Source organism: Cucumis melo, chromosome 6, assembly GCF_025177605.1.
Source record: "Cucumis melo cultivar AY chromosome 6, USDA_Cmelo_AY_1.0, whole genome shotgun sequence".
Classification (NCBI taxonomy): domain Eukaryota; kingdom Viridiplantae; phylum Streptophyta; class Magnoliopsida; order Cucurbitales; family Cucurbitaceae; genus Cucumis; species Cucumis melo.
Window position 1 is genome coordinate 32276158 of NC_066862.1, and position 72089 is coordinate 32348246.

Consider the following 72089-nt stretch of genomic DNA (forward strand, 5'->3'; position numbering starts at 1 on the left):
TTCAATAGGTGCTAATATGATGTCTACTTCTGATGTTAGGGTTGTACAACTATTTCAACCAATCCTCTGTGGGTAGTCAAGACCAGACTTCAGGTAAGGATTTTAAGGTTATTTTCTTAACTTTTCTTTTCTTTTGAGGAAAAACTCTTGGTTTTCTCTTCGAAATTCTGTGATGCTGGGATTTCTTGTGGACATGACTGAATTGTGTGAAGAAGTTGAGGTTTATAGAGTTTGAGGCCATTTTGGAATTGTGTTGGGGGATGGAAAAACAGTTTCATATAGTGGTTTGAAATGGTTAAACTCTTTGATATTAGTTTAAATGACTTCAAAGTTTTATTTTTGGGGGATGATATATTGAGATATATTATGAACTAATAATTAGGTGAAGTAGATACAATTTATCTCTCCTTTTAATTAGAGGTAGAATTGGTACCTTGTGTTGATATTACAAAAGGGTAAAACCCTTTCTTATATTCTTATATTGATGTATAGAATCATACTCTAAAATTTCATTTTGTTTTCTTACTAGGTTTTGCAAGAATCCATTGGAGCAGTGAAGCCATATTGGAGCAATTGATTAATTTATAGGCCTTTTTTGTAGGTTTGGTAGCAAAATTTTGGATGAAATGTACTTATTTAAATAGCTTTTTGGTACCAAAACATGTATGTTCATTCTATCATTGTACAACCCCTTTACCAACAATTGTATAAATATTACAAAGTGTATGTTAATGTATATATATTAAAGCGTTGATAGTTTGTTTCCATATGGGAGTGTTGTATAGTACTTTGTGCTTGAATTGATTTGTATAATGGTAGGGCAACAAAAAAAAAAAAAAAAAAACAGGGACTGAAAAAAATAGGGCAAGAAACAAATGTAACAATGGAGGAGTATATGACATTTGAATTTAAAAAAAAAAAACTGTCATGGAAAAGGTATGCTTGACAACCAATTAAAGTCATGCTAGGTGAAATGATGACAGTTAGTCATTGTCATAAAATATAAATAATGACATTTATTATCTGCTAATAATACTAAATATATGACATTTATTTTCTGTCATAAAATATAAATAATGACAGTTATTATCTGTCATCAATAAGAAATACGTGACATTTATTTTTTGTCGTGAAAAACACCTATTGTGATAGTTTTTTCAAACTGTCATAATATACTTTCCATGACTACTGGGACAATGACTGAAAATAACTGTCACGAATTTTAACTACGACAACGTTTAACTGTCATATATATGTTTTCAACAATTGGTATTAGAGCGAGTTTCGTACATATGGATATGATTAAAGAAGGAGGATTGAGTACTACTTGACCACCAGCTCTTGTTGGAACAAATTGTGCATATTGGAAGGCTTGTATGATAACCTTTCTTAAATCAATTGACAGTAAAACTTGGAAAGTTGTTATCTCCAGTTAGGAACCACCTACTGTTACTATAGATAGAAAATCTACACCTAAACAAGAATCTGATTGGATTGATGTTGAAGAACTAGCTTCTCTTGGCAACTACCATGCCCTCAATGTTATTTATAATAGAGTTGATCAAAATAATGTATCTAAATTAATAAATTCTTGTACGTCTGCAAAAGAAGCTTGAACAATTCTTGAAGTTGCTTATGAAGGAACTTCAAAAGTAAAGACATTACGATTGCAATTATTGAGCCTTAAATTTGAATCCTTAAGAATGATGGAAGATGAATCAATTGTAGATTTCAATGTTAGAGTGTTATATATAGCCAATGAATCTTTTGCCCTAGGAGAATGGATTTCTGAATCTAAACTTGTGAGAAAAGTTCTAAGATCTTTGCTTAGAATATTTGATATGAATGCAATAGCAATTGAAGAGGCTCATTATATAGGATCCTTGAAATTAGACGAATTATTTGATTCTTTACATACCTTTGAAATATCTATCTCAAACAGAAAAGATAAGAAAGGGAAAGTCCTTTCCCTTTCATAGCTTTCCAATCGGTCAATGAAGAAGATTTCCTTAAGAAAGATAAACCTTTAGATGATAATATTAATGATTCCATAGCCATGCTTATAGAGCAATTTCCAAAAACTATTAAAAGTTTTTAAAAATCAAACGACTATGGAAATAACTAAAGAGAGAGCAGAATATATTTTTCAAAAGAAGAAAGGACAGTGATAAATTTGCAATTAAAATTGATAGATCTTTTAAATGCAGAGAATGTGAAGGATATGGTCACTATCAAGCTGAATTCCAAACTATTTAAAAGACAAAAAGAAGCCTTACAGCAACACTATCAGATGATGATTCATACTTCAACAGTAGTGAAGGTGATACTAATTGAGCCTTCATCAATATCCACACTAACATTGAACCGGAATTAAAATTTGAAGAATCATCTGTTGACACCTCAAATAATAACGTCTTATGAAAAACTTCTTCAACAATAGCAGCAAGACTTATCAGTTCTTAAGCTTCAGAAAGAAAGAATCCAAGATTTGCTAGAAGATAATCATCGCTTGTTAACCATTATTTCATCTCTAAAACAAGAACTGAAAAATATAAAAGTTGAATGACAACATCACCAAGTTTGTCAAAATACTCCATTCTAGTACATAAAATCTAAATCAAATTCTTGAGACAGGACAAAGTAGCTCGAATAAAGAAGGAAATGGATATAATTAAAAGGAAGAAGTTATGAAGATTCAGAAAACTATTTTTGTTTAAGCCAAAAGCACAACCGAAAAACCAAAAGGCTAATTATGACATAAACAATTTCACGCAGAAGAAATCCAAAAATTGGGTTTGACATTATTGTGGGAAGTGTGGTTATATAAGACCTTTTTGCTATAAACTTCTTAAAAAGAAGGTCTATCGTTCCACTCAAATTCTGAAATATTCTGAAAAATCCAACTCTTCTATATACAGACCTATACAACAAAAAATGAAATGGAGATTAAAATCCAATGTTGCCTTAGTATGTCATTTGAAAGCTCTGATAAGTCCTACCCTCAACGTCTGATTCTACTAGTGGTGGTGGTGAAAATTGAGTTTTTTGTTTTATTGGCAAAGGGGAGAAAGTTCTTGTTGTTGCTGTTTTGAGCTACTGAAAGTTGGTGACTATTTTTGAAGATTTGTTTATTTATTTCTTAGTGTTATTCAAGTTTATTTATTTGACATCCTGACATTTGGTGGTTTAAAGTTTCAAGAAGAAAAGTTTTATTTAAAAGGTTCAAGAATCTTAAGATTATCATTTGTTGCACATAAAAAGAAAAACTAATCATACTTTGTCAAAAAGGAGGAGTTCGTTACATTTTTGACACATCTATATTTAGTTTTTTTTTATTTAAAGAAATAGAAAAAGATCTTCCTTCTTTTAGGAATTTTATTAATATATTTTATTTTTTAAAAAAGATAGTTTTGAAGTTAGATTCTTTGCTTCTTTAAAAAGATATTTGATTTTATGAAAGATTTTTCTTTTTAAAAAAATTATCTTCAACATTAACCGTCGATAATACCTTCCTTAAACATCCAGAAGAGGCCTAATCGGGTTCCCTTTCCTCGTCCACTTTTATCTTTCTCCTCTTTATAAAAGAAGAAGGTTTTTGCCATTCAATGTATTTTTTAAAGACGTCCCTTAAGCTCCAAAGTTCGTGAAGAGTCTTTATGAAGGTGAGAGATTACTTTTTTAGATATTACAAGAAGATTGTTTGATATATATATTCATAGATTGATTCAAGTGTATTGGTGATAAGAGATTTAAAGAAGACTAAGTAATTAGATTTAGGGTCAATACATTACTTTAGTGGGAGTCTAATTATCTTCATTAATAGATCCAAATATAATTCAGGGAGCTTGATTATTTTTAGTTTTTGTAAATAACTAGAAAAAGTTCTAGATCTAGGGAGAGTGTTTTCTAAATTGTTAAAGTGTTATACTCGTTCAAACCTTGATAAAATCTATTTATTCGAGTTATAAAAGCTCTCCAAACGTAGGTGGGTTTTACCGGATTAATAAAGTTATTGTGTTCTTGTGTTATTTATTTTTCTGCTCCTTTAATTATTCATCTAGTTGTTAACCAAAGTAACAGCTCCAAGAAAATCATACTATTTTCAACAAAATATATATATCAAAGTTCAATGCTTATAGAAAAAAAAAAAAAAGATAGATAACAAGCTAATAGTAAACACGATATGGCGAATATCTCAAACCCAGGCCTAGAAAAATAAGCACATTAAGGCAAAATCTCATACTTGAAGAAAATGACCAAAATACACCATAATAGCTTAAATATCCCTATGACCCAATTCCCAAACATGAAGAAATATGAGTTTTGAAATACATTTTTCATATGTATCCTCTTGTTTAGAAGCCCATCGGTTCATGATGTAAAATCATGCTTCATATTCACTGGGGGTATATCCTTGTTTAGAAGCCAATATAGTAATAAAATTTGTTATTTTGATCAAACCAGTATCAATTTATATTAATTTTGGCAACTTTAAACAGTATAAAATCGACATATTAGATAGGTATTTTGAAAACATTGATCGATTACCTTCTAATTCACTGGGGAGAACGTGACATATTATAGATAGCAATATTGAACAAATAATTTGCCAAATTAATCTCGCCCATGCCACTATTTGGTACTTTATGTGTCATAAAATTCAAAACTTTTTAGTTTGTTGATCATTAAACCCAAATGCATTTTTACCAAAACGAAGAAGAAATAGTGGATATTTGAGAGGGTTTATGAAATGATTTTTGTGTATTAGTTCAATTTCACAATATCTCAAATATATACAACACAATTGTTGAACCTACACAAATTCGTGTTCAAAGCAAGGGAGCTACGGGGTTTGTTTAATTTATTGACTAAAGAAGAAAATGTTTTTTAAAAAAATCATTTTTATTTCAATTTTTTGATTAAATAAAAATTGTTTATGAAACTAACTCTGAAAGGTATTATAAAAATTATCTTGATTGACGGCCAAAACAATCAATTTAATAATGTTTTGATTCCGATGAGAATCGTGTAAAAGGACTTTTAGAACCAAAATATTGGATGCACATCTCCACACCATTAGAGGCATAGTGCTTTTGATGTAATAAGAGGAATGAAAATATAATTAAGCATAAGAATAGGTTGGTTTGTAAAAATATTTGAAAAAAAAAAGAACAAGTAAGATTCAAAATTATTTGTAAAATTAGGACAATTTTTTTTTTTATTGGTTTCAATCTATACAAAATTAAAGATCGAAACTTCGTACCACGTTGACGGTTCTCAATCCACTAAATGTATTTTTACAGATTTGAATATTCTTCTAACACTCATTTCAAATATATAGTTTTTTAAATTTGATCCCCACCTTAAATAAATAACTAAGAATATAAATTACATTTCTTGACGCAACTTTTGGACCACTGATTTTTTCATTTAGATTAAAACTACGTTTTTAGCATTTTAACACTTCTATGTATTTACAAGATAATTTCATAAACAATATTATTCTAAAAAATGTTATATATATATATATATATATATATATATATATATATATATATATATATATATATATTTTATCATTATTGCTAAAAAATTGTCAAAAAACTGAAATAGGCAGTTCCTCTAAAGAAAAAACAGAAGTAAATTTATAAAAGAAAATAAATATTTGAAGTTATGTGAAGATTTTGCCTAAAAGAAAATATGAGATTATTTTTTTAAATATAAGATAATCAAAAGATAAAAAGATTCTCTTTTATTTTAGGAATCTTGCAAGATATCTTTGTGAAAATAGGAAATATATATATATACACAAAGGGTGTTATAGAAAAAGTGATGGTTGACAAAACATAAAAAGGATACATTGTAGAAGGTCAACTAAATAACGATTGCCTGATTGCCAGAGCTGTAGGTACAAATCAATTGTAGAAGCTGCAGGTACCAAAAGGTAGTGCGATCTTATGACTAACGGTTCTGGATGTTGATCTAAGTTGATTTATATGATGAGTAATAAAAAGAACAAAGTAGTGGTTAGAGTGATCATAACAGAAGCTTTAGTAGAGTATGAAGATATTGTCTGGGAGATTTACTCATGCACTCAGGGGGAGCCTGAAGTCAGACACCATCGAGAAGGATTATTCATGCATTCAGGAGGAGCCTGAAGCCTGAAGCTATTTAGCATGTTAAATAGTCATATAGTAGAACAAAGTTCATATGTTGTTTCTATATATTGTGACTGAAATTGAATCTTAATAAAATTACTCATCAAGGCTATGCGCAGCTCCCCAGACGTAGGCATAATTTGCCGAACTGGGTTACCAAAGTTTCTTGTGTTATCCTCTTCTGCTGTCCCTCTAACTATTACGATAGTTATTAACATGTGGATTAACTGAAGGTTATTTGGTTATCTCACATTGTTTTTTCAATTGGTATCAGAGAGGGTTGCAAGATCATGGGGATAATCAGAGAGGGACCTTCAACTTCTCATCCTCCGGTAATGGATGGTAAAAATGACTCATATTAGAAGTCTCGTATGATATTTTTTTATTAAAACATTAGATGGGAGAGCTTGGAGAGCTCTTGTGGCTGGTTATGAACCTCTGATGATTACTGTGGATGGTGTATCAATTTTGAAACCTGAGGTTGATTGGACTGATGCTGAAGAAGAAGCATCAGTTGGGAATGCTAGAGCTCTAAATGCAATATTCAATGGTGTGGATCTAAATGTGTTCAAACTTATAAACTCCTGTAGTACAACCAAAGAAGCATGGAGAATTCTGGAAGTTTCTTATGAAGGGACTTCTAAAGTTAAGATATCCAGACTACAACTGATAACATCGAAATTTGAAGCATTGAAAATGTCTGAAGATGAATCGGTTTCAGAGTACAATGAGAGAGTTCTGGAGATTGCTAATGAATCACTGCTGCTTGGTGAAAAAGTTCTTGATTCTAAGATTATGCGGAAGGTATTACGATTTTACCTAGGAAATTTGACATGAAGGTCACTGCCATAGAGGAAGCACATGATATAACTACATTAAAACTTAATGAGTTATTTGGGTCTCTGCTTACGTTTGAAATGACTATATTTGATAGAGAGAACAATAAAGGCAAAAGGATCGCTTTTAAATCCATATATGAAGAAGAGACAACAGTAAATCAATCTGATAACGAAGCCAACATGGATGAGTCAATAACTCTACTGACGAAGCAATTCTCTAAAGTGGTTAGAAAGTTCAAAAATATGAATACTATAGTATCAAATGCTCAAAATCCAAATCAATATCGAAGAAAAGATGGTGAGAACACTACAAGAAGATATAATGAAGTCTTAAACAGGAGAAGCGGTGACTATGGAAAGAAAAAATAGGGAGAAGGAAGGTTTTTCAGATGTAGAGAATGTGAAGGAGTTGGTCATCGAGTGTCCCACAATTTTAAGAAGACAAAAGAAAAACTTTCGTGCTACCTTGTCAGATGAGGACATGAATGATAGTGAAGATGATAGTGGCATGAATGCTTTCATAGCATGTATTACAGAAATCGATTTTGGAGACAAAAGTGAATGTTTTGAAGAAAATTGTGTCGAAGAACTAATTTTTGAGGAACTCAAAGTGCTGTAGAAAGAAGACTCTAAAGCCAGAGCAATACAAAAAGAAAGAACTCAAGACCTTATGGAAAAAAATGAACGATTAGTGTCTGTCATATCATCTCTAAAGCTGAAATTGAAAGAAGTTCAGAATGACTACGATCAGACAATAAAATCTATGAAGATGTTAAATTCAGGAACGAAAAATTTAGACTCAATACTAAATTCAGGATAAAACAGTTCAAGTAAATGCGGTCTTGGTTTTGATGCTTCAGTAAGAAGTTTTAAACCTACAACTGAAGTACAGTTTGTTCCTGCTTCAGCAAAAGACGAAACTGAAACAACTCCTATAACATCAATTGTTAGCCCTCTTGCTAAAACTACCCGATGGATTTGGTATTACTGTGCTAAAAAAGAGCATATTAGACCTTAAAAAGACAAATGGTGTCAGTAGGAGGTAGAGTATGGCAGTTAAAAGCATAAATCAAAATTTTCAAATTGGAACAGAAGAAAAAAAAAGTCGTATCGCCTGGAGAGTTAAAAAGTCTGAACATTGCAATAGTGCTTTTGCAACGATTCAAGCCACAAATGATGCCTGGTACTTTGATAGTGGATGTTCTAGACATATGTCCAGAAACAGATCTTTATTCTCTAAGTTGAAGGAGTGTGCCTCGGGTCATGTTACATTTGAAGATGGTGCAAGAGGCAGAATTATAGCCAAAGGAAACATTGAAAGAAATAATGTACCTTGTCTAAATGATGTTAGATATGTGGATGGATTAAAAACCAATCTGATCAGTGTGAGCCAGTTATGCGATCAAGGTTACAGTGTGAATTTTAGCAAAGCCAGTTGTGTTGTTGTTGACGAAGATAATCGAGTTCTTATGAGTGGTAGTCGACAGACAGATAATTGTTACCATTGGATCTCTAATAACTCAGACATGTGTCACTCAACTAAAGAAGATCAAACATGGTTGTGGCATAAGAAGTTAGGACACATTAGCTTAAGAAGCATAAAGCAATAAAAAATAAGGTTGTTGAAGGTATTCCAAATATGGACATCAAAAGTAAATTCTTTTGTGGAGATTGTCTAATTGGAAAGCAAACTAAAGCGCCTCACAAAAGTCTAAAGAAATGTTCCACAAATAGAGTTCTTGAACTACTACATCTCGATCTTATGGGTCTGATGCAAACTGAAAGTCTTGGAGGAAAGAAGTATGTTTTTGTTGCTGCGGATGATTTTTCTAGATTTACTTAGGTGCGATTCTTGAAGGGTAAATCTGATACTGCTAAAATTTGCATCAGCCTATGTTTGAATTTGCAACGTGAAAAAGGAAAAAAGATTATTAGAATCAGAAGCGATTATGGTAAGGAATTTGAAAATGAAGATCTTAATACCTTCTGTGAGTCGGAAGGAATACATCATGAATATTCTGTTCCTATAACTCCTCAACAAAACGGAGTAGTTGAGAGAAAAAATAGAACTCTACAAGAAATGACTCGAGTCATGATACATGCCAAAGATTTGCCTTTAAGTTTTTGGGTAGAAGCTGTTAACACAACATGTCACATTCACAATAGAATTATTACTCGATCTAGAACTACTGTAACTTTATATGAACAATGGAAGGGAAGAAAGCCTAATGTGAAGTATTTTCATGTCTTCGGAAGTACTCGTTATATTCTTGCTAATAAAGAATATCATCGAAAGTGGAATGTAAAATCAGAACAAGGAATCTTTCTTGGATATTCTTAGAATAGCCAAGCTTATAGAGTATTTAATAATAGATTTGGAACAATTATGGAAACAATCAATGTTGTGGTAAATGATTTTGAACCTACTGTTAAACGAACTGGTGATGGAGATGATGAAGCATCAAATGTGACTGTTGTTTCTTCTACTGTTCCTACTGAAGCACCTAAAGCTGATATTCAGGCTGATAGTGCTGACATAAACTCAAAGTCAATATCTAAGGATGTTACAACTAATGTCACTGAACTTATTACTTCAGCGCATATGAGAAAGAATCATCCATGAAGTTCAATAATTGGTAATCCTTCAGCTGGTATTACCACCAAAAAGAAAGAGAAAGTAGATTATTTGAAAATGATCCCTGATTTATGTTATACGTCTGCCATTGAACCCTCAACTGTTGATGTTGCTCTTAAGGATGAATATTGAATAAATGCAATGCAAGAAGAACTACTTCAATTTAGGTGTAACAATGTATAGACATTAGTTCCTAAACCTGAAAGAGCAAATATAATAGGTACAAAATGGATTTTAAAAAATAAGACTGATGAAGCAGGGTATGTAACAAAGAATAAAGCTCGATTAGTAGCTCATGGTTATGCTCAGGTCGAGGGAGTTGACTTTGATGAAACATTTGCTCTAGTTGCAGAATTGAAGCTACTTGCTTGTTGCTCGAAATATCTTGTATCTGCAGATTTAAATTATATCAAATGATGTCAAGAGTGCCTTCCTGAATGACTACTTAAACAAAGAAGTCTATGTTGTAGAACCTAAAGGATTTATTGATTCTGAATTTCCTCAGCATGTGTATAAGTTTAATAAAGCCTTATATGGGCTTAAGCAAGCTCCCAGAGCCTGGTACGAACGACTGACAATTTATTTGAGTTGTAAAGGATATTCTAGAGGCTGAGTTAACAAGATATTACTTATTCAAAGAACGAATGATAAACTAATTGTAGCACAAATTTATGTCGATGATATCATATTTGGGGGGTTTTCCTTAAGATCTTGTTAATAACTTTATTGATATCATGAAATTAGAATTTGAGATGAGTATGGTGGGAGAATTATCTTGTTTTCTGGGCCTACAAATCAAACAGAGAAGTGAGGACATATTCATATCTCAAGAAAAGTATGCCAAGAACATAGTTAAAAATTTTGGGTTAGAACAATCTCGACACAAAAGGACTCCAGCTGGGACACATGTTAAAATTACCAAAGATACTAATGGTACAATAGTAGATTACAAGCTCTACAAAAGCATGATCGGAAGTCTGTTATACCTAACTGCCAGTCGACTTGATATTGCTTATGCTTTTGGGATATGTGCTCGTTTTCAGTCTGATCCTCATACGTCACATTTAGAAGCTGTTAAAAGGATCCTCAAGTATGTCCACAGAACAAGTGATTTTAGAATTATGTATTCCTATGATATGACTTCTATCTTGGTTGGATATTGTGATGCTGATTGGGCAGGTTCTTCTGACGACAGGTAAAACACCTCTGAAGGATGTTTCTTTCTTGGAAATAATCTTATATCATGGCTCAGTAAGAAACAAAATTGTGTTTCCCTGTCTATTGTAGAAGCTGAGTATATTGCTGTAGAGAGTGCTTGTACTCAGTTAATTTGGATGAAAAATATGTTGCATGAGTATGATTCATACAGAATATTATGACCTTATAATGTGATAATATGAGTGCTATTGATATATCAAAAAATCCGGTTCAGCATCGTCGAACCAAACATATTGATATAAGACATCATTTTATTAGAGAGCTTATTGGAAACAATATTATTACACTGGAACATATTCACTCAAATTTGTAATTGGCAGATATTTTCACTTAGCCGCTTGATGCGAACACATTTGAGCACTTACGTGCTGACTTAGGAGTGTGTCAAATTTAACTCTGTGAGCAGCTAAAAAGATGGAGCACATTTGCACGATCAGAAATTTAGGTGGTGTCAGCGCCGTATTAGAAATTAATGGCTATCTTTACGGCATTTGAAAAAGATTTTCTTGATATGTGAAATTTAATTAAGGACAATTACAGGTTATTTAAACTGATCATTTCGTCTTCGGAATTCCTCATATTGTACTTGAAATTCTGCTCTGTGTTTTGGAGTTGGGTGCAATATTTCATGAGCCCGTGCCAAAAAATGTTGATTCTCGTGATTCTGCGACATTTGTTGAACATGCACCAAGTGCTCCTAAGACTCATATGTCCGATATGGATTTTGATGACCTAGATGATGTACCTTTGGCCTGTTTGATAAAGAAGAGCTCTGTTTCTGATATTGCGGCTGAAAGGCCTATTGATCCTCATGTATCTGTTCATTCTCAGGAAAGCTCGTCAACTGAAGGTGTGTTTGTTCCTACCCCTAGTCTTCAGCATACTTCTAATGTCAAACTAGGTCCATCACTTTACTCCTTTTCAGTTATGTCTCCCGTTCTAAACACTATTTCCTCTGGTCCGAATAATGACTCTGCATCTGCTCTTGCTGATGAATCCACTACAAGTGAGAAAAGGACTGATGTTCATAATTATGAAGATGAGCTTGAGTCTGCCAACCTTGACGATCATACTGGTGAGATCCCTGTTGATGCTGATAATAACCCGACTGCTCCAACTGAGACTCATGCATTTCCTGAGGAATCCCGGCCAGCAAATAAGAAGTTGCAACAGAATCGACGAAATATTACTACCAAAACTGGATGAAAGAAGATCCCTCCTACCGTTCCAACTGTTCCAATTGATGGAATATCTTTTCACCCGAGGAAAATGTTCAGCGTTGGAAGTTTGTTGTACAGTGGAGATTAGTTGATGAGTTAAATATCTCGAATAAACATCATTCCTGCTTGAGTATCATGAGTCTTATTTGTCGCCATGTACCCGAGACGACGGGGAGCGACCGACGTCCTTAAGAAGGGTTTAATTTTAAAAACGAAAAAAGATGAGTTGCCCACCAATCTTTTTTACGGTGTGATTGGATACCGAAATAAAGTAAATTATTTTATACAAAATAAAAATTGGTCTATGAAAAAAATAAAGTTGAGTTCGGGAGTCATTTGTGTACGGGGAATGTGTTAGCACCCCGTAACACCCGTTTTAGAAAACGGTGGCCAAATTTAATGTCTTGAATAAAATTCATTTTTTTAAAAGAACTATGTCTTATTTCATTGCTCACTATTCCAATATTTGGAGCAATGATCTCATAAAATAAGTGGGATACACCCATTAATTAGACTATATTGAGGAAAAATTTCTCACATTAAGAGAATAAGAAATTATTACAATTTCTCAAATTCTATCATAGGCTAGTCTTCGATTAAAGTTTTTTTTTAAAAAACATTGATTAAATATATTTTCTCCTGGGATCAAATCTCGGACTCCCAAAGGTATTGATCCCTCACCTCAAGAATTTAGAAATAACGGACTCCCAGAAATTTCTAGATTCTATCGTAGGATTTTTTTAGCGAAATCGATGTGGGTTATTAACAAAAAGGTTGATTAGGAAACCTTATGAAATATCTATTTAATTTTGAGTTTTAAAATAAATAATTTTAAAGCAAAAAAAAAAAAAAAGATTCTAAATGGTTTAAAGAGAAAATTTTAAAAAAAGATTTCAAAATTAAATAAAATTATGGTTAAAAGTATTTTAAAATTTTCAAGAAATTTTTAATAAAAGTTAAATAGAAATAACAAATATACCAAACAATAAATTAGGCAAATAATTTAGGATATCAATGTATAAATATAGCGATAGTAATAACAAATAAGTTAAAAGGAAAGGAAAAGAAAAGATACATAATAACGATAAATAAAATAAGAGAAAAAATGGAAAAAGAACTAAATGAAATAATAAACAAATAAACATGTAAAAAAAGAAATTAAATATATAAGTTAAGAAAAGAGGACATAGTAAGTTAAAAAGTAAAAATACTTATGAAATGATATAATAATAATGATAATAATAATAAAAATAATAAAAAGTTAAAAAAAATCATAAATATTAAAAAAACTAAATAAGAAAATAAAGAAAAGTTATATATATATATATATAAAATTTTAAAAAACAAACAGAGTGGCAGAAAGGAATATATATATATATATATATATAAAATAATAATAATAATAATAATTAAAATATGATTATAAATAGGTAAAGGAATAAATTAAAATAAAAAGAAAAAAAAAACATAGGGGTGGCGGCGGCAACCTTGCTTATAACAATAATAATATATATATAATATATATATAATAAATATGGTGATGATAATAATAATAATATAAGATTTTTTTGCTTATAACTTTTTCTTTTTCTCTATTTTTTAGAGGGAAGAAAAATGTTAAAAGACTTTTTTTTAAGCATAATGATAAAAAGGTAGCAAAAAGAAAAAAGAAATTTTCCTTATACATTTTTTTCTTTCTCTCTATGCTTAAAAAGAGGTGAACAAAAATAAGGATTCCATCATGAATAAAATTACTTGTTGTATGAGGTGCGGATCATTGGGAATAAATTCTATCTAATGAAACCTCCAACTAAGTATTTGCTTCCTTATGGGATTATAATTAAGGTAAAAAAAAAGACAATATGAAGATAAAAATAAAAACAATAAAGCGAAAAAACTAATGAGCCACCTTTTTGCAGAGGAATACGTTTCTTCAAATTCTCTCTAAACACTTTTTTTTGTAGAGGTTCTCTAAATTTTTTTTGAGAGATTCTCTCTAAAATATTTTTTTTCGTAGAGATTCACTCTAAAACAATTTTTTTTCCGTAGAGATTCTCTCTAAAGCCCTTTTTTCTCCTCAAGAATTTCTCTAAAACAATTCCCCCCTTCCAAATGACAAAGGACCCTATTTATTGACCCGGGGTGTGCCACAAATTAGGAAAATTTAATAAGTATAAAATCAAATTAGATATTATGTAATTTTATTAATTTTCTTTTTTCTAAAATAGTAAAAATATGATATTGAAAGATTTTGTCCAGAATAAATTTTTTTGCTTTTTTTTCCTAAAGTGATAAAGATAAATAAAATATTGTATTAAAAGAATTTTGTATAAAATAAATTACTTTGCTTTTCCTAATATGATAAATCAAAAGAGATTTTGTATAAATGAATTAATTTGCTTTTTTCCTAAAGTGATAAGTCAAAAATGATTTGAATTTTTTTTTAAATAATAGATATTCTCATTAGTGACTTTATTTTCCATTTTAATAAAAAGATTAAAAAAACATAAGATTTCATATTATTACAAAAATATTTTACCTTTTTTTTTTACAAAATAAATGAATAAAATATCTTAACCATTGCTAAAGTTAATATTTTAAAAAATATTAAAAAAAATGTAGGATAAAATTAGGTGGCTACATTATTGAAAGGGCAGGTTTATCAAAAATATTTCGAATGTAGGACCATTTTATCCTCAGTTAATTAGGGAATTTATAGTTAACTTGCCAATTGATTTTAATGATCCTAGTAGTCCGGATTTTCAGACTGTTCACATTAGATGGTTCAAGTTCAAAATTTCTCCAGCTGTTATAAATGGTTTTCTGGGAAATAATATTGCTCCTGACTGCTCCCCAACTGTTCCATCGAATGAAGTTTTGGCATCTGTCTTATCTGGTGGGACCTTATCTTCTTGGTCGGTTAATGGAATTCCAGTAGTTGTTCTGAGTGTTAAATATGTTATCCTGCATAAGATTGACATTGTAAATTAGTTTCCTTCTTCTCATGCTTCCGGTGTGTCTATTGCCTTGGGGACTTTCGTACATCAGATTTGTAAAGACAACGTTGTGGACATGTGATTATTCATTTATAATCAACTACTGCGGCATGTGGGATCATTGGGAGTTAAAATTCCTATTACTTTGTCATGGTTCTTCTCTGGTCTTCTTCTTCATTTGAATGCTGCAGTTTTGAGAGAGTCTGATGCTCCTAGACCGGACCCCAAGACTTTATCCCTCAGTTACAGGCTGTTTCAAGGAAGTCATGTGCCTGATATAGTTCATGACATGCATCCCTTTCGAGGTCCTTGCATTTTCGACATAAATGATTGGGAGGAGGATGCTACTGGGTTCTAATTTGTTGACCGGGAGCTAGCTTCCAAAATTGTTAATTCTCTCACCGCTAAGTCTCGAGCTCTTTCTGCTTCTATAAATATCTTGTCTGAACGACGGTTAGAAGTAGACTCTCTAATTTGTCACTTGGAGACATTTTCTCCTTCTACAAGTAGGGGAGAGCGTGATCCTGAATGATATTTCTTTTTGATCCAAAAGGGGAGAAGTGACAAGGTTAAATGTTGATTGTTGAATAATGGGTGGTTGACTGTTTTTGTATAAGAATGCTGAATCTTTGTCTTCTTTTTACTTCAAAAGCTTCTCATTTAGTTTTGTTTAATCTTTTTGAAAGGATGTATGTTGTTTCTAGAACTTCTTTTCGGTTGCTTAAAAGCCAACTATTTTTGAAATGATGATCTGTTTGGTTGTTGTTGAAAGCTTGTGGTGTTAGATATAATGTTTTGGGAAGATTGGTATGACATGCTGATGTATCTACACTAGCTAATTGATCCATAAGATGACTCTTAAAAAGCGTGGCATTGAACCATGAAAGAAATCTCTTCTTTTAGACAAAAGGTAGAGTTTGTTGAAGATTTTGTCTAAAATAAAATATGAGATTATTTTTCTAAATATAAGATAATCAAAAGATAAAAAGATTCTCCTTTATTATAGGAATCTTGCAAGATATATTTGTGAAAATAGGAAATATATATATAGGTCATATATATATACAAAGGGTGTTATCAAAAAAGTGATAGTTGACAAAACGTAAGAAGGATACATTGTTGAAGGTCGACTAAATAACGATTGCTTGATTGTCGGAGCTGTAGGTACAAATCAATCGTAGAAACTGCAGGTACCAAAAGGTAGTGCAATCTTATGACTAACGGTTTTGGATGTTGATCTAAGTTGATTTATATGATGAGTAATAAAAAGGACAAAGTAGTGGTTTGAGTGATCACAATAGAAACTGCAGTAGAGTATGAAGATATCATCCAGGAGATTCACTCATGCACTCAAGGGCAGCCTGAAGTCAGACACCATCGAGAAGGATTACTCATGCATTGAGGGGGAGTCTGAAGTTTGAAGCTATTGAGCATTTTAAATAGTCATATAGTAGAAGAAAGTTCATATGATGTTTCTATGTATTGTGATTGAAAGTGAATCTTAATAAAATTTCTCATCAGGGTTGTGTGCAGCTCCCTAGACGAAGGCATAATTGGTCGAATTGGGTTACCAAAGTTTCTTATGTTATTCTCTTCTGCTGTCCCTCTAGCTATTACGATAGTTATTAACATGTGTATTAACGGAAGGTTATTTGATTATCTCACATTGTTTTTTCAGAAGTAACCATTTTTTATTCATTATTAATATTAGATTTAGAATCATTCATCCATGAGTTCTTACGTTAGTAGACCTTTTAAATTTAAATATCATATTAACTATTTGAACGATTAGATTTGATAAATTTTGAGACTCATATGTGTAGCAAATTAAAATTGCAGAGTTTATTAATCGACACAATTTTAAGACTCACACTAAGAGAAATCGGGGCATTTCCAATACCGATAAGGATATCGGTGAAGACAACTTTGGGAATGTCCTACCGTTTTCGACGCTGCTAGGCAAGCATTGACGGAGAAAGCCACTCCCGACGTCTTCGTTTAGACGTCGAAATGGTCCACCAATCCCCGACGTCAATGTTCACGGCATCGGGGAAAGAGATATTATTATTATTTTATTTAAAATTTTTCCTGACTCCATGCAAATAGATGTAGGAATTAGTTGACACCAATCCCGACGTCTATAGTGGTCGTGTCATGGAAAATTAAACAACTAAATAATTATTTACCATTTTTCGATGCCATGCACGTCACATCGAGGATGGTGTCAACCATTCCCGACACCATAAGTAAAACGTAAAGAATGGGTAGATCTATTCTCGATGATCCACTTTATGGCATGGGAATAGAGGGATCTCCCCACATTTTTGAAGTACATCGGGAGATCCTTTATTTATTTGAGTTTTGTGTTCACAAAACACAAAACACAAAACTCACAAGAAAAATAAAAGAGGAAGTGGCCAAGAGAGAGAGAGACCGTCCGCCGTTCGCCATCCGTTGTCTAGATTCTCTGTCGCTTACCGTCTCCCCTTCCCTCGTCATCCTATTTGGCTACTTTACATGTACGTAGGTTGTGTTTTTCGTTTCGTTTTGTTTTTTTTAAAGTAAAATAAATGTATGTTTTAATTGTTAAATGCATTGAATTGTTTGTTGGAATGAATGTATATTCAAATTATTTGCATGGATAGAGTTAAAATTGATAAAATGCATGTTTAAACTTGTTATAAGTTTAGAGTTGAAATTATTTGAAGTTTAAGGTTGAAATTCTAGGTATAAAATGTATATTGAAATTTGTTATAGGTTTAGGGTTGAAATTGTTGAAATACATATTTAAATGTATTGAAACTATTTGAAGGTTAGGAATTATAAAATGTATATTGAAATTATTGTAGGTTTATGTTTTAAATTGTTGAAATTTATGTTGGGTTGAGATTTTTAGAGTTTTAGGGTTGAATTGTTGAATTGTTGTGGTTATCTTGCAATTATGGTCGCCTCTAGTTTTTAATCTTTTACTATGCTTTGTTTGGTGGAATTAAGTGTTAGTTAGATTGTAAAGATTGAAGCATGCATTTTGATTGATTCGTTCTAGCTATCTTGTAGTTATGGTACCCTTTAGTAGTTTATGATTTGTTAAAAGTGTTATGTAGCTTGTATGGTTTGTTGAAAGTGTTGGGTAGCTTGGAAAGATTGAAGTAATATGTAGTTAGATTTTTCTGGCTATTCTGCAGTTATGGTAGTATTTTTAGTTTAAACTTAGTTGTGGTGAAATTTAGGATATTGGGTACTTGTGAGGTGTAGCATATTCATGGAGTAACTTTGAGCATTTGAGAGGAGGAATATAAGACTAATCAAACATATTTATGTTTTAGGTCTTTAACGATGGACAATGGTTGGATGAAACTTAGGAATAAGTTCTCGGTTGAGTATAAAGAGGGAGTATCCCAATTTTTAGAGCTTGTAAGGTATCACTTCGATGAGTATGGACGAACAAGGTGTCCATGCAAGAGATGTATGAACTCAAATTGGGACTCATTATAAGGTGTGGAGTGACATTTATTAACAATTGGAATATCCCCCCTCTTATACAGATCAAGTGTATCATGAAGAGCTAGTGAACATGTATAGAGGTATAGAAAGATTAGATGAATGAACTAGTTGTGACACTTTTCATGAAGGAACTAGCATTAACCCTTTTCCTAAAGAAAATGAAATGTTGGGTATGCTTCATGATTTACAAGCTCCGATTATGCACGAAAAAGAAACAGAGGAAGGTTTGGAGAATGACATGTCGTTTAATAGTGGGGTAGAACAAGTGACAATGAACATACTTCAGGGTTATTAAATGAAGCACGTAATGAGCTATACCCTGTTTGTTCAGAATTTTCATCCTTGAACTTCTTGGTTAAGTTGAGGCATGTCAAGGTTCTTAATGGTTTGAGTAATAAATCCTTCGACGTGTTATTAAAACTGTTAAAAGCAGCGTTTCTAATGTGTAGTACTACTATCCCTAGGTCATTCTACGGAGCTAAATGAAAACTGCGTGACTTGGACATGAAATACGAGACTATTCATGCGCGTAAGTACGATTGTATATTATATTGGAAGGAGTTTGGGGATTTGCAACATTGTCCAACTTGCGGTGAGTCTTGGTACAAGGTTAGTCCTAACAAAGGAAAACAAAATTATGCACAAGGTATTGCGTCATTTTTCGTTGATACCGAGATTACAACGATTGTTTGTATCGCAAGAGGGCTTGTTTGACATGAGATGACATAAGGATAGACTAGTCGAAACTGAGGGTGTGTTGAGACATCCAGCTGATGCAGAGGGATGGAAACATTTTAATTTTGAATTTCCTGAGTTCGCTTCAGATTCACGGAACGTTCGTTTGAGGTTAGCTTCAAATGAGTTTAATTTGTTTGGTCATATGAGTACCTCGTACAATATGTGGTATGTGATGTTAATTCCTTACAATTTTTCACCTTGAAAATGTATGAAAGAGTCCAACTTCTTCATGTCATTGCTCATACCTAGTCCAAGATCTCATGGCAGAGAAATTGATTTTTACCTCAAATCTTTAATTGAGGAATTGAAAGAGTTAGGGACCTTTGGTGTGCATACATATGATTCTCTTACCAATCAGTTCTTTCAGTTGTATGCTGCTTTGTTGTGGACGATTAATGACTTCCTGTCATATGTGACCTATTCGGGTGGAGTACGAAGGGGTATCAGACATGTCCTATATGCATGAGAGATAGATCGTCATTTGGGATAAGAGGGAAAATATCTTTCATTGGACGTTAGCGTTATCTTTTAGATAACAACGTTTGGCATAGAAGTAAGCTACACAATGGAAAGATAGAGCGTAGGCCTCCTCTGGTGGTAATGAATGAGCATGAAATCTTTGAAGAACTAGATTTTTTGGAGTTTCCAGTTATGAGTAAACATCCCTCATTGAAGGATAAGAAAAGAACGTGAGTTCTTAATTGGACTAAGAGAAGTATCTTTTTCGAACTTCCTTACTGGTCCAAACTAATATTACGGTATAAACTTGATGTAATGTATATTGAGAAAAATGTTTATGACAACTTAGTTGATACGTTGTTGAATATTGAAGACAAAACAAAAGATACCACGAATGCTTGATTGGACCTATAAGATTTGAAAAATAAGAAAGAATTTACATCTGATAGAAGTCGATAACATATTGATGAAGCCATATGCAAGTTACACGTTGACTAGTAGCAAACGAGTAGCATTTTGCAAGTATTTGAAATCAGTTAAGTTTTTCGATTGATTCATTTCTAATATCTCACTATGTGTGAACGAAAGAGACGGGAAAATATTAGATCTTAAAACAAACGACTGTCATGTTTTCCTTCACGAACTTCTCCTTATTGGTGTCCGAGCATATGTACCGAAAAATGTGTCTTCTGTTGTTACTGAATTGTGTGGTTTTTTTGTGACTTGTGCGCAAGAACGATAAGAATAAATGATTTGGACCGACTGCAATCAGAAATCATAATCATCATTTGTAAGTTGGAAAGAATATTCCCACATACCTTCTTCGACGTAATGATACATCTTGCCGTTCAACCAACCATATGAAATCAAAGTTGCTGGTCCGGTTTTTTTTTATAGTTGGATGTATCCCATTGAAAGAAGTCTATGCTCGTTAAAACATATTTTCTAAACAAACACGTTCGAGAGGTTGATTGCAGAAGCATATATGATGAATGAATCAGGGATCTTTTCTTTGAGATATCTAAATGGAATTGAGACCTGATTCAATGGAGATTAACGAAATAATGATAGCATTCCCGATTGTCGCCACGTACCCGAGACGACGCGGAGCGACCGACGTCCTTAAGAAGGTTTAATTTTTTTTTTAAAAAAGAGGAGTCGCCACCAATCTTTTTTACGGTGTGATTGGACACCGAAATAAAGTGAATCATTTTAAATAAAATAAAAACTGGTCTACGAAAAAATTAGAGTTGAGTTCGGTAGTCATTTGTGTACGGGGAAGGTGTTAGCACCCCATAACACCCGTTTTAGAAAACGATGGCCAAATTTAATGTCTTGAATAAAATTTATTTTTTTAAAAAAGAACTATGTCTTATTTCATTGCTCACCACTCCAATATTTGGAGCAATGATCCCATAAAATAAGTGGGATACACCCATTAATTAGACTATATTAGGGAAAAATTCCTCACCTTAAGAGAATGAGAAATTGTTACAATTTCTCAAATTCTATCATAGGCTAGTCTTCGAATAAAGTTTTTTTTTAAAACATTGTTTAAACATATTTTCTCTTGGTATCAAATCTTGGACTCCCTAAGATATTGATCCTTTACCTCAAGAATATAGAAATAACGGACTCCCAGAAATTTCTAGATTCCATCGTAGGATTTTTTTTAATCGAAATCGGCGTGGTTATTATAAAAAAATATAGATTAGGAAACACTAGAAGAAATCTAGTCTTTAATGTCGAGTGAAAAAAGTGAAAAATGGGCTTTAATGTCGTTTTTCAAAAGGCGGATGTTTAATGTCGGTTTTAAACCGACATTAAAGATAGAGCTTTAATGTCGGTTTAAAACCGACATTAAACACCCTGCTTTTTTTGAACTGACATTAAAGCCCATTTTTATTTTATTTTTATTTTTTAATTTTGTAAAAATTCAACTTTCTCTCTCTTACTTTACTCTTTTCTCAAACCCTCCTACACACTATTTTTCATCTTTCTCAAATTTCTTTCACCCTTCTCAATCTCATCACTTTCTTCCCTCTCTTCTTCGACAGTTGCCGCCACCACCACCAGCATACATCAGATTCTTCCATCCCTGTCGTCGTCGTCAGTTTCTTCCATCCCTTTTTGAATATGTAATGTGTTTGTTTGTGTTTCTTTTGCTTTGGATCTATTTATCGTCCGCATCCCTAACCTCTTTTTAATGGGAAAACTGAAGTTGAGCAACTACATAAGGTAATATGTGGTACTGTGGTTTTTTCTATTGTTGATATTTTATTAATAATATGAACTCTTGTATTATAATATCGAGCTGCTTCTTTTTCTTCTTCTTGTTGTTGGTATGACTTGACAAATTTTTAGAACCCTAGGCACTCCAAATGAGACTACTTGGCCTGGATACTCCAAGCTACCTGGTGTTAGAGTCAACTTTGTCAAGCATCAGTAAGTTTTAAGTGCTTATCTTCTTTCTCAAGCTACCTAGTCTTGTAATGGTTTTGTCTTTTTAAGTAAAAGAGTTGAATTCATTCTAAAAAAAACTTTTGAAGAACTCATTTTTAATTTTCAATAACTGGGTTTTGTTTTCAAAAACCTTGGTAAAAAGTAGATAATAGGCTTAAATTTCAAAAACCAAACACCAAAAACCAATAGTTACCTACTGATGCCTATATTATTTTGTTATTCTGTGTTCAATGACTCTTCTATATAATTCTTGAATATGAAAACAAATGTGGTATGTGATTGTTCACTTTAGTTGTAACATTCTTAGTACCAATTAATAGAAGTTTTTGAGGGAGATGGAGCAGAAGCACATGAAGGAGACATGGTGGAGTTCAATTATGTCTGCAGGCGTTCAAATGGATATTTTGTTCATAGGTAAATGTATTTCTCTTGTATACAACAGCCGACTGAGCAAATTTGTTGGTGGCTTTATGGCCAATTTTATCATTATATTTTCAGTCTTTCCCAATGCTTCTGTTGTCATATTCGCAGCACCGTTGATCAATTCAGTGGAGAAAGCACACCAGTAATCCTGCCTTTGAAAGAAAAACAGGTAGTCTCTTATTTTATATCAGTTTGCAGAAAATTATTAGGGCAGAGTTCTTTCTAGAGTTTTAAATGGCTATTATGCATAATGGCCATATAGTTGTGCTTGCTGTTCATTTTATTTGTTTGAAAATTCATGACGTTGAATCAATGTCAACTACTTGCCTTGCAATATTATTGATAATCATTGACTGGAGGTCTAGTTATGGGCTTAAGAAGTAGCCTAAGATTGGAAGTTTGGATATATTTATCATGTCTTACAGTGTCAAAAGATTGGGTTTATACAGCCCATCACAAGAACTTGCTGACGTTTGGAAGATGCTCTTTTAGTTCATATCATATTTTTTTTCTAACTATCAGTTTATCAATTAATTCAAGTGAATTCTATTATACTTTCATTTGCTTATTTGAATTTCACTATTTTTTTACAGAGAATATCAGCTGAAGAAGCTCTTGATCATGAGTGGTTACGTGAAGTGCCTCTCCCAAAGTCTAAGGAGTTTATGCCTACCTTCCCTGCACAACATGCTTGAGACAGATAGCTAAATATTTCTTTATGGATTTCATGCCTGCCTATATTTGATTCATGTGCACAACAAGCAAAAATTGAAAAAACTGGTTGTCATTTTTTATCATTTAAGAAAATATGTTACATTCTGGTTTTATAGAATATAAAATATAAAATATTAAAGGCTAAATGACAATTTGGAACTTTAAGGTCTAAAAAGTTTGGGTTATGGGTTATCCTTTACTCAAAATGAAAGTGTAGCTTATAATTCATTATATGCTTCATGCAACAAGAGATTGGTATATATATATATATATATATATATACACTGAATAATAATAATGTTAAAGGAAGCTAGAAATAGGTAGGGGTAATTAAGCAGAAGAAGAGTACGGGTGTAGACACTTATCACATTTGGATTTTCGGCTTGTTGAATCTGTTCTCGAATGATTCGGTTTGCTTTGAACCTTTTTTTTTTGTTAAATAAGCTGGTTTCTATTTTTTACATTTTTGTTTTATTTGTGATGTTTACTGAATTATGTAGGTTTCAGCTGCGAGGACTTGCAATTTTATATTTGTATATATTTTTTGCTTCAGCAAAGGCAGCGTGACATTGAGTTTAGGAAATCTGATAATGAACAGAGATAGAGGTAACAATATTTTCTAACGTTAATGTATTGTAGGACATTACCAAAGGCTTCAATTATGAGTAAATTCGTATGACTATGCTAAGAAATTTATGAAATTATGCTTTGTTTGGTTATCTTATGGATATTCAGCAAATGCAACGTGACATTGAGTTTAGGAGTATGCTTTGTTTGCTGTTTTGCTTTGTAATGTGGTTATGTTGTTCAAATCAGATTCTTGTTTTTGATGGCTCTATTGTAATAATTGTTGTTTAGCCATAAGAACAACCAAGAGATATATTGTTATCTAATCTATGTAATCAAGCAAATCACAAGCACCAAATAATATGTAGGAAATTGATGGTTCAAGTTCAAGCTTCAGTCAACAATTTTGAATTGAAGTTATTATACAAAAAAGTTTATCTTACCATGTTTCTCAATTTGTTTTCTAGGAAGACTTGAATGAACAAGTTACAATATTATCTTGGTAAGACGGTTATGTGGTTGCACTTGGTTTAACAATTTTTTTTGTGGTGTTGTTTCAAATACATAGTTTAACATGATCTACCTTCCACATTGCGCAATAAAAGTTATGTTTGGTAACCAACCCTTTACTTTATTAATTAGTAATCAAATGTGAATATTTCTACTAGCAACTAAGTCATAACATTGTTACTTAATTGAACCTTCTTGATGTCTTTTACAGGGAGCTATCACTAAACAAATGACTGCAATAGAAGAAATAGTTGCAAGTGAGTACAATTAGCCAGAACCTCATCTTTGTGACAAGATCTTGAAGTTGGTCATTTGTGAAGCGTTCTAGTTTACTATTAGTTGCAGTTTTAGTTATTGCTCTCTCAATATATTCTTTTTCTTTCTTTCTTTCTTTCTTTCTTTTCCCCAAAAGAATGATCAGTGTAATAATTAAACTTCATAATTTCTTTGTGTTTGGAGCAAGTTGTATATAAATGTACACATTATTAAGATTTCATTTTGTATATGTAAAAGTAAAAGATTTCATTTTTAACTATATGGTGTCATACGAAATGGACAATAATGCAAGGATTTAATAAAAATAAATTTAAAAAAACGACATTAAAGACATCGTTAATGTCGGTTTCAAAACGACATTAAAGACAGCTTTAATGTCGGTTAAAAAAAATTAAAGACATCTTTAATGTCGGTGGAAAAACGACATTAAAGATGTATCATAAGCGACATTAAAGACATATTTAATGTCGGTTATCCACCGACATTAAAGATGAACCGACATTAAAGGCCTTCAATAACACCTTCAAAGATGTCGGTTTATAACCGACATTAAAGCCCTTTAATAACACTCGCAAAGATGTCGGTCGCCAAGTGACATTAAAACCCTTTAATGTCGGTTTTAAACCGACATTAAAGGCCAGATTTCTTGCAGTGAAACCTTATGAAATATCTATTTAATTTTAAGTTTTAAAATAAATAATTTTAAAGCAGAAAAAAAAGATTCTAAATGGTTTAAAGAGAAAAAATTTTAAAAAAAGATTTCAAAATTAAATACAATTATGGTTAAAAGTATTTTAAAAATTTCAAGAAATTTTTAATGAAAGTCAAATAGAAATAACAAATATACCATACAATAAATTAGGCAAATAATTTAAGATATCAATGTATAAATATATGTATTTAAAGTCATATACATAATAATTATCATTATGGTGGTAATGAGAATAAGTTAAAAGAAAAAGAAAGGAAAGATACATAATAACAATAAATAAAACAAGGGAAAAAATGAAAAAAAGAACTAAATGAAATAATAAACAAATGAATATGTAAAAAAGAAATTAAATAAATAAGGGAAGAAAAGAGGACATAGGGATGATAATAAGTTAAAAGAGATAAAAAAAATTATGAAAGGAAATAATGATAATGGTATAAGAATAAAAATAGCAAAAAGTTTTAAAAAAATCATAAATATAAAAAAACTAACTAAATAAATAAAGTTATATATAAAAAATAAAATAACAAATAGAAGGTTAAATATATATGTAACGTCCCGAACTTTCGAGGTAAAATTTATTTTTCTATCATTTTATATAAATTCTCGGGAATGTTAAATTTTGAATTAATTTCTGAAATTCTAAATTTATAATTGTAAATTTTATAATAGTAATAGAATAAGTAATTATATTATTATTACTATTGGTATTTATTATTATCCTTACACATAATTTAATATTAATATTTTCTATTATTATTATTATTATTATTAGTATGATTATTACTAATTAAATTTTTATTTTTAAAGTTAAAATATGTATATGCATATAATAATACTTTATATATTTTAATTATTTATTTATTTTGATAAGTAGAAATTAATATATGTATAAATATATATAATAATAATACCTTATTTATTATTATTATTATTAAAAGTTATATATATATATATATATAATAAATTTTTTTTTAAGAATACCCTAACCCGCGCGCCGCTTTCCCCCCCCCCCCCCCCCGTGTGAAACTCCTTCTTCTTCTTCCTCTCCCTTCCTCGCCCGACGCCGCGCCTCACCGTTTTCTCTTCCATCTCCGTCTCCGCCACCATCTCTCTTCCTCTCCGTCACCGTCTCCTGTTCCGCCTCCAGCGTCGTCGTCTCCGTCTCTGAAAACGAACAGCCGCCGCGACCATCCATTTCGGATCTCCTCTCGGCTTCAAATCGTCCTCCGCCGTCAAGCCATCGCCCTCCGCCGCGTGAAAGCAGAACCAGCTGTCGGAATCCACCAGCCGCGACTCACCCCGTCGTCGAACGCCTCCCAGTTGTCGTTCGTCAAGGTCGTCGGACGCCGGAGAGCCATCGTTCGTGGCTGCCCATTTTCATCCAACCCGACCCGGTTCCAAGCTGACCCGACCCATAATCCGCTTCCAGTCCGAGCCGAGCGAGCCGCGTGAGCCGAGCCGAGCGAGCCGAGTGAGCCGAGCCGCGAGCCGAACCAAGCCGAGCCGAGCCGAGAACCAAGCCGAGCTGAGCCGAGTCGAGCCGAGCCGAGCCGAGAACCAAGCCGAGTTAAGCCGAGCCGAGCCGAGCCGAGCCGAGTCCAAGCCGAGCCGAGTCCAAGCCGAGCCGAGCCGAGCCACCTAAGCCTTCCTTCCTCCACTTCGGTTCACGGTGAGTCTTCGGTAAGGATTGTTTTGATGAATTCCCTAATGTTACCTCGACCGATTCGAGTTTGAATGTTGGATTAAGATATGGCCCTACTTGTCTCCCTTGAAGGTAGTACAGAGTTGACGCTTAAGTTCTCGGGTTCCGCGGCAGACCTGGTTGGAGATAGCTTCCTTTCCTTGGGTAAGTCAACGGATAACCTTTTTAAAACAACTGCTACTAAAGTCATCAACTAAAACTTTCGTGTTTCGTTAGGTAGATCTGTCGAGCGTGGATTTCGATCGAGGGGCATAACCGAGTTTCAGGTAAGGGTTTTCCTACTACTGGACCCCGAGTCCAGGCTGAAACCGTAGTAATCCACAGGAGATTACACGTTAGTGACTGTACTGAATATCTGTATGCGTGTTGACTGTTAAGTACTGATACTATATTTTGTCTGATGAAAATATACTGTGACTGCTATTTGTGGATTGAGAATTTATGTTGATGGACCCTAAACTTACGGTTCAGTATGTAGTAAAACACTGGTCTGGATGTGGTTCATGGAATTTGGACGGGGATGGACCGTGAGTCCGGTTTTGGTTGGTTAGTCGATTGGACCTAGGGTTTTCCCTATTGGTGTGCGAATCGGTAATGCATATAGCAACTGAGGGTGTAGATGTTTAAACTTATACTATCTGACTGATAAAGCCTATGGCGGAACTGTGATATGAATGCCGTTGGGATGTGATTGATGTAGACAGTTTAGTTTGGACTGAGGGGTAACGGTTAGCTTCATCTATGGGGTAGTGTGCCTTACGGATATGTGCATCCTTCGGGAGCACTAGACTGATATGTGCATCCTTCGGGAGCACAAGACTGATATGTGCATCCTTCGGGAGCACTAGACTGATATGTGCGTCCTTCGGGAGCACTAGACTGATATGTGCGTCCTTCGGGAGCACTAGACTGATATGTGCATCCTTCGGGGGCACTAGACTGATATGTGCATCCTTCGGGAGCACTAGACTGATATGTGCATCCTTCGGGAGCACTAGACTGATATGTAGGGTACCCCCGAATAGGAAGTTAACTGTTGTCCCCTAACGGGCCCAGTAGTGGGTCCCTTACTGGGTATGTTTATACTCACCCTTTCTCTTCTTTAACTTTTCAGGTAGGGGTACAGCAAGGTGCAGACCGACGAGAGGCAGGAAGGATGCGTGAAGGCCATATGGACGTGTCTGATTTTCTTTCGCTTCCGCTATGTATTTTGTCAGAATATTTTGATTGTGATTTTTTTTGGACTGGTGACTTGACATTTTATCTTGTGATTTTTTTTTTGAATTATTTAAAATAGGGCCCGAAACTGTCTTTTGTAAGGTTTATACTGTTTTAATGAATCGTATCTGGTCCGTTTTAAATTTTACGTTGAATGGTCGAGTTTTGGTATTTGGTAGTGACCTCAGCTTAGTCCGGAAAAGTTGGGTCGTTACAGTTGGTATCAGAGCCTAAGTTTTAGGTTCTGTAGACTGACTTATAATGTGAGTCTGTGTTTTGTGTCCTTATGGCTGAAACGATCCTTGTCGCTCGTCAGGTACGCTGTCATGAAAGTATATGTATAACTCTACATGCATTACCTTACCTAAGTTAAACTGCAAATTCAATTACCATTTATGACTAAAGGAATCGTTTGGTGGTTGTTAGGAAAATGCCACCAAGGAGAGGTGCACGTAGGGGTGGCCGAGGAGGCCGAGGAAGGGGAGCAGGACGCGTTCAGCCTGAGGTGCAGCCTGTAGCCCAAGCCCCTGACCCGGCTGCGCCAGTTACTCATGCGGACCTAGCCGCCATGGAGCAGAGGTTTAGAGATATGATTATGCAGATGCGGGAGCAGCAGAAGCCTGCCTCGCCAACTCCGGCGCCAGCTCCAGTGCCAGCTCCAGCACCAGTTCCTGCTCCAGCTCCGGCTCCGGTACCAGTTGCGCCTCAGTTTGTGCCGGATCAGTTGTCGGCAGAGGCTAAACATCTGAGGGATTTCAGGAAGTATAATCCCACGACGTTCGATGGGTCTTTGGAGGACCCCACCAGGGCTCAGATGTGGTTATCGTCCTTGGAAACCATATTCCGTTACATGAAATGCCCTGAGGATCAGAAGGTTCAGTGTGCTGTTTTTATGTTGACTGACAGAGGTACTGCATGGTGGGAGACTACAGAGAGAATGCTAGGTGGTGATGTGAGTCAGATCACGTGGCAGCAGTTCAAGGAGAGTTTCTATGCGAAATTCTTCTCCGCCAGTTTGAGAGATGCCAAGCGGCAGGAGTTTCTGAACTTAGAGCAGGGTGACATGACAGTGGAGCAGTATGATGCGGAGTTTGACATGTTATCCCGCTTTGCTCCCGAGATGATAGCGACCGAGGCGGCCAGAGCTGATAAGTTTGTTAGAGGCCTCCGACTGGACATTCAGGGTTTGGTCCGAGCTTTCAGACCCGCTACTCATGCCGATGCACTGCGCCTGGCAGTGGATCTCAGTTTACAGGAGAGGGCTAACTCGTCTAAGACCGCTGGTAGAGGTTCGACGTCGGGACAGAAGAGGAAGGCTGAGCAGCAGCCTGTTCCAGTGCCACAGCGGAATTTCAGACCAGGTGGTGAGTTTCGCAGCTTCCAGCAGAAACCTTTTGAGGCAGGGGAGGCTGCCAGAGGAAAGCCGTTGTGTACCACTTGTGGGAAGCACCATCTGGGCCGTTGCTTATTCGGGACCAGGACCTGCTTTAAGTGCAGGCAAGAGGGTCATACAGCTGATAGATGCCCGTTGAGACTCACGGGGATCGCGCAGAATCAGGGAGCAGGTGCTCCACATCAGGGTAGAGTCTTTGCTACCAACAGGACTGAGGCTGAGAAGGCAGGCACAGTAGTGACAGGTACGCTCCCAGTGTTGGGGCATTACGCCTTAGTCTTGTTTGATTCGGGTTCGTCACATTCTTTTATCTCTTCCGCATTTGTGTCGCATGCCCGCTTAGAGGTAGAACCCTTACACCAGATTCTGTCAGTATCTACTCCTTCCGGGGAATGTATGTTGTCGAAGGAAAAGGTGAAAGCATGCCAGATTGAGATAGCAGGCCATGTGATTGAGGTAACGCTGATAGTTCTGGATATGCTGGACTTTGATGTAATCCTGGGTATGGATTGGTTGGCCGCTAACCACGCCAGTATAGATTGTTCACGTAAGGAGGTAACGTTTAACCCTCCCTCGATGGCCAGTTTTAAATTTAAGGGAGGAGGGTCAAAGTCGTTGCCTCACGTAATCTCAGCCATCAGGGCCAGTAAACTGCTCAGTCAGGGTACTTGGGGTATCTTAGCGAGTGTGGTGGATACTAGAGAGGCGGATGTATCCCTGTCGTCAGAACCGGTGGTGAGGGACTATCCGGACGTTTTTCCTGAGGAACTTCCAGGGTTACCTCCGCACAGGGAGGTTGAGTTTGCCATAGAGTTGGAGCCGGGCACGGTCCCTATATCCAGAGCCCCTTACAGAATGGCCCCCGCAGAACTGAAAGAACTGAAGGTACAGTTACAGGAATTGCTTGATAAGGGATTCATTCGACCGAGCGTGTCACCTTGGGGTGCGCCAGTCTTATTCGTTAAGAAGAAGGACGGATCGATGCGTCTGTGCATTGACTATAGGGAGTTGAACAAAGTAACCGTAAAGAACAGATATCCCTTGCCCAGGATTGACGATCTATTTGACCAGTTACAGGGAGCCACAGTGTTCTCTAAGATTGATCTTCGGTCGGGATACCATCAGCTGAGAATTAAGGATGAGGATGTACCGAAGACAGCATTTCGTTCCAGATATGGACACTACGAGTTTATTGTGATGTCTTTTGGTTTGACGAATGCTCCGGCAGTGTTTATGGACTTGATGAACAGAGTGTTTAGGGAGTTCCTAGATACTTTTGTGATTGTGTTTATCGACGATATCTTGATATACTCCAAGACGGAGGCCGAACACGAGGAGCATTTACGTATGGTTTTGCAAACACTTCGGGATAATAAGTTGTATGCAAAGTTCTCGAAATGCGAGTTCTGGCTGAAGCAGGTGTCCTTTCTGGGCCACGTGGTTTCTAAGGATGGAGTCTCTGTGGATCCAGCTAAGATAGAGGCAGTCACCGGTTGGACCCGACCTTCCACAGTCAGTGAGGTTCGTAGCTTTCTGGGTTTAGCAGGCTATTATCGACGGTTTGTGGAGAACTTTTCCCGTATAGCTACTCCTCTTACTCAGTTGACCAGAAAGGGAGCTCCTTTTGTTTGGAGCAAGGCATGTGAGGACAGTTTCCAGACCCTTAAACAGAAGCTAGTTACCGCGCCGGTTCTTACTGTACCTGGTGGTTCTGGCAGTTTCGTGATTTATAGTGATGCTTCCAAGAAGGGTCTGGGATGTGTTTTGATGCAGCAGAGTAAGGTGGTCGCTTATGCGTCTCGTCAGTTGAAGAGTCATGAGCAGAACTACCCTACACATGATCTAGAGTTGGCAGCAGTGGTTTTTGCTTTGAAAATATGGAGGCATTATTTATATGGTGAAAAGATACAGATATTCACAGATCATAAGAGCTTGAAATACTTCTTTACTCAGAAAGAATTGAATATGAGACAGCGAAGGTGGCTTGAGTTAGTGAAGGATTACGATTGTGAGATACTGTATCATCCAGGCAAGGCAAATGTGGTAGCTGATGCTCTTAGTAGGAAGGTGTCACATTCAGCAGCACTTATTACCCGGCAGGCCCCATTGCATCGGGATCTCGAGCGGGCTGAGATTGCAGTGTCAGTGGGGGCAGTTACTATGCAGTTAGCCCAGTTGACGGTACAGCCGACTTTGAGGCGGAGGATCATTGATGCTCAGAGTAACGATCCTTATCTGGTTGAGAAACGTGGCCTAGCAGAGGCAGGGCAAACGGCTGAGTTCTCGTTATCCTCTGATGGTGGACTGTTGTTTGAGAGGCGCCTCTGTGTCCCGTCAGATAGTGCGGTTAAGACAGAATTATTATCTGAGGCGCACAGTTCCCCATTTTCCATGCACCCAGGTAGTACGAAGATGTATCAGGACCTGAAGCGGGTTTATTGGTGGCGTAACATGAAGAGGGAAGTAGCGGAATTTGTTAGTAAATGCCTGGTGTGTCAGCAGGTTAAGGCACCAAGGCAGAAACCAGCGGGTTTATTACAACCCTTGAGCATACCGGAATGGAAGTGGGAGAACGTGTCCATGGATTTCATTACAGGGCTACCGAGAACTCTGAGGGGTTTTACAGTGATTTGGGTTGTGGTGGACAGACTTACTAAGTCAGCGCACTTCGTTCCGGGTAAATCCACCTATACTGCTAGTAAGTGGGCACAGTTGTACATGTCTGAGATAGTGAGATTACACGGAGTGCCAGTGTCGATTGTTTCTGATAGAGATGCCCGTTTCACTTCCAAATTTTGGAAGGGTTTGCAGACTGCTATGGGCACGAGGTTGGACTTTAGTACGGCTTTCCATCCACAGACTGACGGTCAGACTGAGCGTCTGAACCAGGTTTTAGAGGATATGTTGCGAGCGTGTGCTTTGGAATTTCCAGGTAGCTGGGACTCCCACTTACATTTGATGGAATTTGCTTATAATAACAGTTATCAGGCTACTATTGGCATGGCACCGTTTGAGGCCCTGTACGGCAAATGTTGTAGATCCCCGGTTTGCTGGGATGAGGTAGGTAAACAGAGATTGATGGGTCCTGAGTTAGTTCAGTCTACTAACGAAGCGATTCAGAAGATTAGATCACGCATGCATACCGCTCAGAGTAGGCAGAAGAGTTATGCAGATGTGAGGCGGAAGGACCTTGAGTTTGAGGTAGGGGATAAAGTGTTCTTAAAGGTAGCACCTATGAGAGGTGTCTTGCGTTTTGAAAGGAGGGGAAAGTTGAGTCCCCGTTTTGTTGGGCCGTTTGAGATTCTAGAGCGGATTGGCCCTGTAGCTTATCGCTTGGCGTTGCCACCATCACTCTCGACAGTTCATGATGTGTTTCATGTTTCTATGTTGAGGAAATACGTGCCAGATCCATCCCATGTAGTTGATTACGAGCCACTGGAGATTGATGAAAACTTGAGCTATACTGAACAACCTGTTGAGGTACTTGCTAGAGAGGTGAAGACGTTGAGGAATAAAGAAATTCCCCTGGTTAAAGTCTTATGGCGGAATCACCGGGTAGAAGAGGCTACATGGGAGCGTGAAGATGACATGAGGTCCCGTTATCCCGAACTGTTCGAGGAATAAAACTTTCGAGGACGAAAGTTCCCTAAGGAGGGAAGAATGTAACGTCCCGAACTTTCGAGGTAAAATTTATTTTTCTATCATTTTATATAAATTCTCGGGAATGTTAAATTTTGAATTAATTTCTGAAATTCTAAATTTATAATTGTAAATTTTATAATAGTAATAGAATAAGTAATTATATTATTATTACTATTGGTATTTATTATTATCCTTACACATAATTTAATATTAATATTTTCTATTATTATTATTATTATTATTAGTATGATTATTACTAATTAAATTTTTATTTTTAAAGTTAAAATATGTATATGCATATAATAATACTTTATATATTTTAATTATTTATTTATTTTGATAAGTAGAAATTAATATATGTATAAATATATATAATAATAATACCTTATTTATTATTATTATTATTAAAAGTTATATATATATATATATAATAAATTTTTTTTTAAGAATACCCTAACCCGCGCGCCGCTTCCCCCCCCCCCCCCCCCCGTGTGAAACTCCTTCTTCTTCTTCCTCTCCCTTCCTCGCCCGACGCCGCGCCTCACCGTTTTCTCTTCCATCTCCGTCTCCGCCACCATCTCTCTTCCTCTCCGTCACCGTCTCCTGTTCCGCCTCCAGCGTCGTCGTCTCCGTCTCTGAAAACGAACAGCCGCCGCGACCATCCATTTCGGATCTCCTCTCGGCTTCAAATCGTCCTCCGCCGTCAAGCCATCGCCCTCCGCCGCGTGAAAGCAGAACCAGCTGTCGGAATCCACCAGCCGCGACTCACTCCGTCGTCGAACGCCTCCCAATTGTCGTTCGTCAAGGTCGTCGGACGCCGGAGAGCCATCGTTCGTGGCTGCCCATTTTCATCCAACCCGACCCGGTTCCAAGCTGACCCGACCCATAATCCGCTTCCAGTCCGAGCCGAGCGAGCCGCGTGAGCCGAGCCGAGCGAGCCGAGTGAGCCGAGCCGAGCGAGCCGAGTGAGCCGAGCCGCGAGCCGAACCAAGCCGAGCCGCGAGCCGAGTGAGCCGAGCCGCGAGCCGAACCAAGCCGAGCCGAGCCGAGAACCAAGCCGAGCTGAGCCGAGTCGAGCCGAGCCGAGCCGAGAACCAAGCCGAGTTAAGCCGAGCCGAGCCGAGCCGAGCCGAGCCGAGTCCAAGCCGAGCCGAGCCGAGCCACCTAAGCCTTCCTTCCTCCACTTCGGTTCACGGTGAGTCTTCGGTAAGGATTGTTTTGATGAATTCCCTAATGTTACCTCGACCGATTCGAGTTTGAATGTTGGATTAAGATATGGCCCTACTTGTCTCCCTTGAAGGTAGTACAGAGTTGACGCTTAAGTTCTCGGGTTCCGCGGCAGACCTGGTTGGAGATAGCTTCCTTTTCTTGGGTAAGTCAACGGATAACCTTTTTAAAACAACTGCTACTAAAGTCATCAACTAAAACTTTCGTGTTTCGTTAGGTAGATCTGTCGAGCGTGGATTTCGATCGAGGGGCATAACCGAGTTTCAGGTAAGGGTTTTCCTACTACTGGACCCCGAGTCCAGGCTGAAACCGTAGTAATCCACAGGAGATTACACGTTAGTGACTGTACTGAATATCTGTATGCGTGTTGACTGTTAAGTACTGATACTATATTTTGTCTGATGAAAATATACTGTGACTGCTATTTGTGGATTGAGAATTTATGTTGATGGACCCTAAACTTACGGTTCAGTATGTAGTAAAACACTGGTCTGGATGTGGTTCATGGAATTTGGACGGGGATGGACCGTGAGTCCGGTTTTGGTTGGTTAGTCGATTGGACCTAGGGTTTTCCCTATTGGTGTGCGAATCGGTAATGCATATAGCAACTGAGGGTGTAGATGTTTAAACTTATACTATCTGACTGATAAAGCCTATGGCGGAACTGTGATATGAATGCCGTTGGGATGTGATTGATGTAGACAGTTTAGTTTGGACTGAGGGGTAACGGTTAGCTTCATCTATGGGGTAGTGTGCCTTACGGATATGTGCATCCTTCGGGAGCACTAGACTGATATGTGCATCCTTCGGGAGCACAAGACTAATATGTGCATCCTTCGGGAGCACTAGACTGATATGTGCGTCCTTCGGGAGCACTAGACTGATATGTGCGTCCTTCGGGAGCACTAGACTGATATGTGCCTCCTTCGGGAGCACTAGACTGATATGTGCATCCTTCGGGAGCACTAGACTGATATGTAGGGTACCCCCGAATAGGAAGTTAACTGTTGTCCCCTAACGGGCCCAGTAGTGGGTCCCTTACTGGGTATGTTTATACTCACCCTTTCTCTTCTTTAACTTTTCAGGTAGGGGTACAGCAAGGGGCAGACCGACGAGAGGCAGGAAGGATGCGTGAAGGCCATATGGACGCGTCTGATTTTCTTTCGCTTCCGCTATGTATTTTGTCAGAATATTTTGATTGTGATTTTTTTTGGACTGGTGACTTGACATTTTATCTTGTGATTTTTTTTTTGAATTATTTAAAATAGGGCCCGAAACTGTCTTTTGTAAGGTTTATACTGTTTTAATGAATCGTATCTGGTCCGTTTTAAATTTTACGTTGAATGGTCGAGTTTTGGTATTTGGTAGTGACCTCAGCTTAGTCCGGAAAAGTTGGGTCGTTACAATATATATATAATAATAATAATAATAATAATAATAATAAAATAATAATAATAATAAAATTACAAATAAAATTAAATTTAAATAAGTAAATAAATAAATTAAAAAAAGAAAAAAAAAAGAAACAGAGGGGTGACGGCAAGGTTTGTCGCACCCTAAAAGAATTTTTTTGTTTATAAATTTTTCTTTTTCTCTATTGTTTTAGAGAGAAGAAAAATGTTAAAAGACATTTTTTTTTTCTTTTAGCATGATGATAAAAAGGTAGTAAAAATGAAAAAAAAATTTCCTTATACATTTTTTTCTCTCTCTACATTTGAAAAGAGAAGAACAAAAATAAGGATTTAATCCCGAAGAAAATTACTTGTTGTATGAGGTGCGGATCATTGCGAGTAAACCCTACCTAATGCAACCTCCAACTAAGTTTTTCTTCCTTATGGGATTAGAATTAGGGTAAAAAAAAGACGATATGAAGATAAAAATAAAAACAATAAAGCGAAAAAGCTAATGACCCACCTTTTTTCAAAGGAATACGTTTCTTCAAATCTTCTCTAAACACTTTTTTTTCCGTAGAGATTCTCTCTAAAACATTTTTTTTCCTCAAGAATTTCTTTAATACAATTTCTTCTCCCCCTTTTTCGAAATGACAAAGGACCCTATTTATAGACCCGGGGTGTGCCACAAATTAGGAAAATTTAATAAGTATAAAATCAAATTAGATATTATGTAATTTTAAAAAAATATGATATTGAAAGATTTTGTCCAAAATAAATTGTTTGCTTTTCCTAAAATGATAAATCAAAAGAGATTTTGTATAAATAAATTAATTTGCTTTTTTCCTAAAGTGATAAATGATTTGAATTTTTTTAAATAATAGATATTCTCATTAATGACTTTATTTTCCATTTAAATAAAAAGATTAAAAAAACATAAGATTTCATATTATTACAAAAAGATTTTACCTTTTTCTTTTTCAACAAAATAAATGAATGAAATATCTTAACCGTTGCTACAATTAATAATTTAAAGAATAATAAAAAAATGTAGGATAAAATTAGGTGGCTACAGCATGCCCCCCTTCGTGCATCTTTATAAAATTAGAAGGTGGACGAAGGTGTAGCCACTAACTCATCAAACTAAGATATTTTAAATAAATCAATGGCGTCAAGGGCCAGCACTACAAGAAATCTGGCCTTTAATGTCGATTTAAAATCGACATTAAAGGCCTTTAATGTCACTTGGCAACCGACATCTTTGCAAGCGTTATTAAAGGCCTTTAATGTCGGTTGGGCTTTAATGTCGGTTATAAACCGACATCTTTGAAGGTGTTATTGAAGGTCTTTAATGTCGGTTCATCTTTAGTGTCGGTTGATAACCGACATTAAAGGTGTTTTTAATGTCGCTTTTAAACCGACATTAAAGATGTCTTTAATGTCGCTTATGATACATCTTTAATGTCGTTTTTCCACCGACATTAAAGAGGTCTTTAATTTTTTAAACCGACATTAAAGACACATTTAATGTCGTTTTTATACCCACGTTAAAGATACATTTCATGTCGTATTTATAATAGTTTTTATGACGGCAAAACCAATATTATTTGAGTCGAATTACGTCTGGAAATGTTCGTCATTGTATATTGTAAAAGACAAAAAAAATGGCTTGCACACTGGCTATAATGCCTACTACTCAATGCCTTATAACTAGTTCACCTGCAATGCACAAAATAATACCTAAAATTCCAGCATACACTTCCATATAGAACTACAACAAATACACATCATCCAACACTTACATATAATCACATATCAATAAACACAACTATATTCAACATTATAAGTCCAACTACTCCAAATCCTCCAATATATCCACTTATATATATAATCACACATATCAAACAACACATCCTGCCATCCATGACAAACCAATAATAAACACCTACAATGCATAAGATCCAACACTAAAATACGAGCACACTTTTCCACACTTCCATATAGTACTACAGCAAATAGGATCATAGGACTGCCCGCCCTTCAAAAAACTATCTAACAAACAACAATTAGTATGAGACCACCTGCCCTTCAAAAAACTATAGGACTCCCCGTCCCTACAAAAATTTAACTCGACCAACTACTAACCTAACTACAAAAATCAACTACTAACCTAACTACAAAAAGCAACTACTTACACAAATCTACTAACAAAAGCTGCCCATTCAGTTCGAATCTCATCAATCTCCTCTTGCCTATATGCATTTTTGGTATTGAACTACACACAAAGAGAAAGATATGGAAAGTATGAGTTTAGATCATAAATTGTAATATGTAAAAAGTTAAAGTAGAAACTTACAAGGTTAGTACTAGAAGTACTAGAATTATGCACTATCTCATGTATGTACTTTTGCACGTAGTACCCGCACCTTATAGAATCCAATTGACGAGGGTACTGCATGTATATAAATTGAATACAAATTAATCTTATGTTTCATAAAAAATAATTACCTGTAAATGCAAATTACCTTTACAAGTCTCCATTTTGGAGTTGATCGATAGCGTTGTAGATCGTGTTTCGCTTGCCATGTCTTCAACCCTCTAAATATTTTGAAACATTAGAAGACAAGAAAGTTAAATAAGAAGTAATAAAGTAAATACACTTACACATTTATGATTCCATGAATGTCTTCATTGACTTTACTCCGAAGAGAGTCCAAAACATAAACGCAATTTTCACGAAAATCGATAACATGCAACATCCAATGAAAACTACAATAAACAACATCTTCAATGTGAGTACACATTTAAGCTCAATGGAAATTTATTAATGTGTTTCTCTTCTTTATTTACCCGGTATTATATGGAATTAACACTTTCTGTTCCAAGTTAACTACTTCTAGCTGGTTGGCTAAATTTCTGGATCGAAGATCACGATCTTTGATATGTGACGATATTTTTTGATTGGTCAATGACAAAAAAATTCTTTGCACAGTCACATTTATCCCAAAGACATCTAAGTAAAAGCAACCATAGTTAAAATATCAACAAACTAACTACAACAGTGGTATTGGAGATAAAGATGAGTATAAGTTGTCTACTTAAGTAATATACGCTAGTATACACATATAGCCGATTTCAACCATGCCGCAGTAATGCAACAAATCTTCACGAGCTAAATAAACAAATTTGTCACTTCCAAATATTAACTCGTTCATTGGGATGCGAATCATGTCTACATCCTCCATGTTGTTCATGGCATGTCTATTTAAAAGCTTAATAATCCTGTTAACGTCAGTATAATTTGAAGGGTATACGACATCCTTCCTAGTTGAATGCTCCTATCACAACCAAGGTTCTAAATTCAAAATACATATACAAATAAAATCAAAACTTAAATAGTAAAAAAAGATACACACTTGTTTGTCATTGATCGTAGAAACAAGCCAACGAGGCCATTCTATAATGTTACCCAATGCTTGATTTAAAGTCTCTATCTTTCCCTTCACTGGATTGGGTATAGTCAAATTTTCTCCCGTAACCACGTCTACTAGAACTTTAACATTGGGACATCCAATGTTATCCTCAACTATCGTGGCTACTGCAACAATATTATTAATGGATCCTATAGAAAATTGGCATGGTGTTCCCTTTACAAATATTAAAAGCATAGTTAAGAACAATTGATCCTATATCGTTAAAAAACTAAAAGTGACAACAAAGTCAATTACCTTCACTCCTTTGTTGGTAGGTGTGTCCTCATCGGCATCAAGATCTATATTAATACTTCCAATGGATGACCTCGAGTGATTACTTCTCTTCTTGTCACTTTTGCATCTCGAGTCATCCTCTTCTTTATGACACATTTTCTCCTTCCCTTTTACTGTGTTGAAATATTGTGATTGAGAGACAAAAGCACCCACGCCTCTTACACGTCCACCGTGCTCCTTGGAACCCAATGCGTCAGTCAAGATGTCCTCATTTTTATTTGTTGCAACTAATTCATTCTATAAAACAATACAAGTATAAAACAATTCATCATCAGTTAGGTTAACAAAAGATTATGTATTATAATCATAAGTATACTTACAATTTGAGTGGCACAATCTCGAGTAGCATCATCAAAATAATCATTATTTTTTCCTTTCCGTGCTTCTTTTCAAAGAGTTGAATGATAGGAAACATCATGAGTTATTTTCTACAACAAAAGATAGATATTTAATTAACAACAACATATTAAGATAAATTCTTCAATTTAATTAGAAATACTCACTAGTTCATCGGCAAGATTAGCATATTCCTTACGTGACACGTGGTGATTGTATACGCATTTCAACCTTCTTTCCCTTTGAATACGACTATAATCCTGTACAACGTATTAGTTTGTAGGTAGATATCAAAACAAAATTAAAGTGAAAATGTAAACTTATTTACCTCCCATTCTTCACTTAGTCTAGCATCCACAAACGATTCCCAATCTTCTTGATTTATATGAGAATAGATTTTGGGAGGAAACTGCAAGAGTGATGGTTGATCCTTAGACGGAAGTATATACTTTTGAGTTAACGTGGTCTTGAACGTTCGAAACTTTCTTGATGCAGACATAAGTATAGAATGTTTAGCATTGGGTTGTGAATCGAACGACATCTACACAAAAGAAAGAAAAGCTTAGTTAAACTTAGAGTGTAAAGCAAACTACATGATATGAAAAACATAATAATAGACTCATACCAATATACAATCATAGATTTTATCTTTTAGCTCATTCGGAACTTCTTTCCAAGAGTTGTATGTGATAGGAATCTGTTGTCGAACGCACACACCAATGTAACTTTGCATTTTCTTAGACGTGGCTCCAACAGGTTTTCCGTGTTCATTAAATTGAATGGACAACTTTTGCCCAGAATTTCTCAATAAGGCCAACTCAGACATAGTAGTTGGCCCACGTAGAACAAATGATTTCTTTCTTACTTCTGGAAGCATTTCTCTTTCATCCTCACTGCTATCCTCCATCTATGAATCTGCAAAAAACGAAAATACATTAGTAAGCAAAGTCAACATACATAAGCATAACAATTATGTTACGAACTTAAATATAAATACATTATAAAGCAAAGTAATGACATACCATAAATATAACAGTTATATTACAAACTTTAAACATAAATACATTTTAAAGCAAAGTAATGACATACCCTTCTCTACCCATCTACCCTCACAATCATGTCTAATATAAGTTGAATTTGTATCATCAGTCTCATTAGGTGTATCAACATTGGGCATCCTTTTAATAGTTTCATAACCACACTCTTGAAGCATATCTCCTATTTCATCGTCAAAGAAATCTTCTTCAATAGTTCTTTGTGGAGATGTTAAAACCACCGACCATTCAGGATTTGCAGAATCTTGGATATAGAATACTTGTTTTGCTTGAGTGGCTAAAATAAATGAGTCTGATTTATGTCCAATACGTTTGAGATCCACGATGGTAAACCCAAGCTCGTCCACTTTGACTCCACTTCTATTGTCAACTCAATCATACTTAAATAAAATAAAAGATAATTGATGGTAATCAATCTCCTATATCTCTCATATTACACCATAAAACGTCATATCTGACATGACAGGGTTTTAGTCCTTAAAACTAGAGACTTGCATCGTAGTAGCGGTTATACTAACTCCACTATTTTGAACTCTCCCAATATCATCACACCTTTTTGTGTGATAGTAATAACCATTAATTATGTAACCAGAATAAGTGGCCACATCTGGAGAAGGTCCGTGAGCTATCCATCTTAAAGAAGGCGTGATGGAATTTTTAGGTACTTCGAGAGCAAGTGCAACCTACACAATATATTGGATTTAGTTAGATCCAAAACAAACATAAAAGAGTATGATTATAGTGATTACCCGTGTGGATAGCCAGCGACTGAATGAGCGATTATGCTCTTCTTGATCCACTTTTTACTTCGAGCTTTACCAGAGTTAAGCTTACGCAAACTCTCCATATGTTGTCTGTCATAAATGACAAGTGATTAAGTAATTACATAACCAATTTATATAGAATGAAAATAGATAGGATTTAGCACGTACTCTACGTATGGTAGAACATCATTTACATTCTGAATGACATAAAGATGAGCTTGATCTAACTGCTCCTTACTCGGTCTGATAAAAGAAGAAGCTGATAATGCTCTATCCACGTTTGAATTATTTTTTATTACAGATGAGTTAAGTCCAATAGAACTAACTCCAGCAATAAATTCAGAACAGAACTCTATAGCCTCTTCAACAATATAATTTTCTACCATACATCCTTCTGGTCAATTTCTATTTCGCACTTAAGCTTTTAGGACTTTCATATATCGTTCAAAAGGATACATCCACCTTAGATGAACAGGTCCACAAAACTCAATTTCTCTTACGAGATGCACTACAAGGTGTACCATTATAGTGAAAAATGATGGTGGAAAATACTTCTCCAATAGACATAAAGTGACAACTACATTTTCTTGCATTCCTTTCAATTGTGATGTATCAATTGTCTTCTTACATATAGCATTAAAGAAGAAGCATAACCGAATAATTACAAGTCTTACATGTTTCGGTAAAATACCACGAATTGCCGCAGGTAGCAATTGTTGCATAAGAATGTGATGGTCATGAGACTTAAGTATATACAGTTTCAAATCTGTGAGTGACACTAAACTTTGAATGTTCGATGAATAACCTTCTGGTACTTTTAATTCAGATAGTGTCTTACAAAAACTCAACTTCTCTGCTCGAGATAATGTATAACATGCCAGGGGTAAAAAGATCTTTTTCTCCCCTACTTGAGGGGCTAGCTCTGATCTAATGTTCAATTCAACCAAATCTAATCGACTTTTTACTTCATCTTTGGTTTTACCGGGAATATCAAGCAATGTGCCAATGAGATTTGCACAGATATTCTTTTCAATGTACATCACGTATAAACAATGTCGCACATCAAGAAACTTCCAATATTCTAATTCAAAAAAAATAGATTTTTTCTTCCAATAAGTTCCTGAAGAACTCATTTCACTGTTCTTTTCATTGATAGTTCTCTTACCAAATGAGTGTTTGTACTTACTTGTTTGTACGAAAATTTCTTCCCCACTCAATGGTTCGGGAGCCAATTCTAATTCTTGTGCACCATTAAAAACTTTCTTTTGTTTCCTATATGGATGATGATGTGGTACAAACTTGCGATCCAATATATGCCATCTTCCTTCCTTTTGGCAAATAAATGGATGAAGTTTTCTCCCCACAAATTGGACATGCATGATATCCTTTGACTGTACAACCACACAAGTTGCCATAGCAGGAAAATCATTAATGGTCCATAATAAAATAGCTTTTAGCCTGAAACATTGATCTTCATATGCATCATAACATTCCACCCCATCATGCCAAAGTATTTTCAAATCATCAACTAAGGGAGCTAAATAAACATCTATTTCATTTCCCGGTTGTTTGGGACTAGATATTAGTGCGGTCAACATCAAAAATTTTCGCTTCATACACAACCATGGAGGTAAGTTGTATGTCACTAACATAACTGGCCAACAACTATATCTACTGCTAAGATCTCCATGCAGATTTACCCCATCTGTGGAAAGAGCAAGATGTAGATTTCTAGGTTCTGACTCAAACTCTGGCCATAAATTGTCTATTTTTTTCCATGATAATGCATCTTTTGGATGTTGTAATAGATTATTCACTTCTCTTTTTCTGGCATGCCACGTCAATAATTTTGATGTTTCTTTGCTTCGAAACATTCTTTCAAATCTTGGAATTGGGGAGAAATACCACATGACTTTCACTGGAACATTCTTAACCCCCTTCTTTGAGTTTTTAGGAATCTTCCATCTTGACATACCACAAGAGGGGCATACATTTGCATCAAACAGTTCTTTCCTAAACAAGCAACAATCATTCTTACAGGTATGAATCTTCTCGTACTTCATTCCAAGAGTACACAAAATCTTTTTTGCTTCATAGGTAGAAGTAGGGCATTTGTTGGGAGTAGGTAAGATGTCACAAATTAATTGTAACAACTCAGTGAAACTCTTATCACTCCATCCAAATTTAGCTTTCAAATTATATAACTTTATCAATGTAGATATTTTGGTAAAATTTCTACAATTAGGATATAATGGTTTCTTGGCATCATCTACTAGTTCCTCAAAATTTTCTGACTTGTCATTAAAATAATTATGTGCAGCCTCAAACATTCCAATTGTGTCATCAACATCATCCTCGTCAATTTCTTCTTTTACACTACTAAAGACACTTTCATTGTTTCTCTTTATTGGTAGTGATTCACCATGAAAAATCCATTCTTGATAACTCTGATCGATGTCGTCAAAAAACAAGTGATCTCTAATTGTATTCACATCTAAAGTTTTTGCATTCACGCACTTTAAACAAGGACAGGTCATGACATTCGAAGTCTTTGAATGCTTCAACCCATTTTTAATAAACATCTCAACCCCATAAGCATACTTAGATGACGTTCTATTCTTTTGCATCCATGACTTATCCATATTATATAAGATGCAATTCAATCTACAAAAAAAATCGAGAAAACGACGAAATTAAGTAAACTTAAACTGAACCCACATTCCAAAAACTAACAAGTTCTATATAACCCAAACCAAAAGCCTCTATATTATACAGTCAAACAACTACAAAACTCACAATTGTATCACTCAATCAACTAATAAGCAAATCTCAAATTAAAACCATCAACAAAGCCTCTATAAATTTGCTTCTCTTATATGTTTAGCTTTTGGTTTAACTTCATTCAAAATGCAATAAGTCATGCAATTATAAAGAATAGTACGGGAAGAAAAAGAGTATATGAATGAAAACTCAACTATGGGATCGATACAATATAATGCATAAGGTCCAAGACAATATATATAACAACTTCATGGAACCACACCCCACCACTTGCCATGCACACATGATAATAAATCCCTAAAAACACTAGAAAAAACACTACACAAAACCAATGAGTTCTATCCAATGAACTAGGAAACAAAACCTAAAAACATTAAAAAAAAACTTTATAACAAACATGAACATTACACAAAACCAAAAGAAAAACTTACATTTCACTTTATTTGTCTACCAACACGAAAACCCCAAAGAAAAATCTGTAGAAATTAGAACAAAAAAAAAAACATAACAAAAAGATCTGTAGAAATAAAAATAGAAAATAAAAAGGTTCTTCTAAAACTTATCAAACTAATTTATTTGTATATTGCATTGTAGGAATATGTATCAAGGGAATGAAGACATTCTGTTCCTTTTTATAAAAACTTATACTAAGAATCACTAATTGGTAACAAGTTTAATTAGCATTCGTCCATGCTCTAAATCTTTGATTTTTGTTTGATTCTTTATCCTCAATTTATACTTAAAGAAAACCTAAACATCATTTTCAATATGATTTATAAAAAAAGAAATCAATTTTAAATATTGAAAGCTAAATAACTTTTAAACTTTAATTAACAAAACAGAAACTAAATTTGAGTTAAAGTTATGAACAATATTATTATTAACAGACATGGAATCAAAATACGACCTTAAGACTCTTTAACGAATGAAATTGGAATAGAGAAAAGGGGTAATATGGTCTTTTGCTAAAACTACTATTCTAAAACTCAAAAAGAAAGAAAAAAGAAAAAATAAGACTTGATTCATCCCACAACGTCGTTTATGGTATTTTGGCTTTGGCATGACTTTTCCTGTTTTCTAAACACTCCAATAACTTTTATTTTCTTTTAAGAAACTCAAATTAGTTATGGGATGGAATGGATGGATATCCAACCTTTCATTTTCTAAATAAGTAGTCATATCAAATCACTTTGTAATGGTTTTAAACTCTTCACAAATATCTCTCATGAGAAGGAAAGATAATAAAATCATTTGCACATCACAAATGCAATGGTAAACAAAAAAGAAGCATAAGATCTACCAAATAATCTTGTCAAGTAAAGAACAGGATACAATTAACAAAGAAATCGCTGGATAACTACATAAAATATAGGAACTTCCACAATTAGAAAAAGTAATTACCAAAGTTAATGGATATACATATTCACGCAATAGATGACATTATAAAACCAACTACCTTGTCGCAGAAGAAGTTGTATCTAACAGTGTAGAAGCAAAGCTCTTACACATGCAATATATAAAATGAAATGTATTCCTCAACTAATTTGATCCTAACTAAAAGTCCTCTCCTTGTAAGAGTGATATTAAAATCCTCACCATCCCATTGCAATGCAATATACAAATAAACAAAAATAAAAGAAGAATAAAGAAAAGAAAGAGTAAAGATATAACTATAAGTACAATAAAATGCTAACTAATAGATGACTATATCACGGGAAAGCCCAAAAATTAGGATGGTCCCATTTTGAAAGAGAGAAATATGGTGAATGAAATGAAATGGATTCAAAATGGACCCATTTCATTTCATTCCACAAAACAGTCAGAATGGATACCTCTCTCTCCATTTCAATTCCCACAACTATTCAACAAAATTCAAAAACACTCTCTACATACATAAAAGACATTTCAATTCCCACATCTTGCAGGCAGAAATGGATAGGCAACATAACAGAGACCTCTCAGAAAAGCCATTTTTTGGGGGATTTTGTAACGTTGAGTCAGTTGTTTTACAGAGAAACTGAGAAATTAAAGACAACCCAACAAGAAATAACTCATGTTGAATTTTGAACAAAACCCAAACTCAGTCCTCATCACAATGAAATAACCAAACCACTAAATGCAAGATAGCAAGATAGCAATGCAAATCATGTCTATAGATACTCAAATACTGAAACAACAAGGGTTGAATTTTGAGATTGAATAAATCGTGACCACTTGAAAGAAGATGGAAATTACCGTCGCTGTAAAGCTTCCGCTGCCACCGTCGGAGTTAGATGTTAGCGTGGAAATTACCGTTGCTGTGAAAATTCCGCTGCCACCGTCGGAGTTAGATGTTAACGTCGAGTAGGGACGCCGTCGCCGAATGCTTTTGTAGCTTGAATAGCACAGTGAAGGTTATCCGGAGAAGAAATGGGCATCAGAGAAGAAATGGGCATCGGAGAAGAAAGGAGCATCAGAGAAGAAAGGGGCGATTTCCATTTCGAGAGGAAAAAGGGTTTGCGATCGAGCGTAGGAGAAAGATTGAAAGAGTAAAGTAAGAGAGAGAATTTGTTGTTTTTTTACAAAATAAATAAAAATTTAAATGGACCTTTAATGTCGGTTTTAAACCGACATTAAAGCTTGTTATTTTTTTACAAAATAAAATTATTAAAATTAAAATTTAAATGGACCTTTAATGTCGGTTTTCAAAATGGTGAACCTTTAATGTCGATTTAAAACCGACATTAAAGCTTACTCTTTAATGTCGGTGGAAAACCGACATTAAACATCCGCCTTTTCAAAACTGACATTAATGCTTATTTTTCATTTTTCCCAACCGACATTAAAACCTATATTTCTTCTAGTGCAGGGATAAAACAAGTGCCTCATTACAAAAGAATGAATAAGTTGGAGGCCAGGGATAAACCAAACGCCATCTCACTAACATGGTGTCAAGGGCCAGGGATAAAATAAACGTCTCATGACAAATGAATAAATAATCTGGAGGTCAGGGATAAAACAAGCGTCATCACAGTAACGTGATGTCAAGGGCCAAGGATAAAACAAGCGCCTCATGAAAAAAGAATGAATCAGCTGGAGGCAAGGGATAAAACAAGTGTCATCTCAACAATACGGTATCAAGGGCCAGGGATAAAACAAGCGCCTAATGACAAAAGAATAAATAAGCTGTAGGCCAGGGATAAAACAAGCGCCATAGCAGCAACATGGTGTCAAGGGCCAGGGATAAAACAAGCGTCTCATGACAAATGAATAAATAAACTGGAGGCCAGGGATAAAACAAGCGGCATCGCAGCAACATGGTGTCAAGGGCCAGGGATAAAACAAGCGCCTCATGACAAAAGAATAAATAAGTTGGAGGTTAGGGATAAAACAAGCGCCATCGCAGCAACATGGTGTCAAGGGCCAGGGATAAAACAAGTGCCTCATGATAAATGATTAAATAAACTGGAGGCCAGGGATAAAACAAGCGCCATCTCAGTAACATGGTGTCAAGGGCCAGGGATAAAACAAGCGCCTCATGACAAAAGAATAAATAAGCTGGAGGTCAGGGATAAAACAAGCGCCTCATGATAAAAGAATAAATAAGCTGGAGGCCAGGGATAAAACAAGCGCCATCGCAGCAACATGGTGTCAAGGGCCAGGGATAAAACAAGCGCCTCATGACAAATGAATAAATAAACTGGAGGCAAGGGATAAAACAAGTACCATCTCAGTAACATGGTGTCAAGGGCCAGAGATAAAACAAGTGCCTCATGACAAAAGAATAAATAAGCTGGGAGGCCAGGGATAAAACAAGCGTCATGGCAGCGACATGGTGCCAAGGGCAAGGGATAACAAGCGCCTCATGACAAAAGAATGAATAATCAAGCTAAAGGTCATATATTAAATTATCATATCAATAATGTATACCATGGTACCTATGGAAATGCAGATAATGTGAAAAGTCATGTATGCATGAACAATGTTAAAAAAAAATTGAATCATTGTTTACTTTTCTCAAGAAATAAAACCAAAACATGCGTAATAGCCCAATAACATTCATGAGTACTAAAACCTCAAGTACAAGCCCATATCCTTGAAATATTAGTGACTTGACAAGAAAATGCTAGAACCAAAAGCTAATCGTCGCTCTATGCATAGTATTTCTTCACATAGTTTGCACTTATCGGGTTAGGCAAGTCATTTCCGTCCATATTTGTCAAAATTAAAGCTCCTCCTGAGAAAGCCTTTTTTACTATATATGGTCCCTCGTAATTAGGAGTCCATTTTCCTCTGTGATCCTTTTGAAAAAGCAGGATCCTTTTTAACACTAGATCTCCTTCTTGAAAATAGTGATGTCGAACTTTTTTGTTATACGCTCGTGCTATTTTCTTTTGGTACAACTGTCCTTTACATAGTGCAGTCAGTCTCCTTTCTTCTATGAAATTCAGTTGCTCGTACTTTACTTGAGCCCACTTTGCTTCATCTAGTTCTACCTCTTGGATTACCCTGGCACATCAACTTCAACAGGTAAAACTGCTTCGAAACCATACACTAGTGAAAGGGGAGTTGTCCCTGATATTCTATATCCATATAATGCAAAAGGCAACATTTCATGTCAATCTTTATAAGTGACAGACATTTTCTCGAGAATCTTTTTGATATTTTTGTTCGCTGCTTACACTACCCCATTCATCTTAGGGCAATAAGGAGTGGAATTAAAATTTTTGACCTTGAACTAACTGCACAACTCCTCCATTAATTGGTTATTCAGGTTTTTTCATTGACAACGACTTGCTTGGCGTCACTCTTGTATGAAGCAACCTCTACCCACTTCTTGAAATAGTCTAGGGCTACCAAAATGAATTGATGGTCGTTTGATACCTTTAACTCAACTTGCGAAGCTTTTGTCTTATAGGTTTACATTCTAGTTTAAGTGGTAATCGATGTATTACAATCTCTGTATCAAAACCAAGCATGTTTCGATGCCATGCAAAATATCTTTGAACTCGTGTAGCAGGGTCACATGACCTGATTGATCCTGCTCTGGAACTAAAGTGCCAATTCACACTTTTTTCACTTCTTCTAATGTTTCGAAATTGATAACCCTCAAAGTCTCTTGATAGTTGATATGGCATAGTCCTATTTCTTGTTCTATCAATCTTAGTAATTCATGAGATATATCATATCCATCCACTTCAATATTCTGCTTTAGATTACAGATTGAAACCTCAAAATTAATAACGTCATCCATGTCACCTTCAAGTTTGGTGCCCCTATTACAGATACTAAATTGCACCGGTAAAAAGCAAAAAAGGAGAGACAAGAGAAATAGACACGGTATTTGGGATAGAATCAACATTCTTCATTTCTTAAAAAAAAAATAAAAAAAGTACATAATGACTAGGGTATTAAAAATGCAACTTTGTAAAAACAAGGAGGATGCCCTTATTCCAAAAAGAAAAGAAATCCTGTGACCTTAGGCATAATCAGAGGGTGCATAAAACGCTATTACTTTTGTGATCCTTTAGAGACTTTTAGCGTCCTCTTGATCTCCCAATTGTTCAACTCAAATTTTGGTGGAAACTGAGAAACCAATAGATTAGGCGAAATAGTATTCTTGGAGATAACTGTAATTGAGGTATCATTTGAAATTTTCTTATCAGTTTCCTATTTCTTGTTCTCAAAACAATTAGGAACGTTTCTATTTTATCTGAGAATTCTTGGGAACAAAAAAAAAAAAAAACAAGTTTCTCTCGTTTCCTTCCCAACTTTATTTCTCTTTGTTTCTCTTTTCCTCTTCCACTCGTCTTCTCCATTCTCAGTTTCGTCCTTCTCTCCGGCTAGGCGTTCTCCCTTCTCGATTTTGTCTTCTTTCCGACTAGGTGTTTTTTTTGACTTCGTTCTCTTCTCCATTTAGGTGTTCTCTCTGGCTAGCTCTCTGTTCCTTTTCTCTTCTTCGACTACATCTTCGTTCTCTAGCTAGGCGTTTCTTTTCGACTCTCCGTTCTCCTTCTCCCTTCTCCGGTTCTCTGACTAAAGATATGTATTTTTTTTCTCTATTTATTGATTCTCCAACAAGTCAAACTATGGCTTTCTCCTATCGATCTCCATCTCCCTTAAAATTAAGGTTTCCATCACCTGTGTATTGTTTTTGTTGATGTGTTTTTTTCTTTTCTTTTTGTTGTTGATGGATTGATTGAAAGAAAATCTAGAGGTTACCCACCCCTTGAATTTGAGGTATAATTGAATCAGGTGAGCGTAGGTGAAGAAATTTATGCTTATTTGTTATTTCTCTTTTTCTATTGAAAACTAAAGGTATATTGACTAGGAGTTTTTCATTCAAACATCACAGATGCAAATTTAGCTTGAACAGATGAAATTTGTCTATAGTATATTGTTCTCCCTACTGAATTGTCCGCTAAAACTTCATCAATTTGTACTGTATTTTGGTGTTGGGAAGCATTTTCTTTTACCTACCATTTCTTTCTATAGTGTGGTGCGAAATTGTTATTGTCAATGGCTTTGTTCATTATTTGTTAAGCTTAGTTTGTTTATGTAAATTTGTTCATTATTTTTCTGGAAAGTTAAATTTTGAATTTGCTAATTAATTGTGATTAAGTTGTTTGATTAATGTAATTAAAGGAGTTTAATTTAGTTTCTTTGGGTTTAAAGAACAGAGGCGTTTTAATTTATATTATTAAAGGATTTGAATTATTCAAATCTTCCCCTTTCATAGTAGATAATTGCTTTATTGACACCCTTACAATAACTAAGTTTAGAGATGTTAACTGTTCAAAGTATAACTTGGAGTGATGAAAGTTTAATCTAAAATTTATGATGTGATTAAAGTATGCCTTTGTGGTCTTTTTCTTCAATGAATTGTTACTTAGATGATTCAATGGTTAAAGTTTAGTGAGGTAATTATATCTCCTTTCCATAGTTAAAATGATTTTAAACCTTATTCTTGTTGCAATATTCTTCACATCAGAAAATCTAAAAACAATATTTATGTGGTAAAAGAAAGCAGAAAACCTAAAAACAAGAGACAAGTGGTAAAAGAAAGTAGAAGAAGATTGAAAATAGAAAGTTTAATGGAGGTTAAGAAGAAGAAATGGTCAAATGGTCAAATACTAGATTTTTCATTATGTAGAAAGGATGTGTAAACTATGAACATTTTGTTTGTTTATTTTAATTTTGCCACTAATTTCTGGATTTGTCATTATGTAGAAAGGATGTCACAAAAATCAACTGAACAACTTTGTGTCGATGACGTTGTTGAGATTGATGAATTAAAAAGTGAGGGACCATGGTCAAATAAGAGTGAAACTTTGTTTGTAGACTTAATGGATGAAGAGGTCGCAAAAGGCAATCGAAAAATAAATGCTAGTACAGGATATAAAAACTACAACATTTACAAAAACTAGTTGGAATTATATGAGAAGCCAACTAAATGCTAGTACACGATATAATTATTCTCATGATCAATTGAAAAATAAGTTTAACAAATTAAGACAAATTTACAAAGACTTCAAAAAGATATTGAGTGATATGACAGGAAATGGTTGGGATCCATTATTAGGTACCATCAATCTTGAAGTGGAGCAATGGAATGAGCTTTTTAAGGTATAATAGTTGCATTTTTTTCAATTTCTAATCATCTTTAGGCAAATAAGATAGCTAAAAAGTTTTCATTTTCTATAGGTGAATAAGAGAGCTAAAAAGTTTAGAAAAAGTGGTTGCCCACATTATGAAAAGCTCGTAAAGATTTTTGGAGATACTACTGCAACAGGTGTAAATACTTGCCCATCAACAAGACTTATTTCAGATTCTGAAGATGAAAATGAAAATGATGTTGCAAGCAACACAAACTTTGGTGTTGAAGACAATGATAAAGGAAAAAGCAAAAAATGAGTTCGAAGAAAGAAGGACGAATTTGGCAGTTTCTTCTCATCATTCTTAGATGTATATGCGGAGAATGCAAAGAGAAAGAATGACATCCTTGAGAAAAGATCTTTTGGTTGTACATCTAGTCAAGTTGATGAGAGCCAAACATCAAGCAAAAAAGATGATCTCCATGAAGAGTTGATGGAATGTTTAGACATTTTAAATACAATGGAGGATGTTGATGGAGAGGCTTATTCCAAAATACTGAAACTCTTGCATGGAGAAAGCTATTTTTGCGCATGCCCGATTCAAGGAAGAGAGATTTCATAAATAGTCTTTAGATGTCACTTAGGGATGTTTTACGTTTATGTCATTTACTTTTTAATATTACACTTGAACATGGATTTTGTATGTTTGACTTTGAATTGATATTGTCTTCAATTGACTTTATGGTTTGTGTTGTTTTTGACATGGTTACGTTTTATGTATTGAGATGGATTTGTACGTTTTTTGTGTTTGATTTAGGGATATACTAGTGAATTGATATGGATTTGATTCAAGATAATCATTTTGATGACGGTTTTGATTCTGACGACGATGACGATGGTATTTGCATCCTTTTTACTTTATTCTACATGAGCTTGCACAGGATACAATCTTCAAAACAACCATGTAGAACCTTTGCACTGAAAGGACATGATTATGTGATTGAGTTGTTAAATGGAAACGATAATAGATGTTTTGATTATTTTATAATGAAAAGAATTACATTCATAAGGTTTTGTGAAGATTTAAAATCAAAGACAAATATGAAATCATCTAGGTATCTTACCGTTCAAGAAAAAGTTGCTATATTCTTATTAATCATATCACATAATGAAAGCAATTGTATAGCAGCAGAAAGATTTCAACATTCGGATCATACTATTTCTCTAGCTTTTAACCTTGTTTTGAGGAAAGTTTGCAAGCTTGGTAGAGAAATTATTCGTGCACCGAATATGGATACTGTATCAATGGAGATCGTATCAAATTCAAAATATTACCCTTTCTTTAAGGTAATGCCTTAATGTTTTGATTTATTTTCAGAAATATAATGTTTTGAAATATATTTATGTTTTTTTTATTATCCTTTATGATTGTATTGGTGCTATTGATGGCACTCATGTTGCTGCAAGCATTCCCTAAAATGAACAAATACCGTTTCGTGGAAGAAAAACTAACACAACATGGAATATAATGTGTGTTTGTTCAATATTTGATATGTTATTCACGTATGTCATGTCTGGTTGGGAAGGATCAACCAATGATTCTCGTATAATTCATGAATTTATCAAGAATCTTGAGAATAAATTTCCTATGCCTAAGAGAGGTAAATAATTATGTGTTTTTCAGAACTTTAATTCCATATTTGACTTTATGATAACTTTTTATTTGCTTTATTATATGCAGATCAATACAATCTTGTCGACTCAGGATATTCAAATATGCCAAGATTTTTAGCACTATTTCGAGGTCAAAAATATCATTTACGAGATTTTAGAGAAAGGAGACATCGCCCTCGAGGTAGAGAAGAAGTGTTTAATTATCGACATTCTTCACTGCGAAATGTCATCGAACGTTGTTTTGGTGTGTTGAAGGCTCGATTTCCTATTCTTAAGTAAATGCCTCCTTATCCGATCAAGACACAAAAATATATAGCGATAGCATGTTGCACAATTCATAATTATATTAGATTGAATGATCGTCAAGATGATCTTTTCAATGACTTTAGCAATGAATTAATGATCGTTGAAGATACACATAATTTGTCGGCCAATTTGCAGAGTGATATAATTGAATTAGATGTGAGTCGACAGCATCTACGAGAAATGGCCCGAGTGAGAGATGATATTACGAATCAAATTTGGGCAACACTTGAAGGATAGATACAATTTTATGTTTATGTTATTTCTTTTATTTGTGTACTGAGACTTCTTTGTATTAAATGATATAAAGTACTTTTGATAATTTTCATTTTTATGTTTAATGCAGGACATAAATTTTAATTTAATGTTTAATTGAATTACATGTGAATAAAATAAAAATAAATCTTGAAGATGAGCAATCAAACAAACTATTAAACAAGAAATGATAAAAACAGGAAACAAGAAACAATTAACAAACACATTTTTTGTTTCTGTTTCTTTTTTTTTTTAAAGAAACAAGAAATAGAAAGAGTTATCAAACATGTTCGTGTTTCTTGTTCTAAAGAAAGAAGAAACAGGGAACAAGAAATAGGAAACAGGAAACAAGAAACAGGGAACAGAAATGTTACCAAACGGGCCCTATAAAAGCGTATGAAATTTTTTAGAAAACTAATATTCAAGAAATTATTTATTAAATACATCGAAGTGTTAAAAATGCTAAAGAAAAATTATTTTAATCTAATTAGAGTTATGTAGTAGATGCAATTTGCTTTTATTAGTTTATTCATTTAAGAAGGAGGGAGAAAAAAAAAGTGTTGAAACCGGTCTAATAAAATAAAGGAAAAAAAGTTTAGAAACAAATGCTTAATTTAATACAATGAAAATATGTATCGTAGAAACAAATGCACAAAAAGCTAAGGTAACAATTTTTTGTGTTTTCTCCAATTTGGACTCTTTTCTTGAAACGTTTCTTAAAAGTTTAGAAACAAAGGAACCAAAAAAATCAAACATGTCAGCTTCTTCAAAAATACAAAATAGAAACAATACTAATAAACCAATCCCAAGAGACTAGCACATTGCACTAATAATAAAGGATTGGCTTCCATCAATAGAAATCAAAGAAGAATATGAAATGATGTAATGATATATAATTGAGTACATATCTCTCATATTTTGTTCGCTCCTTACGAAGAGTTGTATGTTTGAGAATAATATTTGAGATAGTTTAATTTTCGAGATATAATAATTATTTATTTTCTATTTTATAATTATTTGTGCCTTGGAAAATTACAATACCAATGGAAACAGTGGAAATAGTGTAGGTCAAAAGTGGTTTCTTCAACATTTGAAACTTTTTTATTATGAAAAAGACATATCGGTAGGTGTAGTTAGACATTTCAACTAGGTTAACATGATCTTCTTAATACTTTTATAGGAAACTTTTTTATTATAGAACAACAAACACAAACATAGAAAGAAGCACAAGTTGCACATTACACACGTACAAAAGCAAATACTTAAAACTATATAGCATAGATAGGGTTTAGAAGAAACTTAATTTCTCCTTAGTAGTAAAAACATTATTCTTCAAGGGAGAATTCACCTTTTGCACCAAACACCACCGTCGAACCACCTCTCTACTTACCACCACTACTAGGTACACCTCCAGAAACATTACCTAACCCTATGCCTACATTGGTCCCTGGGGTTCCTAGATATAAAAGTGGGCTTCCTAGCAGACCTAGAGCTACACCTGTTCCTACACCTACATTTGCATCGAGCTTTCTGACGGACTCTCTTGCACCACCACTTAACTCTCCATCAACCAAGCCATGGTCCTCAAACTTCTCATCTTGGCCGGAAGAGGCAACACTCAGCTTGCGAGCCTCAAAAGTGGAGCAGACAAGAGCACCAAGAAGCACAAGAAAAACAATTTTGGAAGTCATATTCTTGTAAAAGTTAGGCACAAAATAATTAGTTTTGGATATTGGATGTGAGGAAGAAGTTGAAGAAAACATGTTTATATAGGGAGAAAAATGGGAGGCTTTGTGGGTTTAATGCCAATTGTGTGTAAAATTCCCATTATGTCCCAAGTGGGCCATTATGGAAAATTGAGAGAGGAGACTTAGAATGATTTTCACTTCGTGCATGCTCTTTCTAACGTTTATTCCAACAAATATTTTTCTAAATTTAATCACTTCTTTTATCCATAAATGGAGATGTCCAAAGTCCTAAGCCAGGCGAGACAAGGTTATGATGTCTTTCCCATCCTTATTCCTTTGGGAAAACTTTTTGTTTTGTTTCGTACAAATAATCCTTGTTCCTTTACGTAAAATTTTAATTAAATAAGTTATATTTTTCACTAGCTTTGATATTATAATTATTTGAAAATTTTAATTTAAAGAGAAATTATTTAAATCTTTGAACAATAGACATGAAACTTAAATATAGTATTTATACAGTAATGCCAACAAAATTTGCTCAATTTATTATAACATAAATTAAAAAGATGTCCAATAATGTTTCCCCTTACTCAAGAAAAAACTTTCTCGAATAATTTCTTTTCATATCCCATTATCTTAGGATTCCATGGAGCCCATTTCCATGAAAAAATGAACATTATTATCCATATCGTAGAAGTTAATTAATGGTTATTAAGCAATCTATTACTGTCATATTGTTAAATAATGACTACGCAAATTTAACTAATTTTTTCAATCAAGCGGTCCCTTTCATCGATCATTCATGTCTAGTTTTGACTTTTTTTTTTTTTTTTTTTTTTTACGATTAATATAGAAGTAGAAAATTGCACCAAATAACACAAATTAAAAATAAATATAATCTATAGTGTAAGGGAACAATATTTACAAAAATGGTAGCTTTGACTAATCATATGGTAATTTTTTTAAAATATCAAAATTGTCTTTGAATTATTTCTTTCCTCTCATGTTATCAGTGATGACTTCTATCACTAATATGGTAATTTTTTTTTTAAAATATCAATTTTGCTCTTTAGTTTCTTTACTTTCATTCTACCAATGATGACTTTTATCAATGACATCATGACTAGTATGTCATATATGTTTTTCATGAATTTATTGTTGATAACTTGCCCTTTGAACTTCTAAATGATATAAATGTTGATGGCATAACCTGAAATCGATAGTTTATTTCAACAAAAGTTGCAACTATTTTAATTTCATTTATACTATTAGCGATAGAAGCTATCATATTGATAGTATGTTATCAGTGATTTAAAACTATTACCGATAGCATGCTAATAGTCTCTGTTTTCTTTGTCCATTTATGATAAAAACAAACAAACACAGTATCACTTTGTGATATGTTAAAAGAATATCATTGATAATAGCCATAAAAAATATCAATTGATAGCCTAATTAAATTAACCTCATCGGTTCAAAATTGATATGTTTACCAAGGAGATATCACTCACTTACAGTTACTATCAGAGATATCCTTCTAATGCAATCATTGATAGATTATGTTAGTGATATCATTTTGCGTTGATAACAATATAGAAAAATTACTTATAGTAGCTATCAGAAATAATAATATCAATTGATAGCTACATCACTGATGGAAGATATTAGTGATTGGAACTGTTACCACATTTATCAAATTGAAAGCTATCGTTGATAGCAGTTGTTAGCAATAACAACTACCCTATAGCAACTGATACTATATTATTTCTCAAATTGAAAGTTACTCTACCCTTTAGTGGCTATCATTGATAAAATCTATTGCTGATAGTTGTTGTCAATTATATCAACTAATAACATATTTCTCAAGTTAAAAGCTATCATTGATAGACATCTATCAATGATGGCAATGTATAACAACTATCAATTTCTATCAATGATAGCTTTCAATTTAAGAAAAAAAAAATACTCGTAATATTGATTTCCCTAATTTTTTCTATTTTTTTTCTGCTTATTCCAGGTAATAGAAGTGTGAGGCCTTTTTCTAACCTAAAAAAAACTCATCAATAATGAGAGAAAGAGTACACAATATAATTTTAATGTTGTTGCATAATTTTATATTTTGAACAACAAAGAGATGAAATGAGTAACAATACATAATGGTGACATGTACACGAATATATGTGTTGAAGAATCTTATAAGGTGAAAAAGAAAGAGTGGCATAAAGCTGCAAAGTACTCTCTTTTTTCATTTTGCTTTTGTTTTTGTTTTTGTTTTCGTGATTGTATTGGACTTTATTTTTTGTTCATTTTTACTAGAATTTATATTACTTTACTTATTTCGTTATTGCAGTTGACTTTGTTCATTTTTTAATAGAATTTATTACTTTACTTATGTTTATAGTTTTGGTAAATAATTTGTTCGATGAAAGGGTTGCAAAATAATAAACCTCTGCTCTCTACTGTTAAAGGGTTGTTTTAAATATCATGGAGCCCAGTGTTTTGATAATTGATGAGAAAAATATAAATAAATGTATGCAAGATAAATTAAATTATATCACGTACTCTAGCTTCACAAATTAGAGTCAAACAAGCAAGCTTTTGAAGGAGCTAAAATTATATCGGTTAGTTCAAGATCTTGACTACGTCTAGCCTTCTACAACGATAGGGTTAAAAAAAGACCCTCTAATAACGCTATAAAATAAATCTCTTTCTCCCAAGTAATTCAAAAAGAACTATTTTAATCAAATACCATAACTTCGTATCTAGAAATAAACAATAAGAGAAATTTCCAACCCAAATAAAAATGAACGCTATATTTTCTTCGGTAATGCTTGCAGCCTCATGAAAAACAAATTATACAAAAAGTCTTCCAGAATGAACTTTTGAAAAAAAGATTTCCAAGCGATTCCAAATACGTTTTTAGTTTAATTACACTATAATATTTTATAAAAGGCACTTTCTCATGTGTCTTTTTTTATTTTTTCTTTTCCTTTTTTTTTTTTTTTTTTTTGAAGATTTTTCTAAATTATTTTTATTATTAAGTTATCTTTTTTAAACTATAGATATTTTTTAAAATTTCAAAATATTGAAACTATTTATAAAATATAGTAAAATTCATCCAACTTTCTTTAGTCAATTGAATTTTTTTACTATTTTATAAATAATTTTACTTTCTTTTTTATTCATAATATGCACTTCTCTTTAAATTAATGTTTCCTTCATTTTAAGGGATAATGCTAGTATATATATCAAATAAACTTCACATACATAATATATATAATTAAGTATGTTCATTTAAGCTGTATGGGTAGAAATCCCAAATTTAGTTTAATAACATTTTTCATTTTTTTGTTGATCAAATTGGCTCGAAGACAAAGAATTATCCTTTGAACTAAAAAATACAATGTTAGAAAAAAATTAATAGCCAAATAAAAATTAAAATTCAAAACTTTATGATTTTTTTGTTCTTCAAATATGAATTAATAAAAAAATATAACTTTCAAATAATTGAATTTAAGACTGAATAAAGTTAGCATATTATGATTAAAAAAAGTAAAACATTATTTTTTAAATTAGTTTGGCAAAAATCTATGAAATTTTGTTTCTAAATTAAGTAAAATTTGAATATCATATATATATATATATATAATATTAAATTTATTAAACGAATAATATAATTAATAAGATAATTAAATAAAAATCATCGCACATCAATTTTTATAAGAGAGATTATATTATACAGTTTGATAAGAAAAGCCAATCCCACAAAGTAATAAACTAGTTTGTATAAATTGGTAGAAGTTAGTTTGAAGTATGCTTTTCAAAAATAGTTTCATGTACCTAAATAAATGGATGACAAAAATTCATAATAAAAAAAAATGATAATCAATATTTATTTTACAAACTACTATATAACATCTATTCCTACCAGGCTATTTTTATTCGAGAAGTCCAAAAAATAGAGCCTTCAAATTTTACCATTTTTGTATTTTAAAAAATAGTAAATATATTAAAACTATTTATAAAATATATACCAAAATTCACTCGGATCTTTATAACTTATTTAAGTTTCTTTTTTGCTATACTTTATTAATATTTTTTTTATCATGACAATTTCTTTAAACAAAATCAATAAAACTTAAATAACGGAAGTTTTAATTAAATAATTATATTTGTCTCTGATCTTTTATATAATTAGTTTCACATAGCTTATTTTAATTTTAGAGTTACTCAAATTTGTTAGGAGAGAAAATAGTTAATTACATTTCAATTTATGCATGTATATAATATAAATTTAAATATTGTTATATGTTAAATAAATAAAACATAAAATTTAAATATAGTATGTGTGTAATATTGTCAATAAGTACAAAACAATAATTATTATAATAAATTCAAAATTAATTTAAAATAAGACGGAGACCATAGATATTTCTCGTCCATAAAAATATTCATAGGACCGGGTGGAGATGGGGATGCCACTCCCTATCCCTGCCCCTATTCTATTCTCCATTTCCACGAATTTTTCCGTAGAAAACGGGATCGGAATTCTGCGGGAATCCTGTGGGGAAATATTCCCCATTTTTGTTTTTCTTTTTTTGTTTTCTTTTTTTAATATATGTGTTTTACATATATATATTTTGTGTTATACATGTGTGTATATGTATATACATACATGTATAGATATATCTATGTATATAAGCATACTTTTTTTTTTGGGTGGGGTGGAGCTAGGCCGAGGTCAGGGAATGTATTTCCCATCTCCAGCCCTGAAATGTAAACGAAAAAAAATAATCCTCACTCTCTCGGCACCTATTCCTCGTCTATTTAGGGATTCCCCACTTGATCATTCGGGGCGGGTCCTTGTGGGGCCCCGGCCCCACGGGGTAAATGGAACATCTCTACTCGTCCATGTTTCTTGCTTACATACGTGAAAATTTTCTCCATTTTCTTTTCTATACTCCATTCGGTTTGGGATGAATTTTCATGGAACCCATTCCATGAGAAAAATGAACATTTTTATGTGTAAATCACGCTAAACCCTTGTATTGTTAATTAATGACTAATTAAGCAAATTGATTAGGTAGAAATTTCACAAACTTATTATGATATATGATCAATTTTCAACATTGATAAATAATTTCTGTGAACTTGTTAGGATTTGAAATTTGAAAAGGTGCTTTTTTTCTACCTTTATCGGTCTGATTGATGTTACCTTGTTTCGTAAAGTTCCAGTTGTAGTCACGTAGATTCGATGACGCCTAACCCGACGATCATGGGTTTTCTGTTTGCAACCGTGTTAATTGTGCAAGTTATACCTACAACACCCTACATCAATCAATCTAAGATGATCTAATTTAGTATTAGCATCTCACATAAGATTGTTAATTGTACAACGTAGTATTATGTTAGATCCATACATCATGTCAACTCTTGAAGTTAGTTAGGTTCTACTTTAATTCCCTAACTTCTACATTTATTAAAATTTGGTTTGCAATTTTTAACAATATAGCCTTTTCTTTTTCTTTTTTGTTATTTCAGTGAACATTAGTTAGTTTTTAATGAACTTTATTAGTTTTTGTGCTCGACTTTGTTCATTTTTGTAGTGGTAATTATTATTTCATTTATGTTTATGTTTTTAGTTGATAACTACATTTATATATTAAGCATCAAGGATTAATTTAATCAAGGGATCTTTTTACAAATAGAACAAAATGACAAAATATTTACACGGTATAGAACAATTTCGAAAACATAAAAAACTCATAGGCCCACTGTGTAAAATATCAAAAATGGTCCATCAACAAGCGGCGCGTAATATATTTAGTACAACAACGCGCGCGTAATATATTTGGTACACAATCGTTTAGATTTGACTATTGTTTGGTACACGATTATTTAGATTTCGTTCTTTAATTTAACAATTATTTTTTTAATTCTATCGTTTAATTTGGTTACACGATCGTTTAATTTGGTTACGTTTAAAATTGGTTACACGATCGTTTAGATTTGGGTAGACAAATCGTTTTTCTTTTGGTACACGACGTTTAGATTTGGCTAAACGATATTTTAAAAAAAAAAAAATTGTACACGATCGTTTACTTTTCTTTACACGATCGTTTAGATTTGTCTACACGATTATTTAGATTTAGATAAACAATTTTTTTTTAATTATTTTGGTATGCAATTGTTTAAATTTATCTACACGATTGTTTTTTTTTTACATGATCGTTTACATTTGGCTACTTCAATCTAAATGATTTTTTTAAAGATTCCTTGTACATGATAGTTTAGATTTGGCTACCCAAATTTAAAGGACGTAAAAAAGAAGAAGAAGAAAATAAGAAAGACGATGGAAAGGAAACCGTAGACGGAAAAAAGAAGAGGAAAAGAAGAAAAACGATGGAAAGATTAAACGACGTATAAAAAGAAGAGGAAAAGAAGAAAGACGATGGAAAAAAATCGCAACGAAAAAAAAAGAAGAAAAGAAGAAAGACGATGAAATCGCAGCTGAAAAAAAAGAAAAGGAAAAGAAGAAAGACGACGAAAGAAATCGCAGCGAGAAGGAAGAGGAGGAAGACGATGAAAGAAATCGCAACGTGGAGGAGAAAAAAGACGGAAGGGCAAATCTGAAATATTTAAAAAATTACTAATTTTATGGGCTTTAATTTGTTACATGGGCATTTAATAGTTTGGTGTTTTGTTACCTTTATAAAAATTTCTCTTAATTTAATGGTAAAAAAATGCAATCTCAATAACTAAATTAGAGATCGAATCATGGTGGTCACCTACTTAAAAATTAATTTTTTTTACGAGTCTAATTTGACACCATAATATTGTAGGGTTAGGCAGATTGTCCCTTCAAATTAGTAGAAAAGTACACGTAAACTAGCTCAAGGAGTTATAGATATAAAAATAATGAAAGATTTAGAGGTATAGTATATCCTAGTTCACAATCTATATTTAACAAATATATGTTCTCGAGATATATTTCATTACTAGACTTTTCTCTTAATGTTAGCACAAGATCAGCATTAATAACTCATCATGCTCTTTTAAAAAAGTTTCTAAATTTTTACCACTTTATTATATTAAAAAATCAACCATTTTAAATATTATCAAGTATATGATTTTGCATACATGGGTTCTTTTTCAAAAACAAAAAATTGACAAAACTATATTTACATTTCATAGAACATATCATTAAAAAAAATTATTACACTTAATTTTTCTACGAAGTAAATATTTTATGAAATGTTATACTTTTTATGATTTCTCTATATAATAATATATATAAATATTGTAATTGCCATTTATGGCTATTAGTGAATGTGTATTATTATGTTATTTGACTTTTATGACCTTTATCACTTTCATTTTAGAGATTTTGCTGGTTAAGTATATCTTTTTATTTGATTTTAGTTTTATTATTTTGTATCTTTCTTTTTATTGAAGATACATTTTCGTTTGTGATTTTCTCGACTAAAAGGAAGATTACGAATATAAATAAGTATATATTGAAAAAAGTTAGAATATCAAAATTTATAGGAAATTAAAAAAAGGTTAAAGTGAATTTACCACGATATATATTTATGATAGAGAAATTTTTCTAAATATAACAAATTACTGAAATATTTACGGCCCGTCTAACAAGTCCATAAATTTAGCCATTTTTTAAATATTTCAGATTTGTTCTTCCATCCTTTTCTCCGTGATTTTTTATCGCCTTCTTCCTCTGTACTCATGCGATTTCTTACATCTTTCTTTTTTTAGATTTGAGTAACCAAATCTATTTTTTTTATTCCTGTTTTTTTTTCTTTTTTTCATTGTATCTTCTTTATTCTTTTCTTTTTTAAATAGATGATGTATAAAAAATCTTGAAAAAATTGGTTAGCCATTTAAATTAGAGTAAAAAAAACTAAAAGATTGTGTATAAAGAATATTAAAAAAAATAATCTTTTCAACGCAGATGGTGTGAAAAAATTGGTTAGGGATTTAAATTAGATTAACCAAAATTAAAAGATCGTGTATAAAGAATATTGAAAAAAATCGTTTAGATTTGAAGTAGCCAAATCTAAACGATTGTGTAGGAAAATCTAAACGATCGTATAGTCAAATCTAAACGATCGTGTAGACAAATCTAAACGATCGTGTAGACAAAACCTAAACGATCGTATACGAAATTTTGAAAAAAAATAGATTTGGAACCCAAATCTAAACGATCGTGTAGCCAAATCTAAACGATCGTATACCAAATTTTGAAAAAAAAATGGTTTAGATTTGGGATAGCCAAATCTAAACGATCGTGTAAACAAATCTAAACGAGAAAATCTAAATGATCGTATACCAAATTTTGAAAAAAAATAGATTTGGAATCGCAAATCTAAATGATCGTGTAGCCAAATCTAAATGATCATGTGCCAAATCTAAACGATCGTATACCAAATTTTGAAAAAAAATGGTTTAGATTTGAGGTAGACAAATCTAAACGATCGTGTACTCAATTAATTAAACGATGGTGTACCAAATTGCGTTACCAAATATATTACGTGCATCGTTGACGGGGCATTTTTGGTATTTTACATAGTGGGCTTTGGGCTTTTTCCATTTTTGGAATTGTTCTATACAATGTAAATACTTTGCTGTTTTTTTATATTTTTGAAAAAACCCCTTTAAAAAATATATTATAAAACTAATTCATGCTGAGCAAAGGATATCTGGAAATACCCCTTGCATATCATGATATATTACTAAACAAATTATATTATATATCGAAAAAAAGATAGAAGATGATAAATTATGTAATTGAAAAAGGTTAGGGTGAATATATCATATTATATATTTAGTAAATATACTATGAAAATATTGGAAAAAAAAAAAAAAGAAATACGGTGTATACGAAAAATCCATTGCATATCATTATGCAAAACTAAATTAAATATATCGTGGAAAAATTAAGGAATGTTCGTTGAAAAAAAAAACATAAAGAAATGTGCACAATAAAAATATATAATTAAAATCAAATGAGAAATACCATACAAATCAAATAGTACAATAATGCACAAACGCTTGAGGAAAAACAATAAATATTAGGCAAGTGATAGCTATATTTTTCCAAAAGTGTATTTTCATTTTTTTTTAAAAAAAAACCCTGATAATTATGACCTGGGCTTATAGGGCTTATAATACAATTGAACCTAAGATTTATGAAAATGTCTTTACTATAGGCTATTTATGAAAAAAAAACATGTAAAAGACTATTTGTGAGGCCCTAATCCGAAAAGAAAGTTTAGAGCTTGACCACTACCTAGGAGGAGGAAAAACATTGAAAACGTTAGCTAAAAACTCAATGAGTGGCAGTTTTTATAAGTAAAAACTCATAAAAAATGCACAAAAATAAAATCTGTAATTATGCATCAATAATGAAATAATGTTGAAACATCAGTATCACATAGCCACTAATCAAACAAACCAACACGTACTCAATCCAACAATGGCAAGGTGTCTAAATATATGGCAATGGATAGCTTACACATGACCAAGGAATCATGCGGTTAAAACTAGCTCATGTAAATTTAGTATCCGCCATGATAGTAACCTTCATCCAATCCGACCATGATAGCATACTAAATACAAGGTCCGACATAGCTGGAAACACACAGCCAAACAGAGCTCATGCATACTTAGCACCTACCATAGTAACAGCCTCCATCTAATCCAACCATGATAGCATACTAAATACACGGTCTGGAATAGCTCATATGCGATCCATATCCACAAGGAAACATGCGGCCAAATAGAGTTCACACATACTTAGCACCTATGATAGTAACAATCTCCATACCCACTCCTATGTGCACATAGAGCCACCCATCATGGGTTAGGCCCAAAGCCATATCACAATCCTCCATTGACATCCTCACTTAGGTTTAGGTTTTCATATCTCCGGTCACGGCGTCTTTCAACCCTAGAATCCCCTGACAATTATAGGTGGTGCTGCGAAAACACATTCATGTAGCCTTAAGGGTAATCACCAACATTCATAAAAATCACATATTTCAAGTTTAAAAACCAAACATAGTTAGAAACACGTTTTCAAATCATTTTCGATCCTTAGCAATAAATACATACTTTTAGAACTCCTTCAAGTCTAGTTATAAATCAATGAATGTTTAGAAACCAGTTGTCATCTAAAACTTGCTTAATAAGTTTAGGTTCAATCAAAGTTCCGAAATACAAGAGTTCATGGAAAACCAAAAATCATATTTGAAAACCTTTCTAACACATAATTCATAAAGCAATCATATTCTAAATTTTCATACTAGAAACAATCATACTAGATTTATAATGAAAATACTTGAAAATAAGCTACTTACTATCAATAACTCAATTCCCTGGGATTATACACTTTTCCCACTTCAATTTGGCCTAAAACAACGATCAAGGTCACATCATTGTCTTCACATATCAAGACGTCACAACTCTTTGCAAAACACGCCATAAGGTCAACTCAAACTATTTAATGTTCCAAATACTTCAGTTTATCTCTTCCAAGTCTTAAATTGAACTGTCCTCTACATGCTTTAGTCTAGGCTAAACATTCCACCCTTGGACCTTAAACTTCACGTTAAACTCTTAACAAGACGAGCATCCAAAATTAGTGTAAACTTAATGGGTCTTTTATATTAATATGCTCTTAGTCGCAGTATAAAAAATGTGAGAGATTTAGATCATTTAACAAACTCAACGTCAAACTAACAAGTCAATAAATTAAGAGATTACCCACACTTGTCCTAAACGATCTTACATGCGGTGAACAATGCTTCATAGTTGTCTAAAGTCTCTAATTTTTCATTCAAACATTATGGGTAATATCATGTTCATGCTAAAACTAAATGGGTATTTAAGGACTATGAGAGAACTCATTAAATTTACCTAAAACCTTATTGATACCTTGTCGAAATTGACTTGACCGCACATGAACAACTTTCAAAATTCAAATTTAGTACCTAAAACCATTTTATGTTTCAAAGCTTATAGAAGTAATACCTAAGCCAACTTTAAAGTTAATGGAAAGTCCATTTTCAACCCCTAACATTCAACTCTAGGATTTGAGTATCATGGGTAATTCAATTTTGATACTTAAACTTAATGGCCATTCAAGAACTTTGGAAAAACTAAACGAAATTACTCCAAACTTTCCAAGAACTTAACAAAGTAATCTAAACTTCAATGTTCAGTACCATAACTACCATCAAACTTTGAAATCTATCATCCAACACCATGGGTTATTCAATATTATCACCAAAATTAGATGTGTACTCAAGACCCACTCCATAAAGCTCAGAATCTTACCCAAGTTGTGCCAAAACGCCTAATTTCGACCTTTTGAATGACTAGACAGTGGCTCAAACTCTTTTAAAACTCAAATCTAGCATCGAAAAGTAATGGGTAATGTTAAACTCAAGTCTAAATTTAATGGGTATTCAAAATCACCCAAAAAGACAACCCCGAACCATAAAGATCTTACTCTAAGTGGTTGATTTGAATGAAGAACGAATATGAACAGTGGCTAAAATCTCCCAATACTCCACATCTAACAACAAAATGTAATGGGTATTGCAAAATCAATCCTGAAACTTAATGGGTAATATAAATCTTCAAGAGAAACTTATAAAATTCACTGAATAGCATCAAACCTACCCACAAAAACAGACCCAACAAGCTAACTACGTGAAGAGCTGTAGGTAAGGAGTGACACGATAACTTTGAGCAAACTTGGCTCGACTTGGTAGATCTGAAATCCAAGTGGCTCATGACACCTTTGTCGGACGTAGTTAACGACGATTAACTATAGGTGGCGGTTGAATTACGATGAGCAAGGAAGAGAACAATGTGTGAGGTAACGATGTTATTACTGGCATGCGTCGTAATTGGCGTGCGAGGGAGATGGAAGTGTCGACGGGTTGGCCATCGTCCAGTGAGTCGAACGGCGTAAGGGTAGATTGGTGGTGGTGTCAGCTAGAGGAGATGAAGAAAAAGAAAATTTTTGGACAAGGGGGCATTTCTCAAAGAATGGATAAGGAAAAGGAGAGAGTTGAGATATTTTCTTTTCTTTTTCTATTTAATAAAGAAAATATGAAATGCCTTTTATACCCTCAACTCAAAACCAAACTTTAACTTTGGCCATTTCCTTAGCTTTTCCATCACTTATTAAATATCGAAATCATTATCAAACTAAAATTGCTCCTAAAATTTTCTCATAGAAAAGATTCAACCCTTAAAGAATTTTATACTTGGATTTTAAACTTGTTTTTCACAACATAGAGAAAATTAATATACATAAAAGGAGAATGGAATGAGAGCTTACATTAGTAATGCATCGGTATTGTGGAACATTATTCCCGACGTATTACTAATGACGTCGAGATTAATTAGCCCCCTCCCCACGTTATGCAACTCGCCTCATAGAAAAGAAAATATATTATTTAATTCTATTGCTAAATACATTGGAAATATAAGTCAAAGTCCTAACGTTTACTATATGGCGTCGAGGAAAGTGTAACAATTAAGTAATATGTTTCCTTTTCCCTAACACCTCTTTAGTATACGTCGAAAATGTAGAAGCCCTTCCCAACATTTCTCAATATTGTATAGGGAAAAATGAAATATATATTTTATTATTACACGTTCTCCGATGTTTATGCTAGTTACGTCGGAACTGGCTTACCTTTACTCGATGCAGTAAGCACAATGTTAAGAGAGATCAATTCCACTGACGTAGAGACTACTACGTCGGGGGAACACCTGTCTCCTTATGTTCTTTTCTCTAATGTTGGTTTATGTGTTGGAAGAATCCCAATTTCTTGTAGTGGATGTGTTCTTGATGTTAGACGTTGGTAGAAGTCCCAGCTAACTTATATGATGTTGGTGGAATGTGACTCTCAGGTCTGACAATGATTGAATCTGGCGGTACGCTAGTGGAAATCCTAGGTAACTCGCGTGATATGGTGAGTGCAAATCCCAGGTCTAAGCGAGGGGAGAATACCAAGTCTCGAAATTGAGCTTATTGCGAAATGATCCAAGCGTATTGTATTGTAGTGCTCGTTGTGTGGTTGCTTAATTTATTGAGGTTTGATGCGATGTGCTTATTCTGATTTGGTTTGACCTTATCGTTGTTATTTCTGTGTGATTTTCCCCCAAAAAGGTTTTCTCCTACTTTTCATTCACTAGGTATGCTTGACTTATGATTTAAGCATATTCTATTATCAGGCGTTGAAGCTAAGGGAAGAATGGTTCTCAGGCATTGTAGCCTATTTAAGGATGGGAGACAGAGTTATCCTGTAGTCCTACATGGCCTGCTGGCCATGACATTTTTTCATGCACCTAAGGAGCAAGTTGGTAAGCACATTGCTCCTTAGCACGACTGACCTGACTTTGAGGAAAGTTGCGAGAGTGATACCCAGGTTGGTGAAGTCCAAGCCGATGAACCAAAGAGCCAAAGAGTTAAGTCAGGGAAAGGATAGCTCTAAACGCGGTTCGCAAAAGAGAAGTGGTTGGGCTACCTAGGCGAAGGAGGAAGCGCCACCTTTACTCCTCTAGGTACCTTCCACAAAGAGCAGTGTTTAGTGGCAAAGGGAAAAGAGAAGAACCCCGAAGCATGTTCGTGAGTTGGATTGTTGATAACACGAGAGAAAAAGATGGAGATCGAGGGCGAGGACTTCTAACCACTGGTTGAAATAGCAGCATTAGGTGGTGGATGAAGGAAGGTGTGTAGCAATTTAGTGGGGAGAAGAAGGACGTGAGAAGATCAAATTAGGTTTTATTTTATGAAAATCAAAGTTGTCATTTGTATTTTGTAACTTATGTAAGTGTTAAGTTAATAAAGAGGAGTTAAGATATTCCATTATGTTGTTGTGCTTCTTTGAATTATTTTTCTACTGCAAACGTTGTGAAGGTCTTTAAGGCTCAATGGGTGAGCTTTGCGAAGAGACAATAAGAAGAGTTGTTTCGCTCACTAGGTGATTGGTGCATCATCTTGCGAGAGGTATACATTGAATGTTTAGGTTGCACACCCACCATTTGGTCACATGCAGTACTACTACAAATATGGGTTTTAACGACGCAATTTTTGCATCATAAAGACTTTCAACGACACAATTTTCGCGTCATAGAAGCCACTGTCAAGAAAGGCTATTTAACGACACTTTAAAAAACGTGTTATTAAATATGCTTATATAACACCAAAATTGTGTCATTAATACCTTTACCTTGACGCAATAAATATGATACTGTTATCTATAACTCGACACCAATATGTTGTCATCAATACCCTTATATTGATATAAATCATCTGTCACCGTTATCTATACATTGACACTAATATATTGTCATTAATACTCTTAGATTGACGTTTTAAATGTGTCACCATTATCTATTACTCGACACAAATTTATTGTCATTAATAACCTTATATTGACGCTTTAAATATGTCACAATTATCTATACCTTGACACAAATATATTGTCATTAATACCCTTACATTGACACTTTAAATGTGTCACCGTAATTTGTCACTCGACACAAATATATTGTCATTAATACTATTACATTGACAATTTAAATGTGTCACCGTTATCTATCACTCGACACCAATATATTGTCATTAATACTCTTATAACGACGCTTTAAGTGTATCACCTTTCAATATAACTCGATACTAATATATTGTCGTTGTAAATATTTCGTTACACAAAATTGTTGTCAAGAAATGTGCTTTAACGACACTATTTATGTTTAATCAAGGCTTATATGTCGACACATGTTTGGTCTCGTTATTCTTCATTTTCGCAACACATATTTTTCTGTCATATATTTCTTCTTTAAAAAAATGAAATACTAAATTTCAGCATTACCGACATATGTTTGGAAAGATGTTTATATCGATAATAAAAAAATATAACTTACATTATCGGTAAAGATTTTACAATAATATAAAAGATAAATTTACTATAATATTACATGTATGTGTGACCTAATCTAATCAAACTGACGCATAAATGAGAGCTTAATCGATACATTGGTCCATAGATTCTTCAACTACCTATAAATTTGAAGAAAATGAACCTTAGCCAACATTCATTACGGAAAATGCATAAACATAAGCATAAACATTAAGTACATGTCAAACAAAAATCACCTTCTTAATAAGCAGACCAATAAACTTTTCAAAATAAGCGTCCAGAGTTCATACAACCAAGATTTTTAATAAAAGACCCATAAAGAATGCAAAAGATTAAAAAAAAAAAACACCGACTATTACTGTAATAAGTATATTAAATTAGGTTATTGTATAGAAAGCCCTAGAAAAATTACTGTTATTATTATTATCTTTGTTATAGTTTTGGTAACTAACTACTATTATATAAACCATTATGAGTTGATCTAAACTAAGAGATCTTATATTAACCACTATGAGTTGATCTAAAATAAGAGATCATATGTTTAATCTATGGTGACCACCTAGTTACAAATAAATTTTCGATGAGTTTTCTTCACACCTAAATGTTGTATGGTTAAGTAGGTTGTTCTGTGAGATTAGTCGAGGTGCTCACATAAACTGGCCCATACACTCACATATAGATAAAAATTGTTGTTATATTATTATCTTTGTTAAATTTCAATTAATTTTATGCATTTATAATCTTCCAATGCTGATTATGTTTAAAAAAGCGTGTAAAATAAAACCATAAACCAATCTTGAGTTAACAACTACCTCTTTTATTGTGATTCTAATTAGGAAAAAAATTATTTTAATGGTACACACTTTCAAATATGTACACGGGTGTGTTTGGTAGTGATTTTGACATGACTAGAATTACTAA

General features: G+C 33.7%; 1 long non-coding RNA gene across 1 annotated transcript; it reads left to right on the forward strand.

Moving 5' to 3' along the window:
• The first annotated feature begins 22338 nt into the window (after window positions 1-22338).
• LOC127149794 (uncharacterized) lies at window positions 22339-22823 on the forward strand. Its single transcript, XR_007821498.1, has 2 exons — window positions 22339-22644; window positions 22762-22823. It is a non-coding gene; the product is annotated as an uncharacterized LOC127149794 (long non-coding RNA).
• Window positions 22824-72089: the final 49266 nt, after the last annotated feature.